This window comes from Tenrec ecaudatus, chromosome 1, assembly GCF_050624435.1.
Source record: "Tenrec ecaudatus isolate mTenEca1 chromosome 1, mTenEca1.hap1, whole genome shotgun sequence".
Classification (NCBI taxonomy): domain Eukaryota; kingdom Metazoa; phylum Chordata; class Mammalia; order Afrosoricida; family Tenrecidae; genus Tenrec; species Tenrec ecaudatus.
The window spans coordinates 180,878,175-180,950,263 of NC_134530.1; the positions used below are offsets into that span (position 1 = coordinate 180,878,175).

A 72,089-nucleotide genomic window follows, 5' to 3' on the forward strand; every position below is an offset into this window, starting at 1 on the left:
GTGTTGTATCTACCTGTTGCCTAATAGAGCCTTGGTGGTGTAGTAGTGATGCGTCAGGCTGCTAGCGGAAAGGTCAGCAGTTTGAACCCACCAGCCACTCAGTAGGAGAAAGATGAGGCTTTCTGCTCTTGTCAAGAGTTACCGTCTCAGAACCCCACAGGGCCAGTTCTAGCCTGTCGCTTTGAGTTGGGCATGACTCCATTGCTGTGAGTTTGGTCTGGGGTATGGCTGTATATTTCCCCCTAATCTTCCACACGCACCCCCTCGGGACATTTTGCAAAATGGCATCACCTTCTCGGCTTCAGGATTCTGCTCCAAGCGTGATAAATAATACTTCTCTCTGCTCTCTCTCCCGAACACACTTTACTCCTGGCAGTCACTGTGTAGATAACACCACAAAGCATTGTCTGATGGTGAGTTTGGTAGGAAAAGCGGAAGCAATTATGGGGATACTTAGATAAAGAAGTGCATGACTACTGTTCAGATGAAACTAGGCATCGTGAACGTGCCCATGACTAATACGACAGTGTCCCCTCTGCACACTTGAACACAAGAAAAGGAAGCACGCCTCCTTCTGAGCCCGAACTCTGTGAAATGCCCCAGTGGTGGCCCCAGGAGGATAGCAAGGCTCTCAGAAAACAGCTCTTGCTCTCAGTTGCCACCAAGGGCAGAGATTCTGCTTAGTTTTCCAAGGGGAAAAATATCCATCCTTGTTCTTCTCTGTGTTTTTTAAGGAAGTCTTCATTTCTCTTGAGTCTGTTCATAGCAAGTGCTCGCTACCCCTGGGCTCAGGACATTAATTCTCCCCTATCTCATTGCTGCTGAGTCCCAAGCTCTGTCCCTTCATTGAGGGGAGAGCCAGAATGAAATGTTTTCTTGTTACCACCTGACAGGCTGTTTTAATTGGGAGCGTGGCTTTTGTATACAACTGCTGTCTGAAGAGGTCCCTTCACAGCTTCTGCATGGAGCTTGCCTCAAAAGAAGAACCTGGAAAAGTATCCATTAAAGCCCCTATGGAGCACAGTTCTGCTCAGACACACATGGAGTCACCATGGGTCATTGGCACAGTCTCATTAGCCATCGGTATGATTGATATGAACCTTCTCATTGCTAAATCGTTTTCTAAGGAGCCTTGGTGGTGCAATGGTTTGATGCTCAAGGGGACGTTAACAGAAAGGTTAATGGTTTGAGCCCACCATCCACTCCTCAGGAGAAAGAGGGTACTGTCTGCTTCGATCAAAATTCACAGCCTCAGAAAGCCTGTGGAGCTGTTCTAATTTGTCCTCCTGGGTCGCTGTGAGTCAGAATCAACTCAATGACAGTGGGTAATTATTTCCAGTCCCTGGTTTTGCTTATTTTAGCCTGTGATGACTCATCCTTCTCCAGTGAGCAGCCTCCTCCCTCGCTGCGGGTGCCCAATCTAAGGTGGCCTCTGGACCCCAGCATCCTTCTAGCCAGTGCAGTGAGAAGCACAATGCTGCCTAACAGGATGATGTTCCGAGGGCTGCCTCTGACTGATAGGTCTTGCTTTCCTTGCAGAAAGACAAACACACCCAAAGGACTTCTGAGAGAGCTAGTTCCCTTCCAGGATTTAAAAATGTTTAACATCTCCACTAATCTTGTCTTGGGGGAAGAAGACTGCCTTAAGGAGCTGCTCTTCTGACTTTGCCATGATTTTTTTTTTTGTATTGTTCATTTATAAAGGTGGTCTCTAGCAGAATAAAAATGTTTCTGCAACATTTTGAACTTGTGGGCTTCTAGAAAAACAAAATGAATTAACAAAGAAAAACTCGAACTGTGCTTATTTTCTGATAACATTTTTGCTACATTGAACTGGACCATGACCTTCAGACATATTTCCGGAACAGAAGCGCACTGACAGGAGTGAGATGGAGAGTGCCATCAAACACAGAAAGAAAAGACTCGGTCTCCTCAGTCTCATATGGGCCCTTGATGGTGGAAACACGTGGTTACTCATTGGGCTTTGATCCTCAAGGTTAGCAGTTCAAAATCACCTCAGGAGAAAAACAAGGCTTTCAACTCCCATAAAGAGTAAGAGTCACAGAAACGCATAGGGGTAGGTCCACCCTGTTCAATAGGATTGCTATGAGTCAGTCTTGACTTGATGGCAGTGAATTTCCCAGCTTACAGCTGGGTGACAGAGACCCACCCAGCAGATCCATAGAAGAAAAGCGTGGTGACCTGTTTCCATCCCGATGACATTCAGGAGCAACCTCTGGAGCACATCTCCAGTCTGGAACACACTGGGGTCACCAAGCATCAGAGCTGGTCCCATAGCAGCAGGGGAGTAAGCCTCGTGGGCAGCCACCTCGCTCACCTCCATTATGTACACGCTCTCAGGGAGAGTCAGAGGGTGCTATGGTGGGTTGAATGGATTTTCTCTGACCCAGGAAGAGTTTCAGTTTTGTGGGGCAACAAAGGCAAAAGTATCACGAGGTGCCAGCTGGAACTCGGGGCAATGTTGCACAAACACAAATGTTGGACTTGTTGGAACCGTATTCTTTCCAGCTGTTGTGGATGGTGACTGAGTCTCCCAAGTTCTTTTTACTTGGTGCTGTCTGGGATCCCAGCCCTTGGCATTATAAAAATGCAGGAGAGAGTCCATGAATTTGCTGCCAGGAGTGTTCTCAGTGAGGGGCAAGACTTCATGCCTCTGCATTTCCCACAGTTTTTATCCTCTTAGTGAATTTCACATCAAGCTCTAGAAGAGCACAGTACAAGTTTCAGGATTAAATATTTCTAAAGTGTCCTGCTACTAAAATAGAGTGGTGGAAACTACATCCCAATTCACTGGAGAAGCAAAATTCTGGACTAGGCAGAGAGCTGGCTGATGTGAGCTGCTCCTGTCACAAATGTACTGCAGTTATTTTCCACCTAGGTGAAGAGGTAACTTGTGTTAGTCTGAGTAGACTAGAGAAGAAAATTCATTGACACTCATATATGCGTAAGAGAGAACTTTGCTGTATATCAAAGAGCAATTATATATTAAGAAACATCCTAGCCCAGTTCAGATCAAGCCCATAAGTCATCTATTAGTCCATATGTCAATACTGTTCCATAAATACCTCTTTGGCCTCATGCAACACATGCAATGACTCTGAATGCAGGAAGATCACAGGCCAGTGGGTGGGAAGTCATGTAGCTTTAGTGGTGGTGGAAGCATCTCAGCACTGGCATGGGTTTCCACATGGCTCCTGCAGCTCCAGGACTCTGGCTCCTTCAGTGTGTCTCCATGTGGCTTGTCAACAGGAATATGAAGCAGAGAGTGTGTGTCCCACCTCCAGGGAGGAAGACAGGAGTTCCCAGAATCCTCAGGAGAAGGCCATGCCTATACAGAGGCCTCATTGGCTATGACTTGATTGACAGGCTAGACTCCACCCCTTCACTCAAGGTGACAGGAGAATATGCCACAAAGCTCATCTGGGGGAAACTGACAAAAACAATTATTGAGGCAATCAGAGTACGCCCCTTAGAATCTCCACTCTTATATAGGCAAGTTAGTTGACTGCACTAGGTTTTAGTTTTGTCATCTGTAAGAGAGAGATATAACAAGATTTACATCATTGGGCAATTCCATTAAATTAGATGAGCATGTGTCAATGAGTTCATTTTCTAGGATCCAGAGTCAATGCCCATGGAGTTAGCAGCCAAGAAAGCAAATGGTGTATTGCGCCGAGCAATTCTGCTGCCCAAGACCTCGGTAAAATGTTAAAAAAGCAAAGGTGTTACTTTGAGGACTAAGGTTTGCCTGGCCCAACCCATGCTATTTCCAGTCCCTTCATATGCATGTGAAAGTTGCATGATAAATATGGAAGATTATTTGAATTAAATGGTGATTGAAGAATATGGAATGTGCCACGGGCTGCTATGAGCCCACACCAACTTGATGGCCGCTAACAGCAACAATAGTGTGAGCACCTTAGCATTGTATCTGGCACGCCTTGCCTTCTCATGAAACGTTAATCATATCTTAAATGATGTGCTACCTGACAATGTGGAATGTAATCCTCTAGCAAAATTCTCTTTTCCAATTTGTGTGATGGGATCATATGTGTGAGTATTTCATTGAGTTTTCTGACACCCAGAACTTCCAAGGTCTCTTCTCGACCAAGCTGCACAATGAAGGCACGTGGGGTTTTCATTCCAGCTTCGCGGTTCCCTTCACTGAAAGTATTTCCTTAGACGCTTGACAGCCTCCCGAGTGCTAGAGAGAAGGCCTTGTGCTAAAGGCCAAAATCCTGAACTCTGTCTGTTTTGTGTCTCTTCAATTACTTTCACACTCTCTTCTGGCCTCAACCCAGGGGCAGCCCCGTTAAAGGAGGAGCTTGGGTCAGTGCCTCCAAACATTCACATCTTCCCCCAACTTTGTCACAACGCCTTGCTCTATCGTTCTGGTCGGCAGCCCCACTAACCCTCTGCTCTATCCCGTATGTAACATTTAGCAGGACTCTTATCTAACTGGTCTTAACTCTACATGATTCGAACTCTTTCAGTGTTTTTGTTCTTTTTACCCACACCTTTCCCAAACTGTGATCCTGTCTTCTCTCTAACTGTGAGATCCTTATGGATTCCAAAAGGTCCATATGGAATGCCATATATATATTTGGTTACTGTTGATTTTCTAACACTTAGCAGGGTACAAAATACATGCTTGATTATAGTCTCATTCTTCTAATTCAAAACTGAAGGAATTTAGAAACCCATGGTGGCATAGTGGTCAATGCACTGGTCTGCTAACCACAAGGTCAGCAGTTCCAAACCATCAGCTGCACTGTGGGAGAAAGATGTGGCTTCCTATTACCATGGAGATTTACAGTCTAGGAAATTCACATGTGCAGTTCTAGCCGGCGCAGCTGAGTTACTGTGAGTCAGAATCAACCTGACAGTAGTGAGTGTTAACAAAGGAACAAGGCACCCTAGTGACACTGTAGCTTAGATGCTGCTAACTGCAAGGCCAGGGCTTCAAACCCACCATTTGCTTTGCTGAAGAAAGATGAGAATCTCTGCTTCTGTAAAGCTTTACATCCTTGGATACTCTATAAAATTGTTCTATACTGTCCTGTAGGGTCATTTTAAGTCAGATTAAACTTGATGGTAGTGGGTTTGGGATTTTTAATTAACAAAAGCTCTACCCAGGCAATCTGAAGTGGCAGGTAAGAACACAGAATGAATGCAAATAGATAATCTGCATATGTTGTTTATAGCATGCTTTATCATGGCTCAGTTTATCCTTGCAGTAGCTCATAGTGATTCTTATAGATATTTTCATTTTACAGATAAGGCCAGTTACTCATGAGAAGTGAATTACTTGCTCTAAAGTTGTGCAGATTTAAATTTGTAAAGACAGAATGAAAACCAGTACACAGGGCACTCCCAATACCCTTTCACTTGCTCTGACTGTTGCCTCCCATGTCTGCCAGGTATGGTTATTCTCCTGTGGAACATAATCGGGATATGTACACACCTAATCCAGAGGTAAGCAAGGCATTGCACTTACATCCCTCTGACCTCAAACCAACTGAAACCACAACAAAACTCACTTCCATTGAGTCAGTCCTGACCTACACCATCCCTGTAGGACAGGGAAGAACCAACTGCCCCTGTGAGTTTCCAAGACTGTAACTCTTGATGGTAGTAAAGAGCCTTGTCTTTCTCCTAACCTGGTGCAATGTGTCTTTTTGGAACAAAATTCCTTTCCTGGTTGTCTTTGCTAAAACTAACTCTTAACTAAGACTTGTGATCTAGGATACGGGTGTGTATGTGCATGGGTATTTCTATCTATACTTATAGATACAAATATATAACAAATGCTTATATATGCTGTATGCACATATTAGTATGTAAGTATGTACATATTCCATGTAATGTTTGAGTGTTGTTCTTCAGAGAATATTTGGTATATTTGTGATTTGGCAGGGGACCTGGTGGTAGTGGGTTATGCATTCAGCTGATAACTGTAAAGTCAGCATTTCAAACCCACTAGCTGCTCCTCAGGAGAAACAGAGGTTTTCTGCTCTTGTAAAGATGTACAGCCTCAGAAAGACCAAGGGGCAGTTCTATTATGTCCTATAAGGTCGCTATGACTTGATGGCAGTTAGTTCCATTTGGAAAGGACATTTAGCAATTGCAGGGGCTAGAAAAACGGGTTTTTCTACCTGTTTGAAAAGCAGGTCAAGGTGAAACGAAGTTGGCAGATACCGGATGGGCGTTATCATGGCTGCAGCCCAGCACACTGCACTGAAGTCAAACCTGTGTTACCGCTGTTGCTGCTGCTGCTGCTGCGTTGCGCTGGGTGGTCTCTCCTGGTTGTGGCACTTCATTTGTGCTGGTAATTTAAGAAGCAAGCGCAGCCTCTCGTTTCTCAAGGATTTGCCCTGGGGAAGAAAAATGGCCTTCTGAGAGTTGGATGAAAGCTGAAAACTTGCCACAAACCTCTTTCCAATTAGAAGTTCTGAAGGCCATTCCAAGGAGCTCTTGCTACTGACACAGACGAATAGTTTAAGAACAGTCACAATGCCACAGAGCAGGCGAGAGTTCTGTGGACATTTAATCCACGGGCAGTACACAAAGAATAGCCATAGTGGCACACTCAGCAACTTACTGAAAATTCATAAGCAGCAAAAGAGTATAGAGATAGGAAGGGAACCAGAGAGAGTAACGTGCAAGGTTTTTAGTAGCCAGGACACATTGTACTAGAGCCTCTCGTAGCCAAATTCAGTTTTAATGAGGGCATGGTGCTATTTACAAACACAAATGAAGCATATTAAATGTCATACACATGAAGTAATGAGATAATATTAAACTTGGCCAAGACTCTGGGTTTGTTCCAATCTCAATCAGTTTAACCATTGTGTTCAGTGTGCTTTGGGTACATAAGTCAGATCCTTAATGTTTGTTTCCTTGTAGCCATGATTTTGGGGTTGATGGGTCAACTCAATGGCAACAGCTGAATTGGTGGCCCCAAGTAGGATGACTAGAGAGGATCCATGCACTTTCCGGATCAGAGGACACATTATAGATTTCCTGGTCCAAGGACAAGTAATAGGGATTTCGATCTACCTGAACACAGCTAGTCTATAAAACTGATGCTGAATGTATCGTTAGTTTTGAAAATGCATATTAAATATTTTCTCAAGTAATGAAAGAGTCGTTAGTTGCCATCAAGTCAGCTGCGATCCATAGTGACCCAGTGCACAGCAGAGCAAGACACTGCCTGGTCTGAGCCACCCTCACAAGTGTTCCTTTGCTTGAGCCGATTGTCGCAGCCGCTGTGCCATCCATCCTCTCTTTCCCTGCCCCTCTACATTCCACGCATGATAAAACTAGCTGCGTTTTTAAAAGATTGTTTGCACTTTACTTTTTACCTACTTTTATAATCAAACTACATTCCTTTTTTATAAATCATTTTATTGGGGGCTTGAGCAACTCTTAGGACAATCCATACATACATCCACAATCACATTGGTACATTTGTTGCCATCAGCATTCTCAAAACATTTGCTTTCTACTTGAGCTCTTCCCTTTTTCCCCTCCACCCCTCCCTCCCTCATGAACCCTTGATAATTTAGAAATCATTATTGTTTTTTCATGTCTTGCACTATCCTATGACTCCCTTTACCCCCTTATCTGCTGTCCATCCCCCTAGGAAGGGGTTATAGGTAGGTCATTGTGATCGGTTCCCCCTTTTCCCCTTACCTTCCCCTTACCCCCCTGGCATGGCTACTCTCAATGTTGGTTCTGAGGAGTTTCTCTGTCCTGTATTCCCTGTTTTTCCAGCTCTTGTCTGTGCTATTGTATATTCTCTGGTCTAGCCAGATTTGTAAGGTAGAATTAGAGTCATGATAGTGGCGGGGGTGGGGGTGGGGTGGGGGAGGAAGCATTAAAGAACTAGAGAAAAGCTGTATGTTTCATCAGTGCTATCCTGCACCCTGACTGGCCCGTCTTCTCCCTGTGACACTTCAAACCACATTCTTACTTGACTATATTTGTGAAATACTATTTTCAGTTGAAAACCTCTGATGAGAAATATAAGTCCTTTAACATTTTAGGATACAGTTGACTTTAAAACCTGCTAGAAGCTTGATTGATGGATCTTGGCTGAAGTTGTTTACGAGTGTATCATTGACTCTGCAAAGGCGTTTGGCTGTGTGGACCATAATGCACTGTGGATGACCTTGAGAAGAATAGGTATCCCAGAACACTGCAGTGTACTCGTGACGAACATGTACATGACTCAAGAGCCAGTTTGCAGTCATGCAAACAGAAAAAGGGAAGACTGAATCAGGAAAGGTGTGGGAGTTGTATCCTCTCCTCATATTTGCTCAATCTGTATGCTGAGCAAATAATCAGAGAAACTGGCTTATATGAAGAAAAATACGGCATCAGGATTGGAGCAAAGCACCCAAGACAGCCTTGTTCACTGAAAGTCAGGAAGAATTGAAACCCTTGCTGACGACACTCCAGGATGGGCTCCTTAAGAGTGCATTGTGACTCAATGTAACGAAGACTGTAGTCTTCACCACTGTACCAATGGATAGCATCATGAGAAATGAAAAAATGGACGTTGTCAAGACTTTTGTCTTACTTGGATCCATAATCAATGATCATGGAAGCAGCAGTCAAGAGATCCAAAAAGGCGTGGCATTAGGTAAATCTGCTGCACAAGACCTCTTTAGAGTCTTGAAAACCAAGAGTGTTACTTTGAAGACTAAGGTGTGCCTGACCAAAACCATAGTATTTCCCATCACCTCATGTGCATGTGAAAGCGGGACATTCAATAAGGAGGACCAGAGCAGAATTGGTATATTTGAGGTGTGGTGATGTAGCAGAATGTTGAAAGTCCTGTGAACTGTGAAAAAGACACCCCAATCGGTACTGGAAGAAGTGAGGTCAACTGCTCTTTACAGGCAAGGATGGCAAGACGTGGTCTTACATGATTTGGACATATTGGTAGGAGAGACCAGTCCCTGGAGAAGGTAATTATGCTTGGTAAATGGAGGGGCAGTGAAAAGGAGGAAGCCCCTCTATGATACATAGTGTCTCCAACAATGGGCTCCGACCTAGGAACAATTAAGGGATGGGAAAGGGCCAGGCAGTGTTTTGTCCTGTTGTGCACAGGGTCACTCTGGGTCACGACTGACTCCACCTCACAAAAACAACAACAACAGCAGTCTGATCTTTGTCTAGAATTTTGCCCACTTTTGGAAGTACTTTGGAATCTTATTTCCTGTCAATTTACTACTGTGTCTATTTAAAAAACCTTTTATTAGGTCAAAAGCTCAGAATAGGTAAGCTTTACATTAAACAGTTCATGTGTATTTTTAACATTTGTATTCACATATAATTCACAAACTCATATGCATTTTGTTTCAAAACATCCATCGCAACCTCCTCAATGTGCCATCACTTGTCCACCCGCAATGCTCCATTACCTGTTTCCACTGCTCCATATTTCCTAACTCTCTAAACTTTGTCCTCAGGTAAACGCTGCTATTTTTCATCTTAAATTGTTGATTATTCTAGCACTAGAGCAAGTTCAGTTCTATGGCAGTTACATAATCTTCTGTCAACTTGTGAAGGGGTGGAGTCTAGCCTGTCAATCAGGTCATAGCCAATGAGGCCTCTGTGTGGGCATGGCCTTCTCCTGAGGATTCTGGGAACTCCTATCTTCCTCCCTGGAGGTGGGACACACTCTCTGCTTGTCTCCCTGTGAGATATTTCTGTTGATAAGTCACATGGAGCAACACTGATGGAGCCAGAGCCCTGGAGCTGGAGGAGCTATGTGGAAACCCACACCAGCGTTGAGATGCTTCCACTGCCACTGGATCCATAAGACTTTCCACCACTGGCCTGTGATCTTCCTGCATTTGGCATATTGTATGTGCTGCATGAGTCTGAAGAGGAATTTATAGCCTGGCTTTGGACATATGGGCTAACATCAGACTTATGGGCTTGGTCTGAACTGGGCTGGGATGTTTTCTCAATATACAATTGCTCTTGTATATAAAGGTCTTTCTTTTTCACATATGAGTGTCTGTGAATTAGTTTCTCTAGTCCACCCAGACGAACACAAGTTCCAAACCTGAAAGGCGACCGAGGGAGCCACAAAGCTGTATTCAAACAGTAACCCTGGCCTCCTGCATGGTTTTAAGCTTTGTCCCACACTTTTCTTCCACTCCATCCAAGGCCTGCGAGTGTGATCCCTTTCAGAGCAGTTACCAGTGGTATCCAGGTACTATCTAGTTGTTCTGCCCTCAGGATTGTGGAGGCTGATGCTTGTGTGATCCATTAGTTCACTATCTTTTGATTTTCATCACTCTTGCTACCAGACAGGGAGAGACCAACTGGTGCATTTTAGATGTTGCTCTTAGACTCAAGAGCTTTTAAGATTCCAATCCATTTGCTGTAGAAGAATTTCCAAAACAATAATTCAGTATGTTGCATTCCTGTTAAAACACTTAAGTAATTCCTAAACACCTTCCAAGAAAACCATGGTGTGTTTGGATCCCATAGGTGTGCTCCAGTCATATGGGATTGTTTATATTTCCCTAAAGAGGTCATGGAACCCTGGGGGCATAACTGGTGACCATCAGGCTGCTAACCATAAGGTCAGCAATTGAAACCCACCAACTGCTACTTGGGGAAAAGATGAAGCTATCTCCACCCACAAAGATGTATAGTCTCAGAAACCCTATGTAAGGTCATACGAGCTTACGAGCTGGAATTGAGTCAGTGGCAGTGGGTGCATTGGGAAAGAGACCAGGTCTCTTTATGTTTGTGTCTTTTCAGACACTATTTCTGGTGCTCAGGTTCTTCTGCATCTGCACGTTCCTTGCCTGGCTAATCCACAGAACTGTACTTCCGAGCACTTCCCGAACACCAAGAGTAACTTAACTTAAAAATCCGCCACCATCCAGCCAATCATGTCTCACGGGGACTCTATCCAGGGTTTGTATCTGGCTTTGTAATGCTTTGCAGGAGCTGACAGTCCCATTTTTCTCCCTCAGAGTGGCTAGTGGGCTTGAACCAGGGATTGTGTTTTCTTAAGTTGTACTATGGTTAGGAACAGAGTTCAGAACAGACTTGGCAGCAACTAACAAATGAGCAGGAACATATTGAAGCCTCCGGATAGCATAATCTGTACCCGAGTACTCGTGTTCTGGTGTCAGCTAGGCCTGGGTTTGGATTCTGCTCGGATGCATAGGGGGTGTGTCCTTGAGAAAGTAACTTCCCCTTTATGGGCTTCAGCTTACTCATGTGTCAAAGGAAGGAAATGGTAGCCAACTTGTAAGCATACAGTGAGTATTCAAATGGGGCACCAGGCTCAACGTATGCACAAAATACTAAATTGTCATCAATATTGCTTGGTGCATACACTTTGAGACAACATTTAATCAAAGAACCTGCATTGTGTTCATTGAGCCCAATGCGAAATGCAGCCACACACGGGGTCAGAGACAGCTGCCCTCCTGGCCATGGAAATGCACCTCACACAGATACGGTGGATTTGCCTACCTTTCTACTTTTTCCTTTTTTGAAAATGGAATCTTTACAATATCTAATAGAGCTGAACTACATTGTTCTACTCCCTTAGATTAGGTGTCTAAATACCTTCACTGGGAGTTACTGCTAATGAACAATGATTTATGCATCTGCTGAATCTATTATAACTACCCAATCCCATAGATCTGTTTGGTTGATGATGCAGGTGACCAGCACATTCTGAGCGAATGTTGGCAAACAGCCCTGCAAGACGAGTTGGGCTAGAGCTCTGATATCAGCCCAGCACATTTCTGCTAATAGAACAAGTGTCCTGGGATTTAATCAACTGAACAGTAATGCTTATTGAACATGCTGATTCATAGGCGAACAGATTCTCAGAGCACACACAGCAAAGATAAGCAAAGCTGGGTTTCTGAATGCAGGGTGGAAATACGAGTGGAGAACAAGGAAACAAGCAAAAGTAATCAGCAGCTTGGTTGTCAGAGCAATTCCACCCACGTGGGTGAGATGTGGGTTTGTTATTTAGGAATTATTTCAGAAGGCATATGAAGAGAGTAATTGCAACTATAGGAAATGTTGAATGTGTGCCTGATGTTATCATGAAGGGGAAGGTCTAGGTTAATATGAAAAAGTAGAGTAGCAACACACTGACTTTTCACACCACTTGCCTGTCTTTCCGGATCTTGCACAACACTCCCCAGCTGGACCTCCATGATCTTATCTCTCTCCCAAAACAAAGAGACTGGAATAAATCCAAGGACATTATGTGATGTAACACCCAACTATGGAATGATAAATGCAGATGAAATCCCAATGAAAATCCTTAACTCTCAGTTAGCCTGGCAGAGGACATGATTGTTGCTGTTGGCTGTGCCCTCAAACTGGTTGCAACTCATCGTAACCCTATCCACTGCAGGGGGAACCCCTGCCCAACCCTGTCCCATCCTCAGAATTGCTATGTTTGAGTCCATTGTGGTAGCCACCATGTCAATCCACCTCCTTGCCGTTCTTCCTCTTTGGGGCTCATGTTCTAAGGCTTTGTAAACAGCCACGCTGGGGTTCAAACATCTCTCGCTGCATAGCTTTGCACAGCGGTAGTAGGCACTGTTTAGAGTTACTGCAAATAGTCAAGGGGAAAGTCGGTTGGTGCATGGAGTGGAAGGTCCCCCGTGTATATTCTCCTCCTTGCCCTTTGCTTCACTAACTCACCAGACAGTGACGGAGTATCGAGCTGGGTTAAGATCACAGAGTCCTAAGTTCTAGATGTGGCTTTGGCATTTACTCATGGACTGCCTTTGAGTAAGTCCTTTGCCCCGATGGGCTCCATCCTCCCATTGACAATATGTGAGAAGTGGACCAACGAGCTCCAAGTTCCCTAGGCCCTGCATCTGTATGCACACCATCCTGAAGCACAGCCTCACTCTCACCTGTTTGCTCAGGCAGTCTCTACTACTGGCAGACAGGCTCTTCTCTTTTCTGCCTGTCCTATTCGCTTTGATTTCACTGGTCCATTGTGATCTTCCTACCTCTGCAACGGTATAATAGGTACTGGATCGCTCACTGTAGGGTTGACTGCGAGTCTTCTTCTTTTATTCATTAACCTTACAGGATATTAGTTCTTATATTTCTATCCAAAACAAAGATCTCCCCAAGGAAGGAGTGTGGGCCAAGGTAAACGATGAATCATTCCACCTGAGAGCAGCAGCCATCACTGATGTGTGCAAAGCAGAGCAATGTGAGGATGAACCATGCTGTCATCCCGGGAGGGGCTGAGTTGTGCCCTCTGTGCTGTACATAGTCACGTGTCCGCCCGTGTCCACCCCTTCCCATGTCTCCACCCCTCTGCAGAGACCTGTGCAGTTTCGTGAGGCTTATGTCTGTGTGCAGAGAACACAGCCTTGCTTCACTCAGCGAGGACTTCTGCAGAGAGAAGTTCTCCTCTAACTGGAGCTGTTCTGTTTCACGCTAGGAGATATTTCACAGCTCCTTCTCCTGGAAGCCTCTGAGCAGAACGAATCTGCATGACATTACACTGTCATGGCAGGGGACAGGCAGGTGTGACTGGGAGCATGTTGGATTCCCCAAAACATCTTTCTGTGAGGTAATGGCTAATGAGTTCACCCTTGAGTCTGCCAATGAGAGAGGCCCGCAGAGACACCCAGGTCAGTTGAAATCCACCTGGCACACAGAGGGAAGATGTTGGAGTACCTGCACAGTCTATGAATGCCTGCAGGCAACTTAATAAACGGAGACTGCCTCGCTCTGAGAATCTGGGCCCACTGCTTCCTTTCAGCTGGTTGGTATAGGCATGCGAATGCTCAGTGGGAGGGGCAAGGAAAACGTGGCTTATAAAATTCTATACTTAGGAAATAAGAATCTGTGTTAGGGTATGTCTTGGGTATGCACTTTCATTTATTCATCGCGTTTTTGTTGAATAGTTCGAACAGAGCAGTTCATTTTCCAGGTGTCGGGGAGGGTGTGGTGGCGGCTATGGTTAGGTGCCATCAAGTTGGTTCTGGCTCATAGTGACCCCATGTCCAATGGAACAAAGTATTGCCTGATCCTGCCTCATCCTCAAAATCAATGTTCTGTGTGAGCAATGTAAGGTGATACATTAGGCAAAAATCCATAGATTGTTTTGCCTCCAAGAATTCAGATATACTAAAAAAATAAAATAGTACCTGAATGAATATGGAATGGCACCCATTTTACCAACTCAAAATCTTTGTCCCTAGTCCAGTGCCCAGGACTGTGCTGGTCATTTGGACATTGATTTCAATACAAACTTGTAGGTAGCAGCTGCAGAGAGATTGGCCATCAGTTTGACAGTGGGGAGAGAACACTTTCTGAGCACGCAAGTGACAATTGTCATTGGCTGCTATGCCAGTTTGTGATATTGTTGTGATATTGTATGTGACTGTGATGCTGGGAATAGGTTTCAGCAGAGTTTCTAGACTAAGACAGAATTGGAATAAAGACCCCGGTGATCTAATTCTGAGGAGTAGCCAATGAAAACTCATATGAATCAATAGATTATCATCTGATTGTCTCGACATGGACATCTCATCAGCGGTCATGGGAGAAAAACATCATGTTTGGTGAAAGAGAGGGTCAATGAGAGCAAAGGAGACTCGTGGAGAGATGGATTGGCTCGGTATTACAATAATCAACTCAAACATGCTGGTTGTCATGAGGAAGATGCTGCCAGGACCAGAGGAAGTTTCCTCCTGTTTTATATATAAGGATACAGTTTATGGGAGTTGACTCAACAGCATATCTATCTTCTATCTATCTATCTATCTGTCTATATCTATCTATCATCTATTGATCTTTCTATCACCAATTCTGCTGTTTTCCAACTAACTTATCACTAGTGAGTGGTTCTTAAAGGAATAAAACTAAAGATACCAGGCCAATACCACAAGAGATAGGATTAAACAACATCAAAATCACAACATCATAGTAACACCTTGCCTTTTAATAAAAGGTCATCACTTCAAAGTGCTTCAATACCAATTTTCAACAATTGCTCCTAAGAGTTCTAATAGATCTTCCCGATAAAAACAAAATTTACAGATTTTTTAAATGTCTTGAATGCTCACGTAAAACACCTTGCTGGACACTGAGACTCTGAGAGTGAGTACGAGAGAAGCCTTTGCCCTTGGGAGAATGACAATGAAGCCAGGGCAGGGCTCCGAGGCAGTCTTGGGAGACCCGGAGTTTTGAGTCAAGCCCCCAGGTCGGGTTGTTCCGGGGAGTTGGGGAAGGTGAGAAGGTAGATTTCCAGACTCCCTGTGTTTGTTTCCCATTGGCCATCTGACAGGCTGAACAGCTGTTCCGTTGTTTGGGGGGGGGTAGGGGGGGCGGTGAGGGTTGTTGGAAAGAGCACGGAGTGCTGCATATTAAATTATAACCCACTAGGCGGCCATTTAGATGATAAGGTCTAGTTTTATAATCTCCCTCTTTCCATAAAGGCACCATATGCTCACCCTTCAGCTGGAACATCAACCTAGGGCTGAACTGTTTGGCAGCTGGTGACTGTTTTTGTTGCATGAAATTAAAATTACTTTCCTGATTAAAGACAGAATCAATGGTGATTGGTTTTAAAAGTTGGAGAAGGCAGAGCTACTAAGGAAAAAGAAGTAAATTGTAAAGCTACCATTCAAGGTGAATCATAATTTATGATTTGGACTATTTCTACTCAGAGATACACATACATTCATAGTGATAACTGGGCTCCTTCTGGCCACATAGAGGCTGTATCCTGACAACAAGAAGGAAGAAGTAACACACTTGGAGACCCATTGCCTATCAAGGTGTTGTAAACAGCTGGCACAGAGGAGGCATGTTTTAAAGGTAATATGGAGTTTGAGTTAGTCTTCATTTTCTATGAGATAATAGATGGTCCAAATTGTGAAAAGTTGCAAGTCTCATGAAAGTCTGAGCTATGTGTGAACCTAGTATTTTTATTCCTTAGAATGCTTTTTGAGGTGAGTATCTTCTCTGATCCTGACTTTAAAAAAGGAAAAAGTTGAGTTAAAAAGGTTTAAATGTTCCTAGGTGAAGAATAACAAGCTCACCTAGGTTTAGGTACTACTGTACCTGCCTCCCCAACGATGGATACCACGATGGTGACCTGGTGTCGGCACCTCTCCTTAGCAAGAGCAACAGAGGCAGGCTCATGACATCTGATTGACACCTTATAGGGCGAACGGCTGCTGCTGCTGCTGCTGGCATGGTCTCTGCTGAATCAGCTGCCTTAACTAATAGAACAACATTTCCACAACAGTGTGCAGTGGGTTCCACAGAGCAGTGTTGTTCCTCAGTAGTAAGAGGAGAAGAATTTTGGAAGCAGATAGTCAAGTTGGCTAGCGGTCACATGTCTGGCCAGAGAAGAGCCTGATTGCGCTGGGAAAACTACAACATCTCGGTGAAATGGTAATGCAGATTTAAAAGTTGTTTTTCTGTGTTTGTGCATTCACTAGTGTTATTGTGACCATTGATTGTTCTGAATGATTTTTTGATGAATGCTGATTTTAATGTATGGATCAAAGCAGTCAAGTGCTTTGTGGATGAAGATCCAGCACAAAGAGATGATTTCCATAGTTAAAGAATTTAGGGACTGATGGAATCCCCCATAGATTTCCAAGTCAAGGAGGCCTTAGCTCCATATAAATAAACTGAATTACAATTGATATCTGCAAATAGTGGAATGGTGGCTGGGACTCAGGTGAGCGACCCATTCCTCCTTAGGATATCAGGATTGCATGTTGGGCATCTCAGGCTACCCGTGCTTTCTAGGGAAACTTCCTGAACTCCACATGCCCTTTTATGCTTCCAGTCAATTTGATTCCATCTCCTTCCCCATGTTAACCTCTCTGTTGAAATAATATCTCTCGCAGACTTACCAAATCGTACTGTATTGGTTCGTTGGCTTGTTGGACTCTCCTAGTTTCTAATATCCTGGAGTGCAGGAACTGTGGCTAGCACAGTGGCTGGCATATAAAAACACTACATAATTTATTGATTAACATAAACATTCAATTCCTGATTTAGTGACTGAATAAATGAATGAGAGTCGAATTTAAGTCCCACTTCTTCCATAAAACTTTCTCTTTAATAATCTATATTAATATCCACCTTAGCATATGGATTGTATTTCTAATATAGCCTATTCTTCTTATTACATTTATTGGGTACTTATGTGGAAGACACTATGCAGTGATCATTTGATCTTCACAACCCCGTTATGTAGATACCATTGTTTGTATGGGGAAGGTGAGGGACTTGGCTAAAATCAGACAGCTGTTGGAGACCAAATGTGTTCTCAGGTTACCGGAGCCCAGAGCCCACAGTTTGCCATTCTTTGAGGCAGGTCTACTTGTCCTTCAGGGCCAAGCACAGACTCAGCTTCTTTGGGAGATTTTCTTGCGACCCTCAAGTCTGGTTCAGGGTCCTCCCCTGCTTCTGGGAATAACCTGCAACCCCTGTGTCCTTTTCCCCTTTCCCCCTTTAGACTGCAGGCTCCGTGGACCAAGAGTTCTCTCTTCTTCCTATCATCTTGTTTATTTTTAAGGTCATCTTATTGGGGGTGCTTACAGCTCTTATAGCAATCCATACATCAATTGTATCAAGCATTTTTGGTGCATATGTTGCCATCATTATTTTCTAAACATTTATATTTTATTTGAGCTCTGGGTATCTGCTCCTCCTTTTTGCTTATCCTCCCTCATGATCCCATGATAAATTATATATTAATTCATAAAAATAGAGGCCCTGGAACAGGAAAATATATTTATATGGCATTACATTGAGGAAGTGGATGGACTTTGGGCCTCTACCCAAGCCCTGCTTCAACACAAGAACACATTGTTCTAACAACCTGGCATTCAGTGATGTTTACCTTCCCAGCATGGTTGCTGAAGACAAAATAGATGCACAAGTAAACGTGATGAAGAAAGCTGATGGTGCTCCACTATCAAAAGACATAGTGTCTGGGGTCTTACAGGCTTGAAGTTAAACAAGCCCATAAGGAAGAAGCACACCAGCCTGTGCAATCATGAGGTGTCGAGGGGATCAGGTAACAGGCATCGGAAGACCCCAAACAAACCAATAAACATATTGTTGAGAACGAGGGGGGGCAGAACTGAGACCCAAAGCCCATCTGTGGGCAATGGAACAGCCCCTCACAGAAGGGTCATAAGGAAGGGATGAGTGAAGCACGATGAAACACACAACGTCCCTCTGGGTCCTTGAGGCTTCCTCACCCCCCACTATCTGACCCCAATCCTGCCTTTCCCTGTAGGCTAGGCTGGTGCACGTGCACAGTTACAGATATGAGCTCAGGACACATGGAATCCCAGTCAGATAGCCCTCTCAAGAACGCAAATGGGAGTAGCCATACCACGAGGGGGAAAGTGAGGAGAGGACGGGAGAAGATACCAAGGGGGAAGGAAGACATCGGTCAGTGTAAGGTATGAAAATTTTATCTTATTTTTTTGTGGCTACCCTCTTCCGAATCTGTTGGGAAATGAATCCTCGTCTGTCTGTGTGCAGAACTGATGTGGCAACAGGGCCTTGAGAATTGGCCCGGTATTGCCTAGGTATTTTCTACTAGTGTTGGGGCTGTGGCATGAATTTTCCTTCAACTAAGTCCCAGGATCCTATATTTTGACAAAATCCTTTACACATAATTGAGGGCAGATGTTCTTGTCCACAGCCTCGCAGGAAACCACAATGATAACTTAGACAAATATTCTCATGTCCAGATCAAGCCCAGAATGGCCTAATCCATGGCTCCACGGAGAACATTAGCAGAAAGCCTTGAATGATGATGACACAAACAGGGCTTGTCTTAGTCCTCACACTGACATGGGTTCTGCTGATGGATCTATATAAAGAATACGCAGAGTTATTAACAGGCTTACTCTCTCTGACCTTACCAATATGCAAAGAAGAGGTTTTTCTCAAAAAAAGAAAGAAAGAGAGAACAAAATTCCTCTATTCCTTTTGGCCCCAGAGTCTCTTACTGGGCAGCTCTATGTTTTTGGCTTGATTTTTGCTCTTTTGCCGTCTCCTGGATGGCTTCTCCCCACTGCAGGTTTCCTCACCAGCAGTCACCAGACTCGGGTCCTTCCACAGCCACTCGCGAACCTCTCGTGTTAGTCTGGGCGGCCAATCAGCACTGCTTGTCTTCATTCCAGCAGTGCTCTGTGCAGCAGAGGCGCTTTCCTGGCTGATGTCCTGAACTAGCACTGCAGTTGCTAAAATATTAATGGCTCTCTCTCTCTGAAAAAAAAAAATAGCATTGTGAAGTTTCTTGGTATAAATTAAAATTTCCAGAGAGTTGGAAACATGGAGGTAGTAGACAAAAATTATTCTTCTGAAAACTGTCTCAGAGTTAAAGCAAAAGTGGACACATCTCTGCCCTCCGACCCCCATCAAAGTGCTAGGGTTTCACTGTGAGAGACGCAGTCTCTGCTGGCCGAGAGCCAGCATTCTGACCACGTAGGTGTACTGTGTAACAAAGCAGATGAGTCCTGGGGCTTTGCTCAGCAGGGTCCCCTGGGACTGAGGAGGAGGGAAGGCCAGGCTAGAGCAGAGAGCCGCATCTGAGTTATGCAGATAAAGTGAACATGGGTTCCTATAATGAAAAATGCCTCTGACTGGGTGTGGAGGAGGGCTGAAGAATACTGAGGGAAAACATCCAGGTGGCCTCCACTGCAAAGAACTGCCGTTCCCCCTGTTGTCCAATTCTTAATTAAAACACTGAGCACTTCATGCTGTAATTATGTAGCTTCCCACCCATATCTCTCATTGTCCTCATGGCATCCCTGTTGATTGGCACAGCGCTTGGCACGCATCACCATGCTCAATGGTGTTTTCTGAATGGACAGATGAGTCATTGAAACAGACAGACTCCAGAGCAACGGCTGACCCTGAACAGTTGCAGACTAGTGAATGTCGATATTTTTATTCCTTTTATAATGAAGAGCATATAAAGGGTTGGCAAGAGATACAGCTCAAGAAGAAGACAGGTGATCTCAGTGGTGTCACCGTGGTCCCAATCACCGGCATCATCTTCCACCCGCCGCCCGCCGCCCACCGCCCACCAAGGGTCTCAGGCTGCCATAGACCAGACTGAATTGTTTATCATCAATTCTCACCGGACAGTACTAGGGGACACACATAACTGTAAGTTGCTTAAGTGTTAGTTTTGTAAGTTGTGACTGCAGGCAGTGCCAGAGTTAGGAACGAGACCCATTCCTAACTGCATCTTTACAGATTTATGAGCAATTTGCACCAGGTGCCTATGGTTTTTAGTTAGCCTTCCTTTAATGCAAGAGTGGGTTTAAAGCCGTTGTCAATGATTTAAACGCTGTGTATGTGGCAAGTGAAGGTGATGGTGATGAACTTGTTGTGAGGGGGGTGGGGTCAACCCTTTTGAAACGAGGCCAGACTGAGAAAACACGGAAGGGGGTTGGCGTTGTCCATACGGGAGATGTTCCTAACCCAAGAACTGCCTGTACCAACAACAGCATTATTTTGTAGACTCGGGCTACCTGGAATCACAACAGCTCAGTGACTGAGCAGGAGCCGTTTATAAAGCTTTCTTCTTTCTTTCCTTTAAGTACTACTTCATTCGTTCTAAAAACGTTACTGGTATAAGTGCACAACTGCTGGTTACTGCAATACTTTTGCTAAAGCAAGAGAAAATTCGACAGTGTCAGAGAGCATAAAAAGTGGTGGCAGAAAAAGAAACAAACAAAAAAACACACCCAAACAATAAAACTGTAGTGTACGCTCAAAGCACATGCAGGGCAGCACCATGTGATCTGAAGCATCATTGTCGCTGGGTAAGCATGACGCTGTGACACAGTGCAAGGGAAGATTGAAAAGTAAATTGGCATAGAACTTTAATCTTGTCGATAGACTGATTACAGGTAAGCTGAGCTGAAAAAATGGTTTTGTTGTTTTAACTAAGTACAGGGATATTTTTATCTTAAAATATCAAGTTTTTCTGAAAAACAAAGCTTCCAGTCATTTTGATGTCACCCCTTCTGACAGTGTCACCTAGTGTGCTTCCCACTCTTCCAGTGATGTCACCGGACTGTACTAATTCACCCCTGGCCCCCCCCCCCCACCCCCACGGTCAAACAACCCTAAGCTATACAGAGAAGGGAGCTGGAGCCCCAGGCCAGCCTTTCCCACCCAGCTAGTCAGGATCAATCCAGGCTAAATTTTCCAGGAGCTCCTTGTGGCAAATGCAGGCCTTCCAAGGCATCCTGGGCTATTCTCCCAAGACTCACGCCGCCTTTTTGACTTCCCAAAACAACCTGGCTGCTCACGACGTCGAGCTCCCAGCCTGAACGTCCTTGTCTGTCCTCTCCTCGTCTTTCTATCTGACTTGAGAGTGCCGCTGACAGGTTCTGCCAGCGTGCGCACACATTTTCATGACTGGGTATGCTGCGCTGCTTTTTCTGCCTGAGGGAATTCTGGTCCTAGCTTATCAGCTCTGCTTCCAAACCTTCTCACCTCCACATTTCACCTTACATTGCCCTCATAGCTGGTGCTCAGAACTTTGCACTTGAACTTTTAAGCATGTGCACCTCATGTGGAGAGGGAGAGTGGAAGCCCCTCCCCTCCAGGCAGGGGGGCTGCCCTTGGTGAAGACCCTGGATTTCATTAATGGATACAGCTGAAGACAAGTTTGAGTGCACACACAGCCCAGGGTCTGGCCCCGTGGCCCTCACCATGCTGACCCTTTCCAATGTGCTTCTCAGCACCAGACCTTGTGACAGCTCATTCTGCAGTCAGAGCTGTCGCAAGGCTGCGACAAGTGCTGCCCGAGCGGGCTCTTCTCCCAGCTGAGAACATGCACGGTGCATTTGTGATGCGCAAGCAGGCCAGTGTCAGTTGCTATGGAATATGCTGAAAGTGTGACATACGGTTTAATTGTGGATTTTATTGTAAGTAGGATACGAGTCAGAAAGACCCCAAAAGCTAATGGAGCAGCTACCAGCTCAGGGAGAAAAAAGAGAGAACAGTAGAAACAGCTAGTGGAGATCCACCTATAGTTAACCCACGTGGGCACCCCAAGGGCCCTTGCCCCTTCCCTTCACTCGGGTTTGCTATGTGGCCAATCTAAACGTTGGCAAATTCACAGTCATAGTCTGTCATCCGGCACATTATGAACTTCCATTGACGATCCCTGGAGGGAGAGAACCAGAAAATTAATGTCAGTGAGAAGACACTGAAGGAAGGAGCCTTCTGGGGACAAAATGACAATAAAGGACATTGGGCACTTGGAGCTGCAGAGACACCTAATCTAACTTGCTCTTCAGAGACACCGCTAGCAAAAACTCTAGAGAGTTGACAGACCACCCCTCTGAGAGGTCAAGTGGTCTGGATGCCTCCTCCCCTTATTCAGGTTGCGTCTTAAACTCAATGATTAGTTTGCTGGTTACCAAGATTCCTGTTCATCTCTATTCATGTCCCTTCACCCCAAGGCACCCCAAGGGCATGTGGGTACACAACTTGCAATAAACACAATTATGTAACACTGTCTCCATTTCATTCTCTTTTAGGCCCACACAGAGTTACAGTCTTGGAAACCCACAAGGGCAGTTCTACCCTGTTTTGTATGGCCGTGTGAGTAAGGATTGAGGCACTGACTCGATGGCAGTGAGTTTGTTTCTCCCCCCGGGGGGGGGCGGGGTTGCAAACACTTCAAAGGCTCGGCTATGGGAAACCCAATGAAAACCCACTCGTGTGTCAGAATCAGCTCAACAGCAACGATCATTCATTTCCCCATTTAGTCTTTCTTTTACTGAGTATTTACCAAGTGCTCGCTTCCGTGTTGGTTACGAGTTGGGCTTTGATCAGCAGTTCAAAATCACTAGCCACTCCTTGGTGCTTTCTACTCTGTACAGTCTCAGAAACTCATATGGGCAACACTCCCCTGTCCGATTGGATCAAGTCATAGAGATCCAATAGGACCCAGTGGCAATGAGTTTGGTTTGGAGATTCTGTATTACACACACTATGTTTTCCTTCACAAAATAGTATTACAGAGAAATGAAGGGAGAATTTTAATATCTCTTTACATGAAAAAGAAAATGCCTTCGATTTTGATTAACAAATTGCATCACATATTTGTTTTAGTGGGCAGGAGAACCCATAGACTTGCCCAATTTTGAAAAGTATGGTTTGAATATATTTCAAGAAATATTCTTTGTTAAGGGCAAATTCATGTTCTTTGTTCATATATTTAACAGCAAAAACCAAAAATGTATTAAGTATCTTCTCTGCGTGGCCCACCTCTGGCCTAATATAGATTAGTGATGATAATGGCAATGGTAATATTAATTACCACAACAGTTTACTGAGCATCTCCAGTATATCCAGCATGGTACTAGATTTCTACCTGTTTTCTTATTTAACACACCCAATGATTGCTTGTACAGTTAATCAAACAGGTTTGGGGGAGGGGTATGGGCGGGAGAGGGGAATACTAGACTCGGAGAGAGGCTTTAAAGTAAGCGTTCGTTATGTCGTGTGCTAGTTCCCATTAGATCAATTTCAACTTAAGTGGCAAGATTCTTGCCCAAGTTTCTTGGGCTCAGATCTTTCCCTTTCTCTTATGCCACACTATTCTTTCACTCAAATCTTGCTCTTTGTCTTATGCCCATAACATACCAGGGAACATTATCGTCAAGTCTTTGGCACACTTCCAACAAAGGGGAAAGTGTCTCAGTTATTCTTTATTGATCCGGGTGCTGCATGGCCTTAGAATTGTCCTCTCTTTCCAATTTGCAAGGCCTTTTCCTAGTTCAGGCTTTCCTAACCACCCAGATTCAAAAGACCTCTGACATAAGATCACATGACCTGACATTTATCTTACTATTAAATGATATTGAGAAAAAAATCAGACTTGGTCCTTGTGGCAGTTACATTATTTTCTGTCAACTTGAGTGAAGGGGTGGAGTCTAGTCTGCCAATCAGGTCATAGCCAATGAGGTCTCTGTATGAGCATGGCCTTCTCTTGAGGATTCTGGGAACTCCTGTCTTCCTCCCTAGAGGCAGGTCACTCACTCTCTCTGCTTGACATTCCTGTTGACAAGCCACATGGAACCACACTGATGGAGCCAGAGCCCTGGAGTTGCATCCGCTGCCATTGGACCCACTGGACTTTCCACTTACTGGTCTGTGATCTTCCTGCATTTGGCATCATTGCACATGCTGCGTGAGTCTGAAGAGAAATTCATGGGCTAATATCAAACTTATGGACTTGATCTGGACTGGATGGGATGTTTTGCCAATGCATAATTACTTCTTGATATAAAGCTCTCTCTTACACACATATGAGTGTGTCTGAATTTGTTTCTCTAGTAAACCCAGACTAACACAGTCCTATAAAAGACTTTACAGGGACTCTATAAGCTTCAATCTCTGACTTCTCTTCATGATCGTATCCCCAAAATAGTGGGGAAATTAGTTAATTTTTAAAAATTATAGACATATTAAATATGTTACAAGGTAACTTCAATTTAGTAAGATGGTATTTCATTAAAAATATAAATACACAAAAATGATTAGTTATGCATGTGCTTTTCATCTTTCATTATTTAATGAGCTAATATAAATTTTATTTGGTTAGCAAAACATTGACCTAAAACTTTTCATGAACTCATCTACCATATAAAGGAGTACCACCTGACTAAGGGTAGGTCAACCCAGCCTTGTAACAACTTTTATTTACCCACATCTCTCTCCCCATCAACAGGTAGACACATTCTTGTTTTCTCTGATTATTTAGCTTTGGTTTTATATACTTGAGATAAGGATAGAGTTGGCTGTGAAAGAAAGGGAAGAGGAAACGTTGGTGCTGGGTTTTCGTTGCTACTTAAATTTTCCTCTTTCTCTCCTAAATGTAGTTTGTAAGTTTTAGGTGTGTTTTTTCTTTATTTCTTTCCTCTTTCATTTCTCTCCCACCTGAAAAAAAGCCCCCCAAAACCCCAAACCGAACTTGCTGTCATCCAGTAGATTTCAACTCAGAGTGACCCTCCAGGTCAGGGTCTAACTGCCCCCATGAGTTTCCTGTTTATGGGCATAGAAAGTCCCATCTTTCTCTCTCAGAGTGGCTGTGCTTTAGAACTGCTGATAGCTGCGGATCATAGCCCAATATGTAACCCTTATGCCACCTGAACTCACTGCCACGGAGCCAGTGCTGACCCATCGTGGCTCCACAGGTCCAGCTAGGACTTCCCCGGCGTGTTTTCCAATACTGTTGGTAGGAGCAGAGACCTCATCTTTCTCCAATGCCACCTAAAGTGGGAGTTAGATAAAGGCAAGCGATTGGGGAGAGTTCTGTATAACAGTAACGGTACGCCTCCAATCTTTTGCCTTCTCCTGTGAGGACAAAGTGCTCTTGCACTTGGGTGAGAGTGAGAGCTTAGACCGTGATGGGATGCCAGTTTAGGATTCTCTGCTCCGGACCAGGAGGAATCCTCATCTCCACAGCAGAGTTGCTCCATGAAATGAGCTCATAGAAACAGCTCATTCCTCATTGCTTCCCATTGTCCAGTCAACCCCTGGCCAAGAAAATACACCATGGAAAATCTGGGATAAAAATTCTAATAGACTCATGCATGCATGGAATTAGTCCTTGGGCTCATTGACCCCTTGCCCATGAGAATTCTAGATGCACCTTTCCACAGCCGAGAAGGTGGTCGTGGCTCCCCGGATATAGTAGTCATAACTGTAGGAAACCATGTCTACATCTTCACCATAGTGGCCTGGATACTCTGTTGTCAGCCTGTGTGGAGAGAACAAAGGGTTAGAGGACACAGATCAAACATATTATTGTCACCATATGCTTGCTGGGAGCAAGCAGGAAACGTGAGATAAAATTTGAACATGAGACAAAGTTGAAGTGGGGTTCTATGGCCACTACAGAACCATCCCATTCAAGATAGATAACTCTGCTGTATCCTGTCACTTCCCATCTTCCTTTGGCTTGCCATCAAACGACACACAGAAAGGCGTGGATCAATTGCTGGCCTTGAGAAAATATCAATATTAATCTCATTCTATGTAAATCTCAAATAGTGATGCTTTCAAACTGTGAATTATGATGCATTAGTGGATCATGAAATCAATTTAATTAATTCTGACCAGTTTTAAGAAAAAAGAAAAAGTTGTGTGTGTGTGTGTGTGTGTGTGTGTAAACTTTGTTTAATGCCACCCACTACCATTCAGTCATTTCCCATATAAGGGGGCATAGTGGGTTACAAGTTGGGTTGCTAACCACAAGGTCAGCAGTTCAAAACTACCAGCCACACCACAGGAGACACATGAGGCCTTCTATTCTTATATATATTTACAGTCTCAGAAACCAAAAAGGTCGTTTGAACTCACATCTTTACCTGCCCTATAGGGTCACTATGGGTCGGAATAAACTCCATGGCAGTAAGTTTGGTTTGGGAGGTTGTAAATTTTGTTGGAGAAACAAAGGGAGTTAAGTCACATGCCAACCTCTACGCTTTCTCACTGCCATCAGTTCAATTCGAATGCACTGCAACTGTAGGGGACAGACTAGAACTGCTCCCTGGAAGCTCTGAGATTATAAATCTTTACAGGGTCAGTCTCATCTCTCTCTTGTGGATAGGCTGGCAGGTTCAAACCCCTGACCTTGCAGCTATCAGACCAATAGTGTCCTGTGTGTACCTGGTGTGTGTGCACATGCATTTATATAACGGGGAAGTTTAAAATGTATTTGTTACTATAAACCAGAATCAAAAAAGTACTTGAAAAGCTCTGTAAGGGTAGGAAGGAACACTGTTGATATAAGATCAGAGGTTCAAACTCGTGACAAAAACAAACAAACAAATAAACAGAAAGTGACACTTCCTAGTAAGGGTTCTGAAGAGAGAATGGAATTTAAACTTGCTGAACTGGAAACGGAGATACGTGCCTGGGAACCTGTCAGAAGACTAGGAGACTATGGGGAATCAGAAGAAATCAGCACTTCCCATCCTGTGGCTCTGGGTTTCCTGAGGGTGGGCAAGGGCCAAGTGTCAGTGTGGGCCCAGCCTCCTTGTGAATGACTAGCTCAGTTAGGCATCCTTTTGGCAAAACATTTCATCCTGAACACTGCTCACATTCTTAAAACAATTAAAACAATCAAACAAGCCTTCAGCTTGCCAAGGGGAAGGGATGGGCATGTCAGGAAGATTATTTAATTTATTCAAATGAGTAATTTATTTTTCTTTTAGCCTGAGCCTTTTTTACTCCTTTTCAAAAAATCTCAATCTCTCTCTTTACACGTGTGTGTATACATATACATCATGTACATCCACATACTCATATACCTATACATCCTCTTTCCACTTTTGGATTATTGGCTCCTGAGGTACCAGTTCTCCCTTTTTCTGCCTCATGCAGTGCAGACAGATGCAACACGACCTCACAGACTGAGCGGATGGTCAGTGTCCTGGCTGCTTTGCTATAAGGAGATGCCCTCAGAACTGGGCTCAGCTACATGCTGCCACTGCCTTTTTAGAAGGAAAGGAAGGATCTAGTGCAGTTTCCAGAGGAGGCCAGTTCTGATCATTGTCAGAGATTTGCTTCAGAACTGATGAAGCTGTCAATCGTTGAGGGAAAGGGTGTTTTCATTTATTCCTTATAGAAAATGATTCTGTGAGGAGGGAGGGAGGAAGAATTGTGGCGGAGGAGAGAAGGAACCACATGCATGTAGCGTTATTTAAAAATAATAGGATATTATTGCTGCTGCCTCAATTTCTTGAGATAGGTTGTGTAAACATATATAGATATTTATATTTAAAAAATACCTCCAGATTCCTTATTCCTCAAATCTAAAGGGCGGTACGAGTGGCTTTTAAAAAAGGTGAAAAATGAAAATGATTTGGAGTCATTAGCAACAAACAAGTGATATATATAAATACAGAGAGAGAGAGAGAGAGAGAGAGAGAGAGATGAAGTGACTCAGTTTGAGATTTTCAAAAAGCCCACCCCTAGTAAGACTTTGTGATCACCAAGTGGTTACACCAAAAACGAATTTCATAGCTCAGGCTTGTCTCTTGCATTGATTTAACAAGTCAGCAATTTAAGTAGTAGCTGAATTGATTCCAACTCTCAATGACCCTGTGCGTATAAAAATCAAATGACTCCACAGCATTTTCAGAGGCTGATTTATTGGAAAAAGATCACCAGGTCTTTCGTCTGAGACACTAAGCGGTGGACTTGAACCTCCCACTGCCAATTTAACCGTCAAGCATGTGAACTCTTGGCACCACCCAGGGATTCCTGCTCACGAGTAGGACACGTGGGTTTGTGGGAAGTCCTTATGGAGACCACCTTGCAGGGTGTGTGAGCATGGAGATGGGACCTTGTTTCTGGGAAGCAGTTTCTTATGCCCCAAATCAGTTAAGTGCCATGTCCTCAGCCTTGCTGAGGATACTAGAGATGCACACAACACATACTTCCAACCATAAACTGGAAGAAATCCCCAGTACTCACATGGCGATAAACCGGAATGATATTTATAAGGATTTTAAAAAGTGAGGATAAAATGTGAATGTTTTCCAATTCATTCCCAAGAACTCAGCTGAAGTTCAAGTAATGATTTGAGCAGCTGCTTCTGTGTGACCCCATGTTCTAACTGTTTTGCTTCTCTCGGCTCTACTACCCAATGAGCGCCTTACCATAAATAACTTATTCTTATGTCCTATTATTTGCTAACATCCTATATTGGTCATTTTATTTACAGAACACTGCATTCATGATGATGATCAATATACTGAACTTTCTGCCTCATGTCTACTTTTTATGATTTGATTGGAAGTCCTTGAGTGATACAAACAGGCGATATGATTGGCTGTTGGAACTTATCCAAAGGCATCTCAGAAGAAACATCTTGTAAGTTCCTTCCCCCAAATCCGCCATTGAAAACTCCATGCAGCTCAGCGCTGCTCTGACACATACGGGGACACCATGAGTTCTAACTGACCTGACAGCAACTGGTTATTGGATTTTATGATCTAAACCAGTAGTGGTCATGGAGGAGCAAGTCACTCATTGTGGAACTGATTTGCTAAGGTTGACCTACAGTCCATATCCAGGTAAACAGAGGATGACCCTTTCTGAAAGTCAAATAATTGAGATTTTCAAAACAGAAATTTTCAATCTTGTTCTGAAACCTTTTCAGTTAAAGTACAAGAAACGGGAATCTCTGATTGGAGGGCATTGTTCATAGTGCGGAATCCTTAGCTGGTGCTCAATCTGATGCTGTTGGAGTTATTTTTAAAAAGATAGGAAGAATAAGTTCCAAAAGCAGTTATGCATAAAGGAAGGCATCCATATGGTGGTAGCCACCCTGCTTCCCTTCCAAAGAGCTGGGTAAATTGGCCAAAGGTGAAAAACAATGGCCAACAGCTTTACTGGAGGCTTAGTGCCCTCTTCTTCAGACATCAGAGCGCTGGATGTGCATGGAAGGGTATATATTGTGCATATCTCCTCTCTTGTGGAAATTTGAATGTATCTTAATAGTCATCTGAAGAGGAACCTTTCAGCTTAGTAGGCACCCAAAATATGACTGTGAACTAGCTGCTTCTTCAAAGTAGAGTCAAACACAATAACATGGCTGGAGTATAGCCTGTGGGAGTAAGCCTGGGGAACTTCCATTTGCTGGTAGGACATGACTCAAAAATGAGAAGAAATAGTTGTAAATATCGATTATTAATTGGAACTTGGAATTTGCAAAGTATGAATCTAGGAAAATTGACAGTTGTAAAAATTGAAATGGAACATATGAAAATTGACATTAGGTTTTGTGAACTAAAATGAACTGGTATTGACCAGCTTTAATCAGAACAATGCAGGAAGCACCAACAGAAGATGGCAAGACTGCCCAGAATCACTGTACCAAACAGAACTAGTCAACATTCAGCTGGTTCAAGGAGTGCCATATGAGTAAGAACCAACAGTAATTGAAGGAAGAAGATCAAGCTGCACGGAAGGCATTAGCCAAAAACAAGGCTCCAAGTACTGATGGAACACCAATCAAAATGTTTCAATAACTTTATGAAGAACTGGCAGTACTCACTTGTCTATATCAGGGAATTTGGAAGACAAATACTTGGTCAACGGACTGAAAGAGATACATATCTGTACCCAATCCAAAGAAAGGTGAACAAAAAAATCCAAATTATAAGACAATATCATTTAGATCACATGCAAGTAAAATCTTGCTGAAGATCATCCAATAATTGTTGCAGATCACTGACACAGAGCTGCCAGAAGTTCAGGATGGATTCAGAAGATAAGGTGGAACAATGGATATCATTGTCGACATCAGATATATCTTGGCTCAAAGGAGAGAATATCATAGGGATGTTTACTTGTGTTTCGTTGACTATCCCAAGTCATCTAACTGTGTGAACCATAACAAACTATGTATAACCTTGAGATGAATGGGAATCCCAGAACACTACATTGCACTATCGAGAAACCGGTATGTGGATCAAGGGGAAGTTGTGCAAACAGAATAAGGGAATACTGCATGGTTTAAAATCAGAAAAAGTTAGTATCAAGATTGTATCCTTTCACCATACTTGTTCAATCTGTATGCTGAGCAAATGATCAGAGTAGCTGGATTATATGAGCAAAAATGTGGCATCGGGATCGGAGGAAGATATTAACAATGTGGGATATGCAGATGAAAGCACCTTGCTTGCTGAAAGTGAGGGGACTTGAGGCACTTGCTTATGAAGAATAAGAACTATAGCCTTCAGCATGGATTATAACTCAATGTAAAGAAAGGCAAAATCCTCAAGACTGGACAGGTTGTTAACATTATAAATGAAGGGAAAAAATGAATTTGTCAAGGATTTAATCTAATTTGGATCCACAATCGATGTCCATGGGAGCAGCAGTTGAGATAAAAGGATGCGTTGCCTCGGAGGAATGTTTTGCAGAAGACCTCTTCAAAGTGTTGAAAAACAAGGATTTTACTTTGAGGGCCAAGGTGTGCCTGACCTAATCGCCTCCGATGCATGCGAAAGTTGGACATTCAATCAGGAGGATCAGAGAAGAATTCATGCATTGGAGTTGTGAAGCTCGAGAAGGATATTGAAAGTGCCATTGATGACCAAAAGGGCAAATAAACCTTTTTGGTGAGAAGTACAGTTATGATGTTCCTTAGAGGCAAGGATGGTGAGACTTCACCTTATGTACTTCAGACAAGTTGACAGGAGAGCCCAGTCCCTGGAGAAGGACATCCTGCTTGGAAAATGATCGGTTCAGTGAAAAAGAGACAATCTTGGACAAGATGGATTGATAACAGAGGCTGCATCAATGAGCTCAAACACAAGAACAATTGTGAGGATGGCATGGGACCAGGCAGTGTTTTGTTCTCTTGTACATAGGGTCACTATGAGTCAGAAAGGCAGCTAACAACAACAATGGTGTCTGAATGGTCCAAATAAGTATCACAGCACAGGGGGTTATTTCTGAATTTAATTTTCCATGTATCTTCCACAGAGCTGAGCTTCTTCCTCATGGTTTAGGGCCAAGGATCATCTGCAAGCACAGTCACTGTGACTCATGTTGACTTCGTTCATCGTGTCTCATCACAGTTGCCTGCACATGGATGAGTACAGCGCCACCTCCAACGTCTCCAACCAACCATTTCTCCACCTCCAACATCTCCCACCAACCATTTCTCCACCTCCAACATCTCTCATCAACCATCAACATCTCCCAAGAACCATTTCTTCTCGCTTTCCCTGCTAGTTACCCACGGTTCTGCTAACAGATACTTCACCCACACTGCAGGTCTAGACTGTGTAAAGAGCATGGATTGGAAGGTAGACAAGAACCTGTCTGAATCAAGCTTATGACTCTGGACAAGGTATAACTTCTGGGCCTCAGTTTCCACATGTTCATAATAGTATCATTATTCCAGCATATGTGGGTAAAATGATCTAATGCATGTAAAGTGAAAGCACAGCATTTGGCGCATGGCGGGTGATTAATAACCACAGGAAATTATTATGGTGGTGCTGGTTGTCGGGAACAGGATCATCAGGAGGAACTCAGTAAAATGCCATGAATTGTGCTTATATTATATTAGTTTACATCCACTGACTAATTGACTGATTAATATATAAAGCTATCAATTAATTAATTAATTACCTTGCCCTTGCTGAATCCCTACCAGGCCTCTCACACCCTCCTTGCTGCTGATTTTGGATCACATGGAAGAAACACACCAGCCTGTGTGACCACGAACTGTCGAAGGGATCAGGGATCAAGCATCAAGAAACAAAAAATCATATCATTGTAAATGTGGGTGAGTGCAGAGTGGAGACTCAAAGCCCCATTGGAAGCCAACTGGACACCCCCTTACTGAAGGGTTGTGGGGAGGAGATGAACCAGTCAGGGTGCAGGGAAGCAACGATGAAACATATAACTTTCCTCTAGTTCTTAAATGTTTCCCCCTCCCCCCACTATCATGATTCCAATTGTACATAGGTACAGAGAGCAACTGGAAACACAGGGAGAGAACGTGGAGTAGAAAGGGGGAACTGATTACAAGAATCTACGTATAGCCTCCTCCCTGGAGGAGGGACAGCAGAGAAGAAGGTGGGGGGAGACATTGGACAGTGTAATATATGACAAAATAATAATAATATATGAATGATGAAGGGTTCATGAGGTAGGGGGAGCGGGGAGGGAGGGGGAAATGAGCAGCAGATATTAAGGGCTCAAGTAGGAGGCAAATGTTTAGAGAATGATGATGGCAACAAATGTACATATGTTCTTGATACAATGGATGGATGTATGGATTGTGATAAGAATTGTATGAGCCCCCAATAAAATGATTAAATAAAAAATAAAATGAATAAAAGTAATCCTAAAGTAATTTTTTTTAAAAAAGAGTAGGGGCTAATGATTCGCCTTGACCGTGTGCTTTGGGATGAGACCAAGGAGAAGACCGACCGCTCTGATTAGCCGACTCGGTATTGTTTCTGCTGTTGTTAGCTAGAACTACGTACTTAAGAGCGAATACACATATATGCACAAACACTCTCGGGCCTAAGGGTGGAGTGCAAGGGAGAAGAAATTGAGGCCTTAAAGAAAGGACTCTGAGAGTCAGAGGAAAGCGGCCAAGAGGCCCTTTAAGTGGATTCTGAAGGACTTTTCTTTTTTTTCCTCTCAGATGCCCTCAACCAGTATCCAATGAACCTAATGGAGGCCATGAATCTCTAAAGGAATTCTCTATAAAAGGAAATGGATACTCAATTCAAAACCACCAGTTACCGGGAGCACGCCAGCCTCAGCACATTGCAGGGAAGTCATCTGGGGTGTAGCAGACAGCAGGTGGAGCTGGCTGGACATGGGGACTTCTGCAAATGGTCTCTGAAGGGTTGTGGCTTGTGACATGTGTTTGCGGTCTGCAGACCAGTGGACTAAGCATTTGAATTCCTCGTATGTAAAATTGTGTGTACAATGTACGTACTGATCCAATCCAGTGGGGACCCTGCAGTGACAGCATGTCCAAATCCATCAGAATCCACTTTGTTGTTGCTGTTGTTGTTGTGGCCAGCGTTCAAGGATGCTGGAATAGCCAACAAGAAATGGCACAGGTGACTGGAGGGAGACCTGCACCATGGCCCTCGCCACACAAATAAATCCCATACTCTCTTGGGAATTGGCTCAATGATTCTTCCAGAAAAGAAAGGTGACATGGTGACATTTTTGATTCCTGGAATGTTTGCAAGTGCCGAGAAGCTAAATACTAACTCAGTTCAAAAGAGTGTCCGGCTAGAGGGTTGAAGACTGGCCTTCAGAGAGGGGAGAGGGAAAGGCTGTCTCCTCCCACAAGTGTTCAGTTCTCTGGGAAGTAAATTAGTTGGTAAAAATGACATAAAGAGCCCATGGATGAAATCTTCCTTCAAAGCATCATGACCTTGAAAACCCACTGGAGCGCAGCTGGGGTCTCTGTGGAGTTGGAATTGCCTTTACCGCCTCAACTCAAAACAACAACAGCAAAGCAGTAAGGTAAAGTTTCAACTAGTTCACCAGTTCAACTAGTTCAACTAATTCACCAGTTATCAGCAGGATTCAGCACAGGAAGGCGTCTGCCTGCTCCATGGAGCTGTGGAAGGATCAAATAAAACACTGCCTGTGAAGGAAGGCTTTCACATCAATCCTGTGACACCCATTCTGGGAATACTAGGTTTCACCACGTTGCTGCTCCCAGCAACCAGCCACATTCAAATATTCATTTGAAAAAAAATTCTTAAGGACTGACTTTATGTCAGGTGATATGCTGGGGCTAAAGAAATAAAACCTAATCGATGCCCCCAGAAGCTCCAGTCATTCTAGAGAAACCTATAATAAAAAAGCATGACTCAGGCAATCTATAGATACCACTAAAGGGTCTAGCCATACCAGGGGGTGGTGACTCACACGCGGCTGGCTGAGCTACAGACTGCGAGCTCGTTCTGCTGCTTCGCAAAGTTTTCCTTTGGAGAAGCACCATGGCCTTTGACAATTGGGGTAGCTTTCAACTCTGTTGCTGCACCAGCTCCCTGCAAATAGGTCGCTGACTCATGGCAATCAATGCCAAGCACAATGGGACCTATCCCTGCCCCATTCTATGCCAACCCCATGTTAACCCAAACTCGCTGCCATCAAGTGGATGCGGACTCATGGTGACCCTTTGGGCAGGGCAAAACTGCTCGTGTGGCTTTCTGAGAGTGTAACTGTTGGTGGGTCACAGCTCTACGTGTGTAACCACTGTACCACCAGAGCCCCTTAATGCGACGATCCACTGCACATTAGGCTGTTATGATTTATAAGGTTTTCACAGGCTATGTTTTAAAAAGGAGATCACCAGGACTTTCTCCTTAGTCTATCTTAGTTCATGAGCATGGCTAAACAGGCACCAAAGCAACATGCCAGTCTCCACTGGCAGGTGGGTGATGGTTGTGCCTGCTGCATTGGCCAGAAATCAAACTTGGATCTCATGCATGGATGGGGAGACTTCTGCCACAGATTCACCACTGCCCCGGGCTTTCACTCCAGCATGATGCAATCTGAAATAGTAGCCATCCAAAGAGAAGCTTACCATCATGGGACCTGCTTCCAAGTTGACTTTCCATGTCTTTCTGAGTATTCCTCCACTTTATCCCGGTCCTTGGGCGCTATTGGCCTTTGGTGACACATCTGCATGTCGGTGGGGGCGGGTTGGGCAATGGATGCCCTTGCTGACCAAGGGTCGGAGTGCATTTTGCCAGTGCTCACTGGAGATCAGAAATCTCAGGCACTAAGAAAAAGCTATCTTTATTTGTCAATCATTAATCTTGGGGCCGCGTCTCAGGGTCTCCCCAAAGACAACTGGAGAGGAAGTAGGAGTAACCTAGAACTTAGAATTGCCGCCAACTGGCAAGTGGAAGTCATTAGGAATCTAGTAAGACTTTGAGGCCCAAGGCAGTGACCTGAAGGTTGTCAATTTTCAGAATCCAAACAAACAAGATAAAGCGCAAGCCCCCAGGGCCAATTACACAGATGACTAAAACACGGGGGTTCTCTAAGACGTAGATGTTTCTCCCTTTATTCCATTCTTGCTATAGTCCAAGTTATTCCAATTAATGTGTTAGAAAAACCCCTGTATGGTTCTCCTAAGGTACTCTACTTAATGCAGTCTCTATGGAATTTTTTAAACTTGATACTTACAGCTTGGATGTGGATGTTACCTAAAAGGGCCCGCTACTGCTGAGAGTCTTCTCTGATTTACCTGGCTGCGACTGATGGAAAGCTAAGCCCTGCTATCTAGTGAACAGATTCATCCTGAGACTGGCTTAACACTTAACAAATCTTATTTGTTTACTTGCTCATGGGCAACAGTTGTTTCCCTGTAGTTACCTTGAGAACTGAGTCCACGTGACGCCAGAAAGTGTAAATTCTGAAGTCTAACGATTTATATTTTCTCTGGATTCTGATTTCAAACAGGACATCACAGAGACAGTGGGCTGTGCGCCTCTGTGGTCTCCTTGCTGGTCTCCTCGCTGTTAATAAACATTTTCCTTTCCTCCTCTGACTTGGGGGTGGGGGCGATTGGCTGCACTGCTTCAGGGTAAATTACCTGCACTTCAGATGACAGTACCTCCATCCATCCTCACCTCTGCTGTTAGATAGCTGCCCTACGCTCAGAAAACTTCAGGATATTGCAGGTCTTACTACCAAAAGCCTTGGACCCCAAGGACCTTCCCTGCTGCTGTTTGGATTGTCCAGGAGCCAGGCCTGGGAACCATGTGGCCAGCAGACAAAGTGGTCTCTCCCATTCATCATGACAGAGACCCTGGGCTTCGCAGCAATGGGGCATGCAGCTGCCCCAGCTTTCCCCCGCTCAACCCAGGGAGGAATGTGTTTGTGCACATCCTGACACACTGCCCAAGAGAGTACATTTCTTGTTCCTCTGTGTGACCAGCCCTCGTGGTAGGACTGCTTCCTACAGGCTCCTCCACCCCTAACTGGGTTTCCTGGCTGGTGGACAGGCTGGTGAGTCGGCGAGGAGGCACCTCTGCTATAGCTGGCAGGCTGAAGCGGCTCTGCCCCAAGGTGAGCCAGCTCTGGGTAATGATAGTCATTGTGGCAGGAGGTTTAAATGCCGGGTATAGACTCTGAGAACATTTAATCCTCATGGTGTAACTAGGCTGAAGTCATTCAACAAATGTTACTGAGTGCCTACTATGTGCCTTGCATTATTTAAGGGGTTTGGGATACATCGCCAGCGAGATCTCTGCTTGTACAGAGCTTACATCTCCGGCCCAGGTGACATGATGGGTAGAGACTAGAGAAAACTTTATAAGTGTCCTAGAGTGAAAACAGATGCTGAGGAAAAGTAACAGATTTGTTGAATGTCTAGAAACGGAGCAGATAGGGTATTTGCCCAAATTCGCAGAGTAAAAGCGACCTCCAGGTCAGTCAATGAGGAAGAAACTAGTTTTTCCCAGTTGGGACAGGAGCTAACACGACAAAACCATGGCTGTCTGAAAGACAATCCAGGAGTAAAGGTTGGGATATTTAAAAGTGGGCACACGCAGGGAGAGTTGGATAAAGTAAGTAGAGTTAAACAAGGGTAAGGGTACCTGATCTTCAGTTTCTTTGAGAACGCTCAAAAGACAATGGTAGGGGGAATTTTCTGGAAAACTGCTGTCAAAATGGCTTCTTCAATTACGTGTTTCTCAGCCTTCATTGTAAATAATGCTGTGCCTCCAGACCCTACAGATATAGGCTACAGATCCTATGTCTGTTTGAGCATCATGGACAGTTTCTCTGGAAGAAAAGACACTCTGGAAACAGACAGTGATGTCCTGCACCTGCCAGACCGCAGGGGAAAGACTGCCCCCTGCAGAGGACAGGGGTGGGTCAGCAGCAAAGGACAGGGAACTGCTGTGAGGAAACGCAGCTTTCAAATCCAACATGGATTCTAGACTCATGTCGAGATTCTAAAAGGGAGTGGAGGTCCTGGGTTCAGTCTGCTCTCTCTACACACACCAAGTGTGTGTCTCTGATTTTCAGACTCTTATCCATAATTAGGAAATCCTATTTTCTGGACCAATTTATCTTCTTCTGGGCTCCTTCCAGAATCATCTATCCAACCACTCATTCAAAAGTTACCAAGCATTGGCTATGTGCCAAGCATTGTGATGGAGACGGAAAGAGCAGGTTCGGGAGCCAGAGCACTGTTCACAGGTCAGACCCAGAGCCTTATCCACTGTCACAGAGGCAAGCATGGAGAGCAGTGAAGCACACCACCCACGTGTGCTCATCTAGCTGCCCTTCCATGACCTGTCGTCTGCAGCCCAGTGGGATGTCTTCTCTCTGGCTCCCTCTCTTGCTCCTGCACACCTTCCTCTTAGCCAGCATGGCACCCGGTCCTAGTCTCTTCCTTTGGGGCCTAAAGTGTAGTAAATGGATCAACCGAGTGCTGATCTGTTGATTACTCTTCCAGGCAATTTATTTACATTTTAAATGGCTCTGAAGGTCTTCCAACACGAGGCAGCTGTCACCGTGTGATTTACTGCTCTGTTAGCACATGGATGAAAGGACGACGGAGGGAAGCCAGGCTTCTCGGGCCACGGCAGGCAGTTCTTACCCACTCATGGGCATCAGTTCCGACCAGGAGCGTTCATGCAGCCTGAGCATCTGGAATGTCCTGTGCAAAAGCATCTTTGGATGAAGGCATTCTGACCTGGGCATTTTGGGTCTATGACCAAGGGTCTCTAGAAGGATTCTGGGAAGACGCCAAGCTCTATTTCCAGTGTCTTTCCTCTATAGCTGACTTCCTCTGCAAACTTGCGTGTGGATGTGCGTGAGTGCATTCTCCCCCTTATTCCTAAGTTCTGTAGCTCTCATCACATTCTTTAAAACCTCAGAGACCAAGAAAAGAAGACCATGGCGCTAAGTGATGGACTTGCGCTCTTTAGAGGAGTTAAAGTCCGTGGGGAGCACAAACAGCTAGAGGTTGACGCCTCCCCGCAGGGTTGGCAGCTCAGAACACCCAATGGCTCGATGGAAGAACTCAACTCACTGTCAATTGTGACTCAGATGGGTCCTGTGGTTTTCCCAGACTGCAACTCTTTATGGAAGTAGACAGCCTCATCTTTCCCATGGAGCTCATGGTGGTTTTGAACTGTGAACCTTTGGCTTAGCAGCCCAACACATAACCCACTCTGCCACAGAAGAAAGTTCTGTATCTTGTGGCACACAGGGTTGTCATGAGGCCAGACAGCGGCGGTGCATTTGTTTTTCTTGGAGAAGCAACGTAACCCTACTACAGATGTGACAGAGAGAGACAGATGTGGAGACAACAGGGCCAAGACGTGAACTCAAACTCGTATAGTGCCTACATCGTGCTTTGTCCCCTTACTCTCCCACGACAGAGTTTTAAGTCTTCTCTGATCCAGGCACAATTGTAGATACATTAGACACTCTAGCTATACCTGCCTTGTTGCTGTGACTACGTATAAACTGCTTTATGGACTCAGTTTCAGAGAGTTTAAGGAGGCCCTGCTTCAGCTCACAGATGCTGACATTGGCTGGCTTACAACTCTGAGTTTACTATTGGTCATTAAAAAAAAAAAATTTAAACCCCAAACCAGACACTACATGTTTGAAGTTGCTTATGCCTGGAGACATCATGTCCTGAGTTGGCATCTGGGGAGGAGCACTGGATGCAGAGAACAAGCAGACCCCTCCGGCTGCTCTTCCAGACGTAACACTGGAAAGACACAATGCACTTGAGTGAGCCAACCACTAACTGTACACGCTTTGGGAAAACATGGTTCCCCGACTGAAAAGGCCGGCTTGTTTGCAGATGGAAGAACTTGAAATGAGTTGTGCCGTCAACAATACCCAGTTTCTGTTACCAGGGAAAATAAATATATACACATTCCTGGTGTCAGTCAAGAATGCTAGGTCAGGAAATGGTAGGTCATCTGCCCTGGGAGAGGAACAAAACTTTTCCAGCCTAGAGTGATAAATTGATTTAGCAAACAGTGACCTTTTTCTATCTATAATTATATGTAATCATTGAGATGTGAATCAATGAAAGAGCTAGTTTCTCCCAAAGAAGTCTTGCTTATACTACGACAAGACCTCAGAATGGTAAAGAGTAGTGAGCACTGGAACAGGAGTCAACAAGCCTCGGCTGTAGACTTGGCACGCCTATGAAATAGCTGCGTGGCTTTAGGCAAAGTCTTTCTAGCTCTTCTGTTTCTTCTTCTATCGAGAGATGGTGGGAGAACATTGGGTAACAGAATCCCTAAGGTTCTTCCCACGTGGACATTCTTCCAGCCTTTCCTTTCATTTATTCACCCACTGGGTTTACATCATTCTCCCTTTTCTCTATGCTCCCTCTAGTAGTCCCGGCCTGCTTGCGGCAGCTCAAATCTACCGGAACGTGAGGAAACTGTCATGCTCTCCTCCTGTCCCAAGAACCCACAGGGGCTTGGAGTGGTTTCCAGACTCACCAGCAGGAATACGGGCATCTCTTGCTGTAACGACAGCAATAAAATTGCCACTCCCGATCCAGCACTGACTCGAAGTATCGGCTCTGGAACCCGGCCACCAGTCCATTGCTGGAACACGTTTGGTACCTAAAGAGAACAGCCCAAGTAGCATAAGGACATCGATACACAAACAGACCCCTTCCCAAGACTCAAGTTCCCACAATTACTAAATCATGCCACTTTCTCACTAGCCCTAGAATACTTCACTATATTCTAATCTAAAAATAGACTTCCTTTTATTTGTAAAAATGACATGCTCACCATTAAATTTTTTAAAATTCACAGTCTATCACATAAAAGAAACCTGGAGAATACTGTTTTTGATCTTTCTCTATGAATATATAGATGGAAGAATGCATAAATGGATGGAAATCGAGACAGAGGATTTTAAATATAAATGCAGGATTGTGTTATTCATTTCACATAAAGATAAAAGATAATAGACTGCCATTTCTTTGAACTTTAAAATAAAAAAGAAACCAATGAGAATTACAATGAATTGTTCAATTTCAAATAAATGTTTCCTCTGCTCAAGAGCAGAGCCCTAGAAATTCAGCACAAGGATGAGCACTTGAAACTTAACTTAAGTCTGTCCACTGCACGGGGTCATGCTGAGTTGGAATGCATCTGACAACAACACCACCCCAGATAGAGCACAGGAAGCTCACGTGGGTGCAATGAGTTTTCCAGGTAACAGGTAACCAGGGGGAAGTTGGGAACGCAACCTTAGCCTTAGGTTTCTTATCCAGCAAGTTTTCCATCACCTGGTCACGCTACTCAATTAGGAACTGTTTTGCTCAGAACCCCATTCCCAGTGCCCACCTTAGGTCCTGGCAAATGAATGCACTTCTTCCAGGGTTCTGAAGGGTCAACTGAAATCCCCAAGGTCCCTCTACCTGTTAATGTTGCTCAGTCCTTGTTCTCAAAAAAAAAAAAAAAGATTCTCTTTTGGGTCATATGAATTTCCCCTAACATTCATATTGCTGCTGATCTAAGTAGCTGGCCTCCCTTATTTTCACAGACCTTTTTAACGAACCTAGACTCTCCTTGATCTTACAATATTGACTTAGAACAGGGTAATCTTGCCTTCCTTGTTCGGTCCCCAGCATTACTTTCTCTCATTCTGCCCCTAACTGCTGTTGTCATTGGTGCGGTTTCTAGGTGCTGTTGGGTCCATTTCTGGATGGGTTTGAACTGCCAGCCTTACAACTAGCAGGAAAATACTGATCTGCCTTTCCTTTCTTTTTTTGCCGCCCGGGTTCTTTGTCCTAAACCTTTCCCGCAGTGTCTTAAGGCTCGCCACTCTTTGTGTGATCAAAGGGTGCTGTTCTCCACAAGCCAGTTTTCACCTGGCCCAGATGAGAACTTCCACAAGTCTTCAGTGTTTCCTCCCCAGCTCTGCCATGGCTTATATTCCTCCTTCTAGCAAGTATAAAAGACTGTTGTCTATGTGGGAACATCAGTACTGTTTTTGAAGATGAGGTTCCAGGAAATAGAGTGAATAAAGTAAGAATACATACCCCATGATAACCTGTAATAGAAACTGTGTTAGTCCAGGTGGACTAGAGAAACAAATTCATAGACACTCATAGGTGTATGGGAAAGAACTTCATACACAAGAGCAATTGACTTTTGAGACAACTTCCCAGTCCAGTCCAGAACAAGTTCCTAAGTCTGATACTAACCCATATGTCCAATACCAATCTATAAAGTCATCTTCAGACTCATGAAACGCATGCAATGATGTCAAATGTAGGAAGATCACAGGCCAGTGGGTGGGAAGTCCTGTGGATCTAGTGGCATTTTAAGCATCTCAGTGCTGGCAGGGGTCTCCATGCGGCTCCTCCAGCTCCCAGGTTGCTGGCTGCATCAGGGGAGCTTTGTGTGGCTTCTGGTCAGAAATGTCTTGCAGGGAGTGAGTGTGTGTCTTGCCTCCAACGATCGATTTATCTCTTAGTGTCTCCAAATGAGGTCATCAAGCTGTGATCAGATTGACAGGCTAAACTCCACCCCTTCACTCTTAAGCCTCAAATTGATAACAGATTATGTAATTACCACAAAAACCTTGCTGACACACAAACTGGAAGTAACTCCATCAGCAACTGGCTTTTCCTTTGCTCCGTTTAATTGCTGGACATGAACTTGTGGGTCTGGCTAATCTAGATATGATATATAGTGCATGACTCTGGTAGGAAAGCATCTCTTTTTCCACTTATATAATTATCCACCCATATATGCATGCAGCTATGCATTTATTTACTCCCTTATCCATTCAACAAAGTTTTACGTTACGACTTTTCTTGTCAATCACTGTTGAGAGATGGGCTGGGTTTGGGGCCAGACAGGCAAATTAGCATGCATTCCGTGCTTGGAAACTCTTACAGAAAATAAAGAGCTCAGGTAATAGGGGATCAATAATCCAAATAAAACGGTCAATGGAGACCTCGAGTACTTTGATTATCTAGCCTTCCTTGCTCGGCCATTGTGTCTATCCCATGAGGAATTTGCCATGTTGGGAACCACCTGGCATAATCCAGGCAGCCACCTGCTTGAAAAGGATCACGGCGTTGATAGTAGAGCATCGGGGGAGTCGTGTGTGATTGTCTACGATGGTCCATGATACCCTCTATCCTAATAACGTAGTTGGTCTAAGCGTCTTAAACAAAACCCATGTGTGTCCCTAGAGAGAATGCACAGCCGACAGAAGGTCCCCTTAGCTCCGGTCAGGTGCTCCCTCCTCTGACAATGGAGCCCACACAGGATGAGCTAAACTGAGGCTCTGTTTCCCTGCAGCTGTGGCTCCATTGCTTGGTTTTGTGCTGTGCCCTTAGACCACCACAGGGGACTGAGTTTCCATCATGGTAAATTCCAGGGAGTAAAAATAAATGTAGTAAGATAAGCTGACCAGGGTACAAGTTCTGAAGGCCATCCAAGTTCCATGAATTCCACACCGGCTGTCCGCCAGGCAGCCGCCTCCCAACTCGGTGTGGGAAGTGTGTGTCACTTTCTCACACGCCACCTCAGATAACGCTGTCCTGGGAAGATTATGTGGACTTCTATGGGCCCTGAGCTTAAGCCATGATCAACATTAGAACACCAAACATAACCTCCTCTCCCCGCTTTGTTCAGGCAGTCTTCACACTTTTCAACCTATTTTTTAATTTAAAATTTGTGTTTTGTTGCTGTATTGAGAATATAGTCGGAAGAACAGAAACGAATCCAACAGTTTGTGCAGGTACAATTCAGGGACGTTGGTGACAGTCTTTGGGTGTGCAACCATTCCCCTCCTTTTCTGAGTTGTTCCTCCTCTGTGCAGATCAACTCCCTGCCCTTGAGTCTTTGGGGTTGCTTTTGCCAAGTTGATCACATAAAAATACAAGGGAGCTTCAAAAATTCATGGGAAAACAGAATGACAAGATAAAGGAAGGTTTCCGCGAACTTCCCTGAAGCTCCTCCATAGCTGTTATAGGAGCATAATGTGCAGGGCAGACACCCTTTATTAGTCATGCTAAACTTGTGTTTGGCCTTACGAAGACTTCAGGGAATATTTGGGGGTTCAGGTTTAAAGACACTCTCAGGGCAATCGTTTCAGGGTGCACTCGGCCTCTATGGCGGCGGAAGGGCTGAGCGTGCATGAGAGTGTTATATTCCGTTGCGCACTTTTCCCTTTCTGGTGAGCTGCCAGAATGGCCAGAGAGTCCTTTATCAAGATGTTTGGCACCTGGGTGCACATTGTTATAGAGAGTCTGCTTGGGGACTTTGGTAGAGCCAAAAGTCTGGATGTGCCCCACACAATAAAATCATGCCCTCTGGAATTGGATCTATGTGAGGCATGTTTTCATGCTCAGGAGTCAAGCAGTACTGCAGAGTGGTGAAGAGCAGGGCGTCTGCAGTTGAACTGAATGCTGCAGCCCTCCTCGCTGAGTCATCTTGGTTGATTCTTGACCTCTGATGATCTCAATTTTTTCATCTGTAAAATGAGCATGTTAATGCTGCTGCTTATGTTGGGTGACACTGCGTCAGTTGTGACCCATACTTTTACTCCATACGACAGAAGGAAACACTGCCCAGTCCTGTGCCATCCTCGTAATTCGTTCTGTGTTTGAGCCCATTGTTGTAGCCACTGTGCCAGCCCATCTTGTTGCACACCTTCCTCTTTGTCCCTGACCTTCTGCTTTTCCAAGCATGCTGTCCTTCTCCAGGGACTGGACTCTCCTGATAACACGGCCAAGATGTGAGATGAAGTCTCCCCATCCTTGTTTTTAAGGATGATTCCATCTGTACTTCTACCAAGGCAGATTTATTTGCCTATGAATAGCATATAGTTAAAGTTCTTGTGGGAGATCTGTGCAGCTAGAATAACCAGAGGAGTGTCTTATCACCCTTCAGAAGTGATTGACTCCTGCTATCCTACTTGAATTACTCCACGTGGCGATTGGGGGAGCCTCCAGGAAGGCTCTCCTGTCTTTCATTCCATATCCCTGAGACCCTGGTGGACTCATGGGCTTTTCTGAGCTGCTGCTTCCATCCAACAGCTCACTGAGATCCCCTGTCTTAGCTGCTGATACCTGTGTGTCCTGTAGCAGGGTTACTTGCATATGTCATATTGCCCCCAATTGATGGTAAAGGTCTTGAGGGAAAGGATCTTTAATTTTCATCTTTGTATTCTCCAGAGCATCCAGTGTTCCGAAAACATTCAATGAATGAATGCATGAATGATCAGGTCATCTATTAAGAGAGGCAGAATTGACTTTTAAGAGCCCGTCACTCAAACCTGTGAGAGGCCTGAAGTTCTCCTCAAATAGTTTGCACGAAGCATGCGTGAGCAGTTCATCTCCCACTTGCACCATCTCCCTCAGCTCCAGGGCCTTCTCCAAAACACCGAGAGCAGAGCAAAGCCTTCTCCAGAAGGAGGGTGGAAGGAAAATAGATTTGGACGTGGCTCTACCCCATTTCTCTCACTTTTAACTACCTTTTCTTTTTTCTTTATTTTTTACCTTTTATAAAAAGAACCTTTTCTAACAAAACTCACTGGACCTCTAAGCACCAACCGTAGGATTGTGAACACTGGAGACTTTAGGTACCAGTCAGGTGGGAAGTGTAAGGCAGCCTATGGCTGAGGGGATGAAGGAACTGGAGAGGCTTGTCCTGGTAAACCCATTTGTATTTAATTGAAATGAGAGGAAATAGAATGATCGGGAGGTGATCAGATGATCTTCTTGAAGCTCCAATTCACTTCTTCGCAACATCTCAGTCATTGCTCCCGCAGAACTGAGTAGCGACCAGAGATACAGCTTTCCTGGTGCACTGTGATGTGACCATCAGTGAGTCAAAGAACTCTACAGAAACGTTCTCCCGAATCACGAGGGCACTGTGTTTCGAAGACTCTCTGCTCTCCATTGGGAAGATGTGCCATCTTTTTCAACATCCCTTTGAAAGCGGGAGGATCCGTTTCAGTTGAACAACCCAGCAATGTCATGCTGTCCCTGGTACATGCTATCCAATCGGTCCTCGACTCAAAGGAACCTCTGCACAATAGATTGAGCACTGACTGCTCTTGCCTCATCCCATGATCACGTGCAGATAGGCTTGTTGGGATCCCCAAGGTTTTCACTGACTGACCTTCAGAAAGAGATCACCAGACATTTCTTCCTAGTCTGTCTTAGTCTGGAAACTGGTGAAATCCATTCAGCATCATATCAGCACCCCAACCTCCAGGAGAAGATAGGTGGTGGTGGCATGTGAAGTCCATCGGCCAGGAATCAGAGGGGTGCCTTCCATATGGAAAGTGAGAGTTCCACCACTGTGTTTCACCTGACACGAAGGAATTTCTACCAGGAAATCTATAATGCAGTGAGTCCTCCCCTGACAGCAATACCCACGAATGTGTTCTGAGAAAGCGCTCTTCTGAAAAGGACGTATCTCGGGTCACTCCTTTTGAAGGCAAAGACAGAAAGCCTTCTCTGGTACTTGCAACAGTAAGACATAGAAGCCATGAGACGCAGGGGAAAGAGCCCTCCCCGAATCCGGGGGCACGTTTGTCTTTCGGCTTCCCATCCATGCATTCCCCTGCTCTCCATTCCCTTGACCAGGTCCTGGGGTGTTGGAGAAGCAGAGTGACAGAGGCCAGAAATAGAAGGTGCATAAGCATTAGGTTTCTCTGTGGAGTTTTTGTCTCTCCTGCCAGCCCCTACTGGTCGCAGTTCAAACACATAGGAATATCCCAACAAGTTGGATATGAGGTGGGATTGAGTGTTGAACAAATCAGAGAAAATTATCACTATCTTGACCAAGAACTGTCAAAGCCTTGAAAAATGGATGAGGCCAGCTGGGCCACTCTCTTCCCTCCCAGCTCCGCCTGTGACAGCTGTACTCCCAGGGTTACTGCCAGTGTCGCCAACTGCTCTGCCAAGAGAGACCTCTGAGCATGTTGGGCAAGGCCACTGGTTACCTCTGTGGGTCGGCAAAACCATGTTGTATTAGTCCCCTGACCTCTGCAAAATGCCCTACTTCCCAATCCGCTGAGGGCTTACTTTCCACCCAAGGAGATGCATTCATTTAAATGAAAACATTATGGACTCCCTGAGCCACGATGAGGCTTTTCTAACATTGTTCACAGATTATTCAAATGTTCATTAAGCCTTCCAACCATCATTGTTTTTTGAACCTCTAAGCATTGGACTGCTAACTGAAACTCAGCAGATGCTTTAAGGGCGAAAGTCCCAGATGAGTTCATGGTCTTAGCAACAGCCACCCACCCTCTGAAGACACAGACATCTGAGAGAAGATGTAAGGTGGTCCCCAAGACAGAGGTGCAGAGACCTAGATGTCTGGGTAGGGCTAGTGGGCTGGTAAAGTGACGAGCTGCATAGCAAACCCAGTTAAGGAACAAGTTCACTACTTCAAACGAGCTTTCATCGGTGTAGATTTTTCTCTGAAGTCCTCAAAGAGTGACTGCACACCCCACCTTGTCCTTTCTACCAGCCTTTATGTACATGTCTGCAACTTGGGAGACATGATTCTTAACCCTATTGAATTATGTGAGGAGTAAAGAGATGGCGTGGCTTCCAAGTGGCCAGCATGTAGCCAGGCTCGCACTACATTATTAGACAGCAGGAGAGGCAGAAGTTGTTATTATTACTATTATCCTGGGGATTTACATCTCAACAAAAAGAGAAGCCACATCCTAGTCTCCCGGAAGCAATCTCTGTAAATGTCTGAGATGCACTGGGAATTGTCAGGGTGCCGTTTTGGTGGAACAATGAGATGAGTCATCGAACGTCGGTATCAGAGAATCAAAACCAATTTCAAGCCTGCCCTCCTCCAAGAGGACTTCCTTCCTTGCAAGTTCCAACTCCCACTTACTTTACTTCTTCAGGCCATGCAGATGTCACTCTCCTCATTTCATCTGAACTATGCTACCATTGAATGTTCAAAGGCAAACACAATTGCGCCACTCATGGCTGCCCTCTCGTCAGAGGGCTGGGAATAGGAGGAGTTTCTGTCAATCATGCTGAGTTGTACTCTGTCCGCTCTCTTCCTGCCCTCATCTGGGGAAGAGTCCAGCTATCATCTCTAGGCCCAATTTCCAGCCTACTAGTCGCTCCACCATCTTTTAAGACGGTGAAGCATAAACAGCGGGCTGAATGGCTTCCATGGATATGAAAAGATGCAACTTGATTGAGTAAAAAATACCTCCCCCAAATACAAATATCTGCCTTGTTTTGAAAGTCTACCTTATACCTCTCAGAAAGATCCAGTTCTCTTGAGAGCTGTACATACTTATTTCCTGAGAGCAATTATGGCTTGAGAGCAATTCCAAGCCATGTCGCTGTAGATGTGTAATCACAGGAGTCCATGAGCAGCAGTGCTCACAATGTTGGTCAACTAAGAGATCAAATGCTGCCTCCGTGTCTACCTTAAAATGTGACAAATATTCAAGAACCTCCTAATGCACATGTAATACCGATAGACCAATATTTCAATACCAATGGCAAAATAGTACCTATCGGAGACTTTGCAATCTAAAACTTTGGAGTTCAACTCCAGCTTTGTCACTCATTAGCGGTATGATATTGTGGCAGTTACACAATCTCCTGTAAACTTGTCAAGGGGTGGAGGATAGCCTGTCAATCAAGTTGCAGCTCTATGACCTCATTTGGAGACACGGTAGAGATAAATAACTCTCTGGAGGTGGGACACACACTCACTCCCTGTGAGACATTCCCATAGACAAGCCACAGGGAGTTACAATAATAGAGCCAGAGCCCTGGAGTGGGAGGAGCCATGTGGAGCCCATGCCAGTGCTGAGCTGCTTCCATCACCACTGGATTAGCAAGACTTTCCACACACTGGCCTGTGATCTTCCTGCATTCTGCATCATTTCATGGGCTGTGTAAGTCTAAAGAGGAATTTCTGGACTAATATCAGCAAATGGGCTAATATTGGACTAATAGAGTTGATCTGGATTGCATTGGGATGTTTTCTTAATTTACAATTGCCCTTTGACATAAAGTTCTCTCTTACACACACGAGTGTCTATGAATTTGTTTCTCTAGACAACCCAGACCAACACAATATTTAGCAAATTACTTAACCTCTGTGTCAGTTTCCTCCAATTAGTCACAAGATGAGGACTTTTCTCTCCCCTACCATGAGCTAAGAACTACAAGTACATTAATTCCTTTAATCATCGCAGAAATCCTAAGAAATGGGCTCAAAGAATCAGCTCCTCCAACCTCCCTGCCATCATCTCCACTATGATCCTTATCAGGAAATAGAGGATGCATATCTAGTTTTGTTTTGTTTTTAAAGAGATGGCTGCAAAAACGGACTCAGACATCAGAACAGCTGTGAGGGTGGCACAGGACTAGGATTCACTCTGCTGTGCATACAGTCATAATGGGCCGGAACCAACTTGATGGCACCCAACAACAATATTGGCCAGTGAAGTACATATACCATCTCATTTAATCCTCACAACAAATCTAGGGACCCGTGGTTGTAGATGGAGAAAATTGACAGGCCTTGCCTTAAGATAGGAGCAGGGCATCCTTTTGAAAATTTTTTTGGTCAGACTACACTATTCATGATCCAGTACTTCAATATACCTTTAAGAAACTCTCACTCACTCACTGACTTCCACATTCTCCTTTCCCTATCAGGAGCAGCAAAGCTAGGGAAGGTCCCTAACTCTGTGAAAATCTTTTATTTATTATAAAGTTTATATCCAGAATGTACCCAGACAGAAGCAAATCGCTTACCTAGAAACATGAACTTTTGCTATCCTTGTGAGAACAGCCAAGAACCAGTTTTGCAAAGCTTGAGTTTCCCCAGACAATTGATTCCTAGTACTTAGGAAAGTGACCTAGATAGAGAGCTGGCTAAGAGCCTCTGTCTGCTATAACTCTGCTTTCCACACTCGACCTTCTTGCCCTCTGAAGACAGCCTTTGGTGGATTTTATTGCTTCTTACTACAGCTTTGTCTAAGAAGACAAATAGCCCCAGCGTTTAATACCCACCTGCAGTGCTGTGACATCAGACTGACTGACTAGGTGAAGGCTCAGCCATGCACCAGCTGTGAGCCTGAAAGTCTCCCAAGGTTTCTGAATCATCGCCTCCTTGTGTGTAAAATAGGGATAAAAGCAACACCCCTGTCTGCCTTTCAGTGTTGTTATGAAGACTAAGTGGGATCAGACTATATCAAGGTCATTGGGTGGTTCAAGAAATTTGAGTTCAATTACTCGAGGAAAGGTTAGCAGTCCCCACCCACCCAGTGGCACTGTGGTGATCTGCAGCCCTAAAGATTACAGCCAAGAACACTCCCTGGAGCGGCTCTCCTCTCTAACGGTTGGAGTCACCGTGCATTGGCATCAATTCCATAGCCACGGGCTTTGGTTGATGAGTCTCTCAGGGTCAGAGACGCTGTGTCTGGAGTCAGACACCTGGAGTCTGGTAAAGTTTGTGCTAATAAGCATTTGATGATGAATGAATGTTCAATAAATTCATGAATGTGAAACTCTTTATAGACTGCAAATCACTCCATAACTTAAAGTTCCAGACAGAGCACTCATAAATGAGGTCAACAGTTCATTGATTTTCCCTGATCTCATCGCTTTATTCTCTTGGCCTTCATCCCTAATCCATGGTGTACGGAAGTTGCTTTAGGCCGCACTCAAGACCAAGTTCAACACTGGTGTCCTTGGATTCTATTGTGCTCTTTCGGCCTACTCTTCACACTCAGACATATTCACTTCCCTCTTCTGCGTTCTTATGTTTGGTTGTTTGAAAATCTTTTATTACATTTCCAAAAAGTCGAAATGATAATGCATAATAGTTCCCACTGACGTGGAGTCAATTCCCACTCGTGGCCACCTCAAGGTAACTCCCCTATACGCTGCACCCAGCTCCCCTAATATTAACTTAGATCAACATGGGGCATTTTAAAGATCAGAAACTAACACTGATACAACGCTATAGTTCAGATGGTATTTTAATTTCAAACGGCTTTTCTGCTAATGATCTTTTTTTGGATAGCATGCTGCAGGAAACCCTCAGAGTTATGAAATGAAGAGAATGGTGTTTTCTTTCTGAAAGCATGCGTAGACATGAAGATTTTAGAGAAGATGGGTGCTTGATGAAGAGATCATCCCGAGGAAGTCAAGCGAGCCAGCCATCCTCTACAGCAGGCTTTAGAGAACCCCCGGGACGGTAGAAAGGTTTTCCTGCATCTCAGTAAATGCCACAAACCCAAATGGGATTCGGTCGGGAAGGCTGAGCCCTGTGACAGGTACTGGATATCGAGAATCAAAGCTATAAACAAAGCCGTCCCCCCATGGGGAAAATCTACAGGTGTCTTTGTGGAGCACAGGAGGGACCCTGGCTGGGATTTGGATGACTGAAACAGTAACTTATAATTTATAAGTCTCAATTATTCTTTCATTAATTATTTATTAGAAAAAGAATACAAAATAGCAACACTGTCATCTAGACAATTTCAACTCACAGCCACCCTGTAGGATGGAGTAGAACTGCCTCTTTGGGTGTCGGAAGCTGTAGCTGTTACTGGCGCACACAGCCTCCTTTTCTCTGTGGAGCAGCCTGTGGGTTCGAGCTGCCGACCTTTCAGATAGCAGCCCAATGTGTACACGGGGCTACAACATTTGTTGAGGGCATACTAGATACCAAACATGTCTGGGTGGGGCAGTCCACTCTCAATTGACAACAAACCGAAAGGTTGGCCATCAGAACACAGCTACAAGTGTCACCGAAAAGGGCCTGGTGACCTGCTTTCGTGCAGATTAAACCCACATCCAGGTCAGATGCTGTTGAGTTGATGCGTTCTCAGCGTGACTCTCAGCATGGCCGAGGCGCACTGTGCTCCATAGGGTTTTCCAAGGCTGTGACCATTTGCCAGTTGGCTGCCTGGCCTTTGGTGAGACACTCCTGAGTAGTATTGGATCAGCCTGTTGGTCGTATGCAACTGCTTAAAGTCTGCCCCACCCAGACAGTCCTCCAGAAAGATTATAACCAAAAAAGTCCTACGGTGTCCACGTCTATTCTGTCACACATGGGGTCAAGGTGAGTCAACAGCCGTGGGCTTCTGTTTGTTTACTATGCACTAAACTCTGTTCTAGGTGTTGAGAACACAGCGGCGAATGAGACAAAGACCCTACCTTCGTGCAACTTACATATGACGTGAGAGACAAACATTAACCAGGTAATGGCAAGTGCTCTGGAGAGAACATCACACAGGTTGAGAGTGAAGATGGTGAGGTGTGTTGGTTTGGGAACAGAGGTTTGGGAAGGTCTGAGCAGGCAAGAGCTAAGCCCCATAATTTTTCAGATCCATGAAACAGGACAGCCTGCTCTGCCCACTCTCCACAATGCCTTGCTCTTTCTTACAGACGATGGGAAACTGATTTCCTGCCCAACATGCCCACCTTCATGCTGACCTTGAGGCCATCATAGCTCGGTGGGCAGTGGCCCTCCTCTTCTCAGGCTAATGACTAGTCTTTGTCAATTCATAAACTCAAATAGTCAGGTCTAAGGCGAGTTACCATTTTAACATGTCTTCCTGGGATATTTTGAAGTGGAGGGGAAAAGCCCAATAAATGAGACAATCTTTTATTCTTAATTTAGACCCATTTATAGCTGCCTAACCCCAAATTAAAGAACAAAACCCCCAAATACTCCAAATCGAACTCACCGCCAGCGAGTTGATGCTGATTCATTGCCTCATTGACTGTGATGTGGCAGGCATTTTCACTCACTCCCCAAAGACGGGCTTCATGATCTACACTGGGCAGACAAGAAGTCTGATGCCTCCAGCCACAGAGAGGAGACTCATAGAAATGGAAGGTTCGGGTGAATCCCAGGCTCCCTGGTTGGAAGGCCTGAGTTCCTCTAACACTTGGCAGCATAGCCTCACTAAAACTTTCCAGCTCCCTTTGTTCCACGAAGTCATTGGCATCTCCAACTCTGATTCAGAAGAGGTTTTGGATAATTGAATCTCCTTACCAGAGGCTCAGGGGCCAATGAGGAGGACCCAATGGAGATCCAAGCCACTGGGGGTCCTCAGGTCTCCATCTCAGCCCACACACAGTCAGTGGGACACTACTTCATACTCTGTCATGGCAGAATCCACGTAGGCGCCATCTCTCCAGGGTTATTGCTAGTCCCTCAAGTGTCCAGAGACCAGCACTGTGGCCCAGGTTCTGATGATAGAACACAAGCTGTGGCTCAGAGCTCACACTGGGCGGAGCAGCCAGTTCTCAAGAACACTCACACTTTCCAGTGAAGACTCCAAGTACTGGCTCTCCCACCTTCCCACAGAGAAAATACCCAATCACTAAGCCACAGTGTGTCCACTTATAAATACACTTCTAGATTTACACTGATTATTGCCTTAGAAGACTCGTGTGAAGCACTTAGTATGGTAGCTGTCTGGGAAACAATACACCCAGACCGCAGAACCCACTGTCATTGAGTCGATTCCAAATCATAGCACGCATGTAGGCCAGAGTATAGTCCCTTTGGATTTCCAAGGTTGTAAATCTTTATGGGAACAGAAAGCCTCATCTTTCTCCTACAGAACAATTGGTGGATTCAAACTGCTGCTCTTATGGTTAGTAGCTCAACAACTAACCCCCTGCATCCCCAGGCCTCCCTCTATTCAGGGTGAGCACCCTACACATAGTAGCTGTTTTTAATCTAGCAAGGGCCTCCTCTCTTTCCGGCATCCCTCTACCCTGAGACGCTTTTGCTCTGAATGTCTTCATATGGTTCTGCTAATTGGGTGTGCTTCTCCCAGATACCACCCCCAGCCTGTGGGCTGAGAGCGCCTTCTCTCTGGGCTTGCCTCCCCCAGAACCACCTTCTACTCTCTCCTAGCCTCCACCTCACCTCACAGAGGACCCGGCTCTACCCAGGTTTCTGTGAATCACCAGGTCCTTCCTGTCCTGCCCAGTCCCTGGATGTTGTAAACACTTAGCACACTCAGCAACTAACCGAAAGGCTAAAGGTGTGAGTTTTCCCAGAGGCACCTCAGAAGAATCCACTTCCCTAGAATAAGCCATCGACAACTGCGTGGGGACACAATTCTAACCTGACACCCAGGGAAAGCTGTATCGGAGCTGACTCAATGGCAACCGGTGGTTTGACTGTCCTACGGAAGGCAACACAGATCTCAATTTAAAAAGTGATCCCTCCCCACGCCCCACTGCTGGGCAGACAAACAGAGAGTCACAGGGGATGTAGCTCAACAGCCCACTAGTCAGAGTGCTTGGGGGATGAGCTCCTGCCACAGGACTGGGCTGTGACTTCCTGGGACAGCCACACAGGTTCGGATCAATTCCGTGTCATTGGCTAGACAGAGCTCCGTCTGGGGAGGACAGCCCCTCTCCCTAAAAGCCTTTACTAAACGATTTCCCGGCATTGGACGCCATTTGAAGTCCAGACAGAGATGAGGGCTTATAACTGAGGCAGCAGAGTTTTGCAGTCTCACATCTTTGCCTAGCTTCCCTTGTCCCTTCTCTCCCATTCCTTTGCCCAAAATCAATATTTCTCAGTCTTTGAGGAGTTGAGCTAACCCTGTGTTCTTCTCACATATTTTCACACCAATACTTTTATAAAACAATGCAAGTAAGTTACTGCAAAGCTAAAATGCCGTTTGAGCAGATTGCAGGAGGCCACCCCTCAGACAGAGCAAAAGCAAAGCGAATGTTGGCACCCTCACCGCCGGGCCTGTGGGTCTCATCTTATCTGGGAGCAGGATTCCCTTGTGAATGCATCTCTCCGCAGCTCGTGACTGCTGGGCTACTGGCCTCACATCCGTCCACTTTCTATGTGCTCTAAGCAGAATCACTTCCGAGCCGTAAAACGAACCGGTTTGCACAGGACAGGGCGCAAATGTGGGGGTACCGCGTGAGGATGACCAAGGAACAAGGGAACGGGGGCACCGTCAACTGTGGGAAAATGCCTCTCTGTTCTGAAAACCACCTGTGTGCGACCTTTCTATCACCACAGCGCTGTGTCACAGCGACAGATGTCCATGCCGAATGGCTGCAAATGTTGTAGCTACTCTTAAGTCCCATCCTTGTTTTGGCGCAGTGTGATACACCGTTTACAGACCCCTCCCAGGCCCTGGACCAAACTTCAGAGTAGGGCAGCTTCTAGAAAGAACAAAAGCAGCAGGACTCTGTCCACCGAGGACTCTCACCATTTTGAGTCCCCACCCCTAATAACCCCACCCAGGGCATGCACGGTAAGATCCCAGTAGGGTTTACCCAGACCTGAGCCACCCGAGTCTCCAGAGATCCCGCGACCCACAGGGATGGGCTGTCCCTTACCATTCCGTGCCAGCCCTGTTGATCTCCTCCCACCAGCACTCGGAGGGCTCCCCCAAGCTCTGGGGCGTCGGCGCGCAGGCGTAATTCCATTGTCTGTCAGAGCCTTCCTTCTTGCTGAAGACGCTCCTAACAGCCACCACCACTTGCCCTTGGGGACACTGGAAGCTGAAGCCCTGCCGGTTCAGATTCACCCACTCATCGTCGCCGTAGTCGTGGTACTGCTGGTACGGGTAACCATAGTCACCGTACTGACCCCAGGCCCCAGTGACCAGGGACAGAAGCGCGCATAGAAGCGGGAGGTCCATGTTGCCCGACTTCTGGCAGGCTGTGTCAGCCGTGGTGTGCTGGGCTGGCCGATTTATACAGCTGCGCCTGACATGTGGCCTCCAGATGTGGATAAGCCAGTTCCAGCTGCAGTATGTCATCTCTTGAGCAAAGCTTTGCTGCACGGAGATGTTGGCCACAAGCATGCACGGCTTGTTTTAAGGTGGAATTCTAGGAACAAGTAAAGAATATGGGGGCTCGAGAAACTTCCCGGAGGAAGAGTCATGCTGCAGATGAACGGCATCTGCGTTCACACCCTGGGGAAACCTCCACCTGAAAAAAGGGGCTGGTGGCTTATTTGCCTCTTCCCACCCCACCCCACCCTCTCTGCTCCCCACTACGAAGCCCTCTGTTTGCTCTCCGAAGCACTCTGCCAAGACTGCGTCCATTGGACGGTGATTTCCAAACAGAGCCATCACAGACTGCGGACTGGAGTCGTTAAGCTTTCCGCTGGGCTGGCTGCCTGGTTTCCTCTAAGTTCTGAGCCCCAGGACTGGTAATATGTGAGTGTGAGCAGGGGGTGCCAGTTTGCGGGACTGTGCTGAGAATGCTTCAGTGCATAATGGGAGCGTCTTTGGGCCCTGGGAGAGATGAGCCGGTCAGGAGCCTACCTGTAGGTCTCCTACTGGCTGCTGGAAACGGACCCGCCACGCCTGCAGACTGTTACACACTCCACCCGTGGTTTAATCTGAATCGCTATACTTTTCACACGTTACTGGCGTTTTATGTTTATTTTGTTGCTGGAATTTCACTTTATTTGGGCATAATTTGAACATCATAGCATGTGTCCTAAGCGATGTTTAGCATGCAGCACCTCAATCGGGACATTTCGTAGTTTGCTCAACCCTCCCAGACCCCTTAGGCCAATTTTCAGTCAATCCTTCACCCTCAACACCCAGGAATCCTTGGTGCTGTGGTTTTTTTCTCTTTTGTTTTTTCAAGACTGTAAATTAAATGGAATCGTAGAGTTTGTAGACCTTGTGTCTTTCTGTCATTCAGCAAACACTTTTGAGATTCACCCATGTTATTGAGTGTATCAAAGTCGGTCTGTCCTCTATTTCATGATAACACAGCTGCAACATAGTTTGGGTTTTGTTTTTTCAGCCAATTACCATTTGACTCTGGATTTTGGGAATTATGAAGGAAATTGCTATAGGCCTCGGCTCAAAGGCTCGGGGGAAAAGTTCTATAAAGGGGCTTACTGGATGGTATGGCAAGGGTATCTTTTCTTTTTCTAAACCATTTCATTAGGACATCATCCAGCTCAATAGTTCAGCCATACTGTACAGTGTTGTACAATCTCTACCACAATCACTTTCAGAACACTTCCTTCCTTCTTTTTTAAAAATTTTTTCTTTTTTATTTAATTTTTTTCCACTTCCTTCCTTCTTGTATTCCTTTTTACCAGCTCATTCCTCCACGGCCACACCCTCGGGAACCTCTATTCTACTTATTGCTGCTATAGATTCACCCATCCTAGGTTTAATATACCAAAAAAGATAGAAAAAAATCCGAGTCAAGAAGGCTACCAACAAAAACAAAATACAAAAGAGATACATTTCTATTTGACAACAAACAAGCCAGAAAACATTAAAAACCAGATCAAATTCAAGGTGTATTAAAAAGGAGATCAAATGACAAGGTTTTAACCACTAAAGTCAGATCTGTCATTTTAATCTATAATTGTCTTTATTGTATTCTCTGTCTGATAACCAAGCCATTCCCATCCTTCAATGATAGTCAGAGGGAAATCACCAGACGCTTAGTTCATGTGTGGATCCTGCAAATGCACTTTAGGCTTCCAGTGTCGTCCACAGCTTTCTGTAAGCCACAATTTCACAGTGTAAGCTCTGATACCATCCCCTCCTTTGGATTTGGATTAAGTCATTTACAATCCTTGGATCAGGGATGTTGATGTGCTTCTTCCATGTAGGCTTAGCTAATGTCTCACTTAGATGGCTGCCTGTCTGAAAACAAGCCCTCAGCCCCCAGATGCTATTGTTTCTGATAGCCAGGCACCATCTAATTTCTTCACCACAGTTTACTGTAGCACCCAAATCTTCCATGTTTCCTTCTTGAGGGTACGTTTCAGCAAGACCATGTCATAAGAATTCAATGTTCTTAGATTGGAGCTAGAACTAAGTGCGAGCCCAAAATCCATTTCTAAATTTATGTTTTCTCTGTGCCTTTGGTCAGGTACATGTATCTTTCTAAGAAACCAGGGATCTGATGTCCTAAGTGGCTGGACCCTAGTGCATCCCTTCTAGAAAAGCCTTTTAAGTTGTTGGAATCTCTCAAGTACAAGCTCAATGGTTGCATATTGGGCTGCTAACCATAAGATTAGCAGTTTGAAACCAGCAGCCACTCTTCAGGAGAAAAATGAGACTTTCTACTCCTGTAAAGAGTTAGTCTCAGAAACTCACAGGGGCAGTTCTACCCTGCCTTAAAGGGCACCTATGAGTCAGAACTGATTCATTGGCAGTAAGTTCAGTTGTGGTTTTTCCTCGCGGAGTCTGGATGTAAGGAAAAGGCTCGCCATGAATCCACTCCCTGCTGAACAGTATCACATTCATATGAGTTCAAACACCAAGGTAGCTTGGAAGGAGAAAATCATGCCTGGGAATAACGGGACCTTGACTGTATGGGGTAATGTTTGTGTGTATGTGTATTTTGAGGATGCAGTTAGCTTAAATCGTGGTGGTTATTGAAGGATGGGGGGAGAAGGAGTCTCTGGGCCAAACAGGTAAATGAGTCTGTTGTGTTCTTAGCATCCCCTTATCACAACAATTCTAACTCCAAGTAATTCCTAAATACTTGATCCTGAATCCCACCAAGCTAAGGGCTATCATTCAGATTTGTAGTGGCCTGGGAAGTTTTAAAACACCAGTGTCTGAGCCTCATCCACGTTCAATCATATTAGAGACCTCTGGGAGAGAACCACATCACCATGACCTCTCAAATCTTTATAATTCTCATGTGCAGCCAAGTTGAGGACCATGACTTAGAAGCTTTATTTATTTATTTTTCTGAGCTTCTGCAATGTATCCTGATTTTAAGGGGGGTGAGTGACTTGTAAGTAACTAACCTCAAACCTGACCAAGCTCCAAGAGACAGCAAAATCATTCTGCGCTTTCATTTAATTATATGGTTACTTCTCAGCAATCTCCGGGTCGTTCCTGGCCCCGCCTCTCTACAGACCTCTCTGCAGTCAGAGCTCTCATGAGTGTTGTCTCTGTTTAAGCCGGTTTGGGGGCAGAGCCCTGTTGCTTAGAGCTGGCAGTCTTCAAACACATGAGATGTCTCAGGGGGATTGCTGAACCTGCGGAGGCCTCTGAGCGACTTTTCGAGGACTCATTGTGAATGGCTGACCCGCATGGTCCCTGTGAATGGAAGACTAGTCAGTGCAAAGTAATAATCATCATCACCACCAAAACAATGCCCAGTGCCAATTATGATTCATAGTGGTGTTACAAAATGACTGCAACGGTTGTTCCATAGACCGCGTGACCTTACGGGACTGTAACGCCTTCATCTTTTGCCGGCAGAGAAACCGGTGGGTTTGAGTCAGCCACCTTTCTGTTAGCAGTCGGACACTTAAGTTTAGTTAAGGGGCGCTGAGCTTCTGTTTCAGGGAATGGAAAGCATGAACAGTAGATACCGGTGATGGTTGTACTACATGAGGGACAAAGCGAATGGCACTTCAAATGTTGAAAATGACCATTTTTAAAAATCATTTTATTGGGGCTCGTACAACTCTGATCACAATCCATCCATCCATCCACTGTGTCAAGCACATGACAAATGTTTTTTGTATACATACTCTACTCCAGTAAGAAGAACCTAAGTTCAGCAAAGTTGCAGCTTGCCAAAATTATATTTTCAACTAGGTTGTCATTTTATCCTTCTCAGAGCCTTACATCAGCGAACTGCTGATTCACTTTGGGGGTGGAGCTCAGAATTTATATTTTCACAAGCCTGTCGGGTGACATGCTAGAATGAGAACCACTGTGTAGGATACCGTGGGAAACTAAACTTTAGGAGTCATCTCATAAATAGTAATACGGCGACACTGAAGCAAAGGTTCATGCCATCTCTCCAAGGCCCTCTGACCCCGGACAATTCTTTTCTATCCCAGAGCCTCTGCTTGTAACCTCTGAGCCATATCACCTTCTAATAGATAAATAGACTTGACGTGCTTTGGAGAGAGCCTACTGAAGTACATTCAAAGATCTGGGCTCCTCCTTTTCCTTGGTCTCCTTCTTCTCCTCCCCCTCCTTCTTTATCACGGTAGCTATTGAGATATGAGGATTCGCGGTGACCTCAAGGTCAGCAGCTGGCAGCCACCAGCTGCACAGCTGGAGAAAGATGAGGCTTTCTGCTCTCATAGGCATTTAGACTCTCAGAAACTCCCAGAAACACTGTCCTATATGGTAGCTATACATTTCAATCTATTTGATGCCAGTGATTCTGGTTTTTATTGAGACATAATCTATATACCGTACCACCTCCATTGTCATCCATCTGATTCCAACTGATAGCAACCCTATATAGGGTTTCTGGAACTGAATATTAATAGAAGCAGACTGTCTCATCTTTCTTCCAAGGAGCAGCTGGTGGGTTTGAACTGCTGACCACAAGGCTACTTACCAGTGGTTCTCAACCTTCCGAATGCCACGGCCCTTCAATACAGTTCCTCATGTTGTGGTGACCCCTCGGACATAAAATTATTTTTGTTACTTCATAACTGTAATTTTGTACTGTTATGTATGAATTGGGCAACCCCTGTGAAAGGGTCATTCAACCCCCCAAAGGGGTCGTGACCCACAGGTTGAGAACCGCTGACATCCCATTCAACAATTCATCTTTTAGTGTACAATTCAACAGCATTTAGTATAGCAATCAATTTTAGAACATTTTCCTCACTGTGAAGTGAACTTCCGTACCATTAGTAATCACAATGTTTTCACGGTCCATCCATGTTATAGCATGCATTTGTGCTTCATTCCTCATTGTTGCCAAGCAGCTTTCTATTTTATAGATATACAGCATGTGATGCATATTTGAGTAGATTCTGTCTCTTGACTATTATGGATAATATTGATATGAATGTTTGTGATCAGTTGTGTGTTGTGTATGTACATATGCTTTTGTTTATCCTGGGTCTATACCTAGAAGTAGAGTTGCTGGGCCATATGGCAACTCGTTAACCTTTGTGGGGAACTGCCAAACTAATTTCCAAAGCAACGGCCTCATTTTACATTCCTTCCAGATATGAACAATAGTTCAAATTTTTCCACATCCTCACCAACATGGAGGCCTAGGTTCTTCTGAAATCCACAGCCACTGTAGTGACATTCGGGGGATCTGGAACCATTCCTATGTGGCAGCTCCCCCAGAGCCATAATCCCTTCCCAAGAGAGTCTGAATATCCTCCTTTGGCATGATTTTATTGATGAGACTCCCCACAATGGCCCTAGAATCAACTCATTCCTCTAAGGTCCGTCTACAGGATTGGGGCAGATCCTTTGGCAAGCTGGCAGGAAACAACGGGACCGAAGGGGTCACCTTAGGGTTGATCTGAATCTGCTGAAGCATTAGCATCCACGTGTACTGTGGGCCCCGTGGACAAACTACTAGGAGGCAGAGGACATGGTTCTCCCCAGGGCCTACATGAAGCTGCTCACATGGTTGGCTGAAAATACTGGATGGAGCTTACTGAACTTGCCATCTTTACAAAGGATCTTGTCTTTCCTTTACAATTACTTGTGCATGATCCGGGTCTAGCTGTATCTGTCTGTGGACAAAACACAGGGTCTTTACCTAATACATGGTCAGGAACTCCAGGGCAAGGGGCTGCTGAACTATCCACACGACTCTCCCAAGAAGACTGCTTTGGTCTCACCATTTAGCTGAAGAAGACCTTGAGGGGCCACTGCATGTCCAGGCTGCCCTCCCCTTCTTCAAGCATTCCACCCCGCCCTGCTGTCCATTGCTCTCCTTAGATCTTTGTCATGTGCCCTTAGCCCTGAGGGCGCCCACTGAAGTTAAACACATTCAACTGGAAGCAGCAAGAGAAAGAGTGTAGGCTAGAGTTAAGAAAATGGAGAGTGTTGATAAAGGTAGACTGTGTACTAAAGATACTCACTGTGTGCTAAATATGCTAAGTGCTCACTTTATCTTTATCTGTGGACAGGCCGAACATAACTATGTTTAGTCGAGGAATCGGAGGTTCTGAAATATCAGAAGCGTCTAAATTTCCTCAGCTAGTAAAGGACCCAAAGGTGTGTGGATTCATCTGTGTGGTTCTCTTAGCGAGGAGATGCTGTCGCCATGTCAGATGGCCCTGTACAGGCTTCAGTGAAGTGGCCCGTGGTTCTAAGCAGAGGAGGAAGTCCTGGAACCCAAACACCCAGATTAGAATCCGGAATCTGCCAGGAACTTAAATGGCCTTAGAGCAGGGCTTCTCAGTCTTGGGGGTGGGGGAAAATAACAAAAGATGTTTTGAGTAGGTCATTCTTCGTTGTGGGGCTGTCCTGTTTCTTACAGAATGTTCAGCAGTATTCCTGAGTTCCAACAACTCCATGCCTGTCTTAACCACAGTCACGTGTAACCATGTCTCCAGGCAGAGCAAAACACACACACACACACACACACACACACACACACACACACCTGGAGTGCAAAGAGGCACCTGCTTAAAAGCCATTCACTTAGACAAAACCCTCTAGCCTCTATGTTATCTCCTGTAAAGCAGGGGTGGAGTCCCTGGGTGGGAAGGATGGTTGGAGTCGTTGACTACTTACGGACAGGTCCACTCAGAAGAGTCTCAGTGGAAATTCCCGGTGATCTCCTTTGGAAAAGTTCCTTATGGAGCACATTTCTCCTCCGACACACACAGGCTGCCGTTAATCGGAATCCATTCCATGGCAACTGCTTTAACCCATTTGTGTACGCTATGATTAAACCACCTGCTCCAGCGGATAGTACACACTCAATAAAACGGATTGCCTTCCATCTGCTGAGATTATCACATCTTCAGCTCATCGTTTCATTGATGGAGGTAGGAAGGCAGGCTTTACTAGTTCCTTTCTACCCCAGTTGGAAACTCAGGCTTGGCGTGGTAGAGGGACGTCCAACCATCAAGCCCATGTCCCCTGGCTCCAAACCAACAATCCTGAAGCACACTGCAGTGCTTGGATGTCAACCCCAGTCACTCCTGCCGGGTTTCTCCTGGGTCTGGCCCGAGTCCGGGAAGAAGGTGGCTAGTCCCAGAGTGCTATGGAAGAACTGTTTCAGGTATGTTCACCTGCCCTTCCCTCTGATCACCCTGAAGGCGAGGCTGTTGGGCCAAGTATACACCTCCGTGTAAGCGATTTCAACTATTTCCCCTCCAGAGAATCCACGTGCCCGCTGTCTCTGTTAATTGGCTTTCTATGTGCGGCTGCTTCGGAACACACCTGGCCCACTCTTAGCTTTGTGTCCTTGCTCCCATTCCTGTAGCTATACATGCCTCCTTTGGTACTGTGCAGGCACTTAGCACCAGTGGGTTCAGATGTGGGGACTCCGTTGCCTAAGTCTTTTTTTGGGTGGGTGCGGGGGGTGGGGTGTTTCTCTACCAAGTCTAAAACCATATGTCCACTGACAGGCAGTATTTTTCCAAGCGAAGTCATAGCCACCTGCATCCCAACTGTGGAGGGCCGAGCTGAAAGGCAGGTTCCTGGGTCCTCCATCAGGCTTCCAGAAGTAGAACTTCTGAAGTGAGGCCCTGGATCTGGATTTTAACAAGGTTTCCCCAGGTGACTGTGACGCATACCACATCTCCAACCGAAGGCTAAAGTGCATCTTCATTCCCCAACTAGGAGGCAGAACCAAGCAGCTCTCTGCTACTGACAGGCAGTCCATCAAAGTCAAGTCCGAGTGAGCTCCCGGCTAGGCCAAGTGGGCTGCTCAGGGGGGTGTGGGGTGGGCTCTGCCTGCCGATGCTGCGTTCTCGGTTCGACGCCTCTGCTCACACGCTGCCCACGCACCGGTGACGTCACGGAGCCGAGAACAGCAGCGCCGCAGCCCGCAGCCCCCCTCGTCCCAGCAACAGCCTGGAGCTGAGCATACCGCGCGCTAATTAGTACTATTTTCTACGCCGACGTTTTTTAAACGCTGCAATATTAGCACCTACCAAAATAATTCCGCTCTCTTTGGCAGTGGGCTGGTCCACCTAAGCAGAAGCACTCATGGAGGCTGTGAGGCCAAAGTTCCGTGTGCTGTGTGTGCTTGTGCGCGTGCACGCGCACGCGCGCACACACCCACACACACACACAGGTGCATTTTAATCCGTCATGAAAACCAACGAGATATTAGAGGTAAAGTGCTTACAACAAATCCTCATGTTCAGATAAAAGAAAAGAGTTCTTATTTTTTGCTTTTATAGGAAATGTGCCCATTTTGCAAGAGGATGCTGGCATTTCAGTTCAGGCTCTCAAAGAAAATATGCTTTAACTCTGAATCACGAGTTAGCCATCGAGTGACTTGATTTCTCAGTCAATCAAACTATTGGCACATTATTGATGAGATTTCTGATCTGTGTCTGCGAGAGGCATGGTTCTCTCGCTGCCAAGGTCCGACTTCGTGTGCTTCATCACAGACAACTGCTCTGTGGGTTTCTGGAAGCCCAGGTTGGGGATGCTCTACAATCGGTGCAGCTGTAACCCCAGCTGACTCTACGTATCTCTTACCGTCCTTGACTGCAATCTACTCTCGTAACCTCCTCCTTTCTCCCTCACACACAGATCCAAGCTGCCCCCTTTGCATGTGGCGAAATGGCAAAGCGTGACACATTCTAGGGCTTCTTTGGTCAGCGGCTAAGGAGCTGCTTAACACGCCCAGGAATTATGGAACAGCGGGCTGGGGACAGGATGGGACTCAGTCTAAGGAGATGCGAGAATGAGGGAGATGGATGGGTAAGGTCCTTTCTGCCCTCCACGGAAGTACAACTGCAGTCTCTGCGGACCTTCCGGAGAAGCCCAGACTCACAGTGAACCAATTTGCTGAGTGTCATCTTGCTCTGTGTTGATTCTGTCCCCACTAAAGATTAGCCTAACCCCTACTGCCTATATTGGTGCTGTTATTTGGAAGTGAGTCTTTGAAGATATATAAAGTTAACATGAGGTTATACGGCAGTGGAGTGGATCCTAGTTCAGTAGGAGGGTGTCCTTACTAGAACGAGCGAAGCAGCACAGACACATAGAACTGCAGAGGAGAAGACCCTGTGAAGTCGGAGACGGAGAACGGAGCGAGGAAGCGACCAGCTGCAGGCCAAGGCTGACAGGGTGGAGGCAGCAGGGGAGGACGCGCTCCTACAGCGTGCAGAAGGAGCATAGCTCTCCCGACGCCTTGATTTTAGGCTCCTAGCACCCAGGATTGTGAGAGAATGAAGTTCCGTGATTTTAAGCAATCCAGTTTGTGGTCATTTGTTATAGAAGCCCTAGGAAATTAGTACACCCTGCCTGCTTCACCTCCTTGCTGATCTCATCTCTTTTTTCACTCCCCGTGGGTGCCTCAGAGCTTAGCTGTTGAGTCCTTACATCGGCTCTATGAATACCCCGTGGGAAAACGTAGACAAGTTAACTGATGTCTCTGTGCCTCAGTTTCCGTTTCTGTGAAGTGTAGAAATCCATAACTGCCTGGCTAGTAGAAAGGGCTGAACTGAGAAATAAATCTGTATACAAAATCCATTTGCAAGATCCTGAGCCTGTAAGTCAGTGGTTCTCAACCTTCCTCATGCCACAACCCTTTAAGACAGTTCCTCATGTGGTGGTGGCCCCCAGCCATAACATTATTTTCGTTGCTACTTCATAACTGTAATTTTGCTACTGTTATGAATCAGGCAACCCCTATGAAAGGGTTGTTCAACCCCCAAAGGGGTCTCGACCCACAAGTTGAGAACCGCTGCCAAAAGTGATCAATAATGGTAACTGTTATGTATATGGAGGTTTGTGTTCTGATTGATAATCATGCTAGTGAGAACTCTTCAATAAATATTAATCATTCAGAAGCAACCTAATAATTGTATGAATATATACTTTTAAGATCAGCAAAAAAAGGAGAAGAGTTATTAATTAAAAGTGGCCTATGAAAGTAAATATTGCTTTTGCCAGGTCTTGGTTAATAATTTGGTTTTTTTTTAATCCTGGTTACATGAAAGGGAATGCAAACAGCAAACATCCAAACTTCCTTTTCCTCATTCCTGTTTACAAAGGCAAAAAGATTCTTGGCTACATTCTGAGCAAGTATATCAGCAGCAAACATTTTATAAATATGGCCAACATTACCACCTGCATGTTCTTATGTTGGAAAAACATACAAAGCTTTTAAATTTAAAATTTATCATGCTTCATTCTCAAACACCCCATTGAGATGAGATTTTATAGATTATAGAAATAAGAAAACTGTGCTACAGAAAGAAATTAAGTCATTGTCCCAAGTCACATGACCAGGTAGTAGAGCACCTGGGATTCAACACAAGAATTTTCACATTAAGAATTAAGGTCTCATCCTGCCTGATGATGTGAGCCAAGCTGGAAGTTATGACAGTCATGGAAAAGGAGCATACCATGCCCTTTTGTCCCATTAAAGTGGTTTATTTTCTCTAGCTACTTGACATTTACCAATGAAAGTGCATAGTTCTGGAAGGTGGTAAAGATATGGTCCAGATGCTGCAAGCATTCTTTATTGATTTTCCTTGCTAATTAGAAGTGCCACAAACACACACACACACACACACACACACACACACACACACACACACCCCTTAGCATTACCTGCTGGTTTATAGGAAGACTATGACTTCAAGCTATGGTACTAAACGTACAGTGCAGCCAATCTGGAGCAGCAGGCTAGAGAGTGGACCTAGAATTGAAGGCACACAGAATCCCCACAGCACTTCCTCAGGCAGGAGACAGATGAAGCTGTCTACTCCCCAAAGATTTTAAAGTCTGGGAAATGCCAAGGGCAATTCCCTTCTGTCCTGTGGAGTCATTATGAGTGGGCATTGACTTAATGGCAGTAAGTTTTTGGGTTGATTCACCTGGGCAAGTCAGAACCCCCAGAAAAACTGCTTTATCAATAATAGTTCATCCGAGGTCCCTGACAATGTCTCTCTGTTATTTGGGTCACAGTTTGGCCCTTGGATGTAGGTCCCTCACTCTCCTGGCCTACAGATGATGAATTAGGCTGCGTGGTGCCTCACATTGTGAAGACTAATAATTTCTGTGTGACAAGAGCTAACATTTTCCCCTGGTTATCAGGAAGGAACCATGTGTTGTAATGCCAGTAAATCCCTGAGTGGTCCTGGAATAAAAGACATTGCATAAGCACTGGCTGGTTTTGTAGTTGGGAAAAAGAGCTGATACTGTAAGCATTTTAGAGGGTCAGGGAGAAAGCTGTCCGTCAGAGATGCCTTCCAATACCTTTGCTACAGTCTCTTTACATGTTCAGGGAGAGATCTACCCTGCCTAGAGGGTTACTATGAGTCAGCATCAATTTGATGGCTACTGAGCTTGCGTTTTCAGTTTTTGTAACTTTAACTGGAGTTACATGAACATTTTAATTAGGTGTAAAAAAATTCTGACCTTGACTCTATGTACGACTTTACTTCCCATCTAGGACTGTAGTGGGTTGCTGTAGTGTGCTGCTGAGCTGACTTCCAACTGCCCCACAGGATTTCTAGGTAGAAATCTCTACAGTAGCAGATCACCAGGTCTCTTCTTCTGAAATGGCCTGTCTTTTAGTTTGCAGGCAAGAGTTTAACTACTGTGCCCCCAGAGCGGATTGGAAATATAGTATGTCTGCACATTTCTTGAAGAAGTTCATTTATTAAAGCTCTCTGGGGGCCGTGGATAAATCACCAAACTTCTGCGACAGTCCTTCTTGTCATTTATTATAAAAGGAGACTGGGCCCTTAGATGGTCTGAGGTCCTTCTCGCATCTACCATGTAGTGATATTTCAAATACAATCTTGGAAATACCTAACTCTTCTGGTGTTGACAAAGCTGCTGTTTCTGAGACCTCGAGGCCACTCTTCAATTATTGGTTCCAAAAAAGAGCTGGTTGTCGAGAACCATGAGAAAATTGAACCTCGCTACTTCTTCCAGGGCTCAGTGCTTCCATCACATTCATTACTTTCAAAGCCCCAGCTGTCAAGTCGAACTGCTCCACAGGGCCTTCCAAGACTGTAACCTTCGACAGAAGTAAAATACCCCATCGTTCTCCCAGGCAGCCATTGGTGGTTTCAAGCCTTTGACTTTTCAGGTCGCCTGATTGTTCTTACTTCTTGGCTTTCTCACACCCTTCCCACAGCACAGAAGCCTCTCTGTGTTCTACCCCTCACTCACATAGCTCACCTATAGATGTAATCCCCCGGAGATGTCCTCCCTGACCTTCCCAGTTGGGCAATGTCCCCATGTGCTTTCCTGTTTCATGATATAATCACCTCAGTATGACACGTTTCACACTGGCCAGCACCTGCCTATTTACTTTAATATTTTTATTGTATCAGACTACATATAACAAAATCAGTGGTCACTTGAGTCATACCTTTGTGCAGGGTTCAGTGACAGTAATCACATTTACCATGTCAGGGAACCATCCCTACTATTTATTTTAGGTTGCTTTTGTTACCCTGCAGAAACAGTATCCCACTAACAACGACACTTTCTTGCCCCACTTCTCCTAGTGCCCAGTAACTGCTAGCAAACTTCTGACTCTATGTATTGGCCGATTCTAGATAGTCCATATAAGTGGAATATATTCCATATAATAGTTTCCCTTTTCTGGAAGACTTATTTTATTGAAGAGGAAGACCCTCGGTGAGATGGAGTGACACAGTGGCTGGAAGAATGGTCTAAACATAGGGAAATTGGTGAGGATGGCACAGCACCAAGCAGTGTTTCTTTCTGTTGCACATGGGGTTTCTGTGAGTCAGAACCAGCTGGGCACAACTGTATTTTCAAGGTGCATCCATGTTGTAGTATGTTTTAAAACTTTATTTCTTCTTGTTGCCAAATCATATATACTGCATTTTGGTGAGATGTTGTGTTTACCTTTAGACTATTTTGAATAATAAACATAAATCAGCATACTGACTACTTTTTTTAGAATAATTCCTTACAGTGTAAGATCCTTAAAGGCAGAAATATTATGTTTTTAAACTTGAAATCCCTGTTTCTAGCAGAATACCAATTTAATGGTTTTACCAAGCTGATGCAGCCCTGGAAACAGTCATTTGCCTGTGCCAAGAAATCTGCAAGACAGCTACCTGGTCAAATATTGTTAATATATAATGCGAGGGAAGCTTTGCTAAATGTCATTTAACAATGGTGGCAGCAGAGTAGGTCATCACATGAAGCATGTGTCACTGCAATGTCAGATGGATCTTGACTGAAAGCAGAGACTGCCAGAAAAAATGTTGTGTTTTGCTGGGCTGTCTAGAGGAACAAAACCAGTGACACTCACATGTATAAGAAAGATCATCAAAAAGTAATTTTATATCAACAAAGCATTGTCACCCAGTCCAACTTAGGTCCATGGGCTAAAAGGTGAAGTGAGATACAGGGAAATCACAGGCTGGTGGGTGCAGAGTCTCATGGATCCGAGGTTGGTGCACCACTTCTGATGGCAAACCCAGAGTCCCAGCAAGGAAAAGGATAAGAGATAGGTGGGAGGAGACCCAAGTGTCTCTCTTTTTAAAAGGTGATACCTCCCAGGAGACATCTCAGGCTGTGACCTGATGGACAGATTAGACTTCACCCCTACAAGTGCAAGATGGCATGAAATCTGTCACAGATACTCATTTGGGTTTCACCAACTGTTCAAAGCATTCAACTGTGTGGACCAAAACAAATAATGGATAACCTTCAGAAGAGCAGAAATTCCAGAACACTTATTTGTGCTCACGTGGAAACTGGACAAAGGTAAAGAGGCAGTTGCGCAAACAGAACAAGGGGAGACTGAACAAGGGGAGACTGCATAGTTTCAAACCAGGAAAGGTGTGGGTTTTTGAATGACTGTTCTAGTGAAGAATATTAACACTAGAGTGAATTTCTTGAAGAAAAAACAAAGCTGTCTCAGAAAAGATAATGGAAGGGAAAATGGTCAGACTTCATCTCACATACTTTCAGGAGACATGTTTCAGGAGAGACCAGTCCCTGGAGGAGGTCATCTTGCTCGGTAAAGTGGAGCCACTACAAAAAAGAGAGAGACCCTTGATGAGATGGTTGACAGAGTGGCTGCAACAATGGGATCAATATAGCAATAATTGCAAGGGTGGTGCAGGACAGGGTAGTGTTTAATTCTGTTTTGCATAGAGTTCCTATGTGTTGGAACTGACTTCATGGTACCTAACAACACCAACAACTGCAGAGTGTCTGACCCTCAAAACCCACTGCATTGAAACAATACTCCTAGCAACCCAATAAGGATGTTGAAGGACTTTAGGGGAGAGAGATACTAATATTTCTCTTAGAGAGTGACTGGGAATTGGAAACTGCTAACCTGGTGGCTATTTACCCAACAGTGGCGTCAGGACTCTTGTCTAGCCAGTATTTGCTACCAAATTATAGCTACCGGTTGCAGAATTATAGATTTGTGAAAACCTGCATAGTTTTAAATGATCAGCACAGTTTAGTAATAGCACCTCCACTCTGAATCATGTTTGTAGATGTGGTTGTCAATTGCTTCTCCTGAGGCCATCAAAGTAGAGGACTGCTGTACCAGCTATCAGGCAGGACAGACTATCCAGCAGGCCTGTAGACATTTGTTTTATGCCCAAGTAGGAAACATGTTATTTTCACTTTGAGGGGATGAGGAGAAATTGCATGTTTCAAATATCCCCTGACTCCTGGAATCATAGAATTCTACTCAGCCTCCATTCTGAAGATGGCCCAGATCTTCAAAAGCAGCCTCAGATACTCCAAGAATACCTCATGACTAGGAACCCACTGCCATTGAGTCGATTTCAAATCACAGTAACACTCTAGGACAGAGATGAACTGCAGACAACCTCATCTTTCTCCCACAAAGGGACTTATGGACTTGAACTGCTGTCCTTGCCGTTAGCAGCCTAATGTGTAAGCTGTCATACCACCAAGAAGTATCTGTTACTATTCTCAAGAAGTCTAACACAAAATGCCCAAACCTCACAAGGAATAGAAAACTCCAAATAGAAACTCTAAGAAAGCAAAGCCATATGCAAATTTCAACTGTGTCTTCAAAGAATGGTCCAGGGAAGGCAGATTTAAACAGATGAACGAACACAATGTGTCTTATATATTGATAAATTCTGTAAATATCAACTAAGGAGCCATCACTCTTCTGCCTCTTCATTGCTCTCTGCCTTTGGCCAAAGTTCTTAACTCTCTGAAAATTTCCATTTGTAAAATGGGAGAGTACTGCTCACCTTCTGGAATTTTAATAAGATTTTCCCTACTCTCACACATTTTTGTTGTCAGTTTACAACTCAACTGCTAATCTTTCAACTGGTAATAGGGAAGGAAAGAAAATGAGGAGACAAGAACAGCTCAACTTAAATGCATTCTCTTCTCTGGAGGGTTTCCTGATGACTCAACTCAGATGTAATTGCTCACTGGCCTGCCATCACACGTGTCTGTTTTCCTTTCCAACATGAAATTCTCGTGGTGCTGTGTGTTATAATTAGTATCTTACATGAGACTTCCTTACAAAACTATGTGCTCCTTGAGGACAGACTGCTTGAAAGGTATCTAGTCATTTTCCGGACCTAGTCATTTCCTCCCCTTTTATTTGCCTCTGGTTCTGGGTTGGAGGCAGGAAGGAAATGAAGGCACTGTTATACAGCTAAACACTCAGGCAGTTTCGATCAGGTCTATGGAGCCTTCTCTGTGATGAGTTGGAGAGGAATCCTGGGAATTTCAGATCATAACCCTATTCGTCAACTTTCTATATGGCCTGCAACAAGTCCATTTAACCTCTCTAAATTTTCCTAACAATAAAAATAGGGATAATAATGAATGTCTGTGAAGGTTTTGGGGGATTTCTCGAAAAACCAAACCAAACTCAGTGGCACCAAGTTGACTTAGAGTGACCTCAGAGCACAGAGTAGAACTCCCCTACTCAACAACTGTTTTCTGCCGCTCTCCTAGGCCGGGAGCTCTGGTTGTGTGCGCACTGTGCACTGAGCGACAAGCCACAGGGTTGGTGATTTGAACCCATCAGTGGCTTGCTCCATAAGAGAAAGAGGAGGCCTTCTGCTTCCATAAAGATGCAAAGTCTCAGAAACCCCAAAAGGCAATCTTGATCCTTTCCTATGGGTCACGGTGATTGGGAATCGAGTCAGTGGCAGTGGGTTTGCTGTCTGTGAGTGAGTTCTACGTCTTCCTTCTAAGACTCCATTTCCCCTATTCTTTTCTCAACAAGTGGGCATAGAAGGGCAGCCTGGGAAGCTTTCTACCTTGTGCTGGTATGAAATGAAGGGGGCAGGGGCTCGGGAGTAAGCAAGAATGAGAGCATTTGCACTCTAGGTCTATGCTTGCCCAGTTGTAAAGTGGGCATAGTAACAGTGTCTGCTTCGTTGGGTTGGCTTGAGCATGAAATGAGAAATCGCTGTCAGAGTGCTGAGCACACTGCTTGCTTATAGGCACTCAACAAAGAATACCTATTAGCTATTTTCAGCAGTAAGAGCGCAACTCAAGTGCATCTTCCTCTCTGAAGAGTGTCCTGATGACCCAACTGATGTAACTGCTCCCCACGCTAAGGTCATACA

The 72,089-nt window shown here is 44.9% G+C and overlaps 1 protein-coding gene across 1 annotated transcript; it reads right to left on the bottom strand.

Annotated features, from left to right (window-relative positions):
• Positions 1-19,980: 19,980 nt before the first annotated feature.
• DPT (dermatopontin) lies at positions 19,981-55,373 on the bottom strand. The gene is made up of 4 exons (XM_075564545.1): positions 54,977-55,373; positions 40,089-40,214; positions 25,733-25,840; positions 19,981-22,234 (listed from the first exon to the last, which is right to left on the bottom strand). Exons 1-4 carry the CDS (start codon positions 55,279-55,281, stop codon positions 22,168-22,170), a joined length of 606 nt encoding a protein of 201 aa, XP_075420660.1. The 5' UTR covers positions 55,282-55,373; the 3' UTR covers positions 19,981-22,167.
• Positions 55,374-72,089: the final 16,716 nt, after the last annotated feature.

What these genes read in the sequence shown, in the direction of transcription:
- DPT (XM_075564545.1), bottom strand. Translation starts at nt 55,281, where the DNA reads ATGGACCTCCCGCTTCTATGCGCGCTTCTGTCCCTGGTCACTGGGGCC. An exon ending in AACAGGGCTGGCACGGAATG is followed by an intron (nt 40,215 to 54,976) that starts GTAAGGGACAGC and finishes TGTTCTCTTTAG; the next exon opens with GTACCAAACGTGTTCCAGCA. An exon ending in ACCTTCTCGGCTGTGGAAAG is followed by an intron (nt 22,235 to 25,732) that starts GTGCATCTAGAA and finishes CTCTCCCTCCAG; the next exon opens with GGATCGTCAATGGAAGTTCA.